The following is a 72,089-nucleotide window of genomic DNA, read 5'->3' on the forward strand; positions in this document are numbered from 1 at the left end:
ACTTACTAAATTAATAATATTTTCTACCAATTTATCGAATTTAGTGATCTCGAATCACCGTTCCGACACCTCTGAAAATTCAAGCCATTACATTTTTTTTTCGTCGGATTTGTGGTCCCGAAACCACTGTTCCGACTAAGCCTAAAATCGGGCTATTACATATGTTGAGATTTATTTGGAATTAAAATAAATGTTTGGCCATATCCTAAAAATGTTGTTAAATCGGGAAAGGTGGTAAAGGGTTGCAATATATGATTTATGGGTTGAACACTCGGAATAAGCCGAAGTATGTTGTACATAAAGGGGTTGCTGTGTGCTGATTCCCCGATTCATTGGTGGTGCTATGTGCGATATCCACCGTATCTTTGAAATGTGAAAGGGGGTTGCTATGTGCTGATTCCCCCGAGGGGTTGCTAAGTGCTGATTCCCCAGTTCATTGGTGGTGCTAAGTGCGATATTCACCGTATCTCTGAAATAAAAAGGGGGTTGCTATGTGCTGATTCCCCCAAGGGGTTGCTAAGTGCTGATTCCCCGATTAAGTGGTGGTGCTAAGTGCGAGATCCACCAATAACGGTTAACATTCCGAGTGCTCAACGAAAAAGTGTGGAAGGTGAATATTGCCATATGGTGGAAATTTTTATGGGGCAAATATTGAGTTGGATACTAAATCGATCCATGTATGAGATGGGAGAAAATATCAAAAACGAAAAAAAAAAACGATTTAGTTATAAACTGTGTTGAACAGCAGCAGATGGGTAACTTTGAAAAATCACCATAAATGGTGGAAAATGAATGGGAAGCTGAATAATATATGAAATTGAAGCTGAATGTGTCTATTTTCATATGAAATAAATAGAATAAGCAAAAGAGTTGTATTTTTGGAGATATCTGAATTTTACTGAAACAGGGCTGGATTGATTTCGGGATCCCCTGTTCTAACTTTGGAAAATCACCAAAAATTGTACAAAAATAATTATGGTGTGAAATTTATATTCCTGGATTCCTTATTGACTCTATTTTTAATAGAAACAAGCGAAACCATTTTTAAAATTTTGTACAGAGAGTTAAGTGAATTTTTTTGAGGAAGGGTCAGAACCGTTGGGCAGTGAAACAGGGGAAGCTTTAATGAATAAACTGTACTAATTGGCTGGGTAAAAAAATTCTGAAATTTTTATGGTGAAATGGTATATGAGTCTAGTTTCAGGGAAAATTTACGAAACTCAATTTGGAGCCCTGTAGCTCCGGATAAAAATAAATTAGCAACTATGACGCAGAAAAACAGTTTGCTAGAAATTGCCTAAACAATAAAGTTATTCATGAATAAGTTTATATTTTGGTGTAGTTATGTGAGTAATTACTTATTTATCATGTGTTTACTTACTAAGCTATATGCTTACTCGATTTTATTTTTTTTCCCTTGATTATAGTGACTTCCGACAACTCGGAAATTTGGAACGAAGTCAGACAATCATCCACACTATCCTTCACACTTGGGGTATTTTGCTACTATCGTTCCGGAAAATTATGGCATGTATAGACGACCTATGAAATATGGAATCATCATGTAAATATATGTTATGGTTTGATTTAAAATGTGGTGTTCATTAATAGTTAAATTGTGAGTATTATTATAAATGAGTTTGGTTGATATATATATATATTGGATTGTGATTTAAATTTGCAGGAGGTTTAAGCAAAATTAAGCAGAAATGCTGTCGAAATTTTTTTAAAAAAAACTTAGTAATACCTCATACTCTGTTCCGAGCCGGAATATGAGTAAGGGGTGTTACAATACCCATAGGTGAAAAGTGTTTATTTTGATGTTTTATGATAGAATATAAAGCTATAAATTATGTTAAATAACTTTTGCTAAGCGATTTTAAGTGAAAACGAGTAAAACGACATAATCGATAAAAATACCTAATGTTCTTAAGTACATGTTAGAGTGGGAATTTGATGTTGCCATAGAAGGGAAAAATGTTCAGCATGTCATAAAACATAAGAATAAGGGATGAGGTTTAATTTCCGAGCCTTGGGGCAAAAATGTAATTATGCAAAAGTTTAGGGGCAAAATCGTAATTTTGAAAAAGTTAGAGTCGAGGGCTGTTTTGATAAATGTGAGTATTAAATGAGTTAAATTTGCTATTTTAGATCAAGAAGAACGAAACTCGAGGTTAGACAAAGGAAAGAATAAAGTTGAAGACTAAGTTGGTGAATTGGGCTATATTGGTACCGAGGTAAGTTTACGGTAAATAAATACAATATTTTAATAATTATTGTTAATGTTGTTATTTTCCAGCAATTATATATTTATTTCATGAATTTATTTGATGATGACCCAAGCATGAAATGATAGAGAATTAAAATTTAAAAGTCCCGTTGATACATAAGGTTGATACTGGATACGAATGTCATGACATTTGGGTAAAGAGGTCTCATGTAAGACCATGTCTGGGACATGGCATTGGCACCGAGATGTGAGGTCCCATGTAAGACCATGTCTGGGACATGGCATTGGCACCGAGATAATAGGTCCCCTGTAAGACTATGTCTGGGACATGGCATGGGCACCGAGATGAGAGGTCCCATATAAGACCATGTCTGGGACATGGCGTTGGCACCGAGATGAGAGGTCCCCCGTAAGACCATGTCTGGGACATGGCATGAGCACCGACATGAGTACATCCCATGTAAGACCACGTCTGAGACATGGCTTTGGCATGTTATGATCAGAAGATGCCCGAGTATCCTTATTATTCCAATGTGGTTCAATGGGGCTAGTAAACGAATCAGGTACATGAAAGTTCAGTTAAAGATAAGAAATGGCAAGCTTAGGTGAGTTATAGGAGTTAAGAATTTATTATATTAACATTTGATATTGAACGATGCAGCAAGGGAAGAGTAAGTTATGAACACAAGTATATTAAGTAATCAAGCAAGAGAACTAGTGTGAGATTAACTAAAGAGTAAAATAGAGATATGGACACTTGAGTTTAATTATTTGTGTTAAATATTGTTATTTATTTGCTAGTAAACTTACTAAGCTTTATGCTTACGTCTTTTATTTCTCTTTCTCTTATAGTATTGCAAGGCTACTTCAAGGATCCTAAAGAAGTCGGAGATCGTCCACACTATCAAGAAAAACTACTCGGTATTTTATGATGAAACATGTTTGAGTTATGGCATGTATAGGGATTTAGTTATTTTGTATGCTTGTAATTATGATTTTGCTAAAGAATGAGGTGTAAGTATTTTATGATGAATAGTTATTAAAATGGTTAAGTATGAAAGTGTTTGTGGTTATAAGAGTCTAAGTGATATATTATGCATGGAAATCATGAAAGGGGTAAAATTTTGCAAAGAAACAGAATTCAGGCAGCACAGTGACGTGACTTTGAAAAATCACCTAGGACGGTATAAAATGAATTAGAGGGTGAATGATATATGGAAATAAATCTTGTTGAGTCTATTTTCATGGAAAAATAACGGTGTAGCAAAAGGAATTTTATATTTTGAGATATATGAATTTTAGTGAGACAGTGTCAGAACTATTTTTGGAGTCCCCTGTTCTGAGTTTAGAAAATCACTAAAAATGGTAAAAAAATATTTATGAGTTTTATTTTATATGTATGGAATCCTTATTGAGTCTATTTTCTGTATAAATAAGTGGTAGCATTATATAAAAAATCCCATAATGAGAAATTTTATTTTTAGTGACAAGAGGTCAGAGCAGTCAATTGAGGAAACATGGGAGACTTTAACTAATAAACTGTACTAATTGGCTAAGCCAAAAATTCTAAAAAAATTATGGTAAGTAGAAATATGAGTCTAGTTTCAGGGAAAATTTACGGAATTAAATTTAGAGTTCCGCAGCTCTATTTATACTTAATTTTGTAACTGCTACGCGATTGGACAGATTTGCTGTAAATAGTGAAATTAATTTTCAAAACAAGTTTTTATGCTTCAAATTAGTAAGATAAGATAAGTAATGCCTCGTGCTCGACTCCGGCAACGGTCTCGGCTAAGGAGTGTTACAAAGATCCTCTGCTGAAGCTGAGTATCGCAGTCTAGCCAACTGCGTGTCTGAGTTGTTGTGGATCAAACAGTTACTAGATGAAGTCGGGGTAGCAGTAGCAAAAACACCAGTCATTTGGTGTGATAATTCTTCTGCAGTGTCAGTAGCAGAGAACCCTACACATCATGCTAGAATGAAGCATGTTGATACTGATCATCATTTTGTGCGTGAGAAGATTCTTGCTGGTTTACTTCAAGTTAATTTTGTACCATCTGATCAGTAGATTGCTGATGTCCTCACAAAGCCTATCACACCGAAGAACTTTGCATGGTTTCGACATGCTCTACGTGTTGTCTCATTTAATGAACTTGGTGCTCAAAAAGTTGATCAAACCAGGGGAATGTTAGAGTAGTTAGTAAAGTTGTTAGTAGTTAAAACTGTTGTACGTTCAGTTAACAGTTGAGCTGTTAAGTAGTTGAGCTATTAGTTATGCATTCTTTTGTGTATAAAACTATGAGAAGCCTGTACTTAAAGATTATGAGTTTACAATGAAGAAATTCTGAGTCTTTGTTTCTAAGCTGCTTGTATAGCTTAACACATATCTGTCTTTCTATATATGACATTCAAATACGAGTTGGAGTATTGTGATGTTGAGTATGTCCGAAGCACATGTTTAGGGGAGTTAATCTCCTCCCTCAATTGATGGCTGCCATTTGGCTGCTAAATCTGCAACAAATATATATATAAGTGAACAAAACTCGATTCGATATGAAAAAATAAAATAAAAATTTAAATTTTGAATTAATCGAATTGAGATGTTCGAGTTATTTAAGTAAACTCGAATATTGAGTCGAGTTAAATTTTACAATTCGAATGACAGATTGATGTAAATACCGTCCCTATCAATTTTGAAAATGAACAAATTAGTCTGTTTAAACAAAAATTACAAAAAAAAATCAAAATAATTTTCAAAAATTTTCATTTTTAAAAATTAAATAATTTATAAAAAAAGTTGGAAATTTAAATTTTTTCTAAAATAATAATTTTAAAATCTAAATGAGTTAATTAATAATTCAAGTTTATCTCAATTTTTATTTTATTCAATTCAATTTAAAAAAATTTAAATCAAATTAAAACAATAAGATAAAATTCATCAATTCAATGGACTGGATCTGATCAAATATTCGCCCTACCGAGCAACGTTAGAAGAGTTGGATACGTTTATAGAGCAGAGAGAGGTGCCTCAAAATCTGTGTTGTCGGCTAGAACCAGATCATCTTCGGAACTCGTTGGTTATGTTGTGTTCGAAAAATGAGCTCCATTATCTCAGATTTCGAGATCATCAGATAAGTTAAAAGAAAAACAAAAGGAAAAAACCTGCCATATAATCAGATGTAAAGGAAGGATAACCCAGAACCCTGGATTCATGAACCCTTTTTGTTAATATAAAATTCGGACTGAAATAAATTAATAAATGTTATCCCGTCCTTGGCGCGGGTTTAAAAGAACGAGTTTATAAGCAATAGTCACAGAATATTTTTAATTACTAATTTACAGACATTTTTTCTTTTTGCGTACAAATTTCTTTTGTCCCTTTTTAGTACATTTGTTTTTACTAATTAAAAACAAACAATGCAATGGCTACATTTTCTTTTTCAAATAAATGCCAGTTTAGCAAGTTCACAACTGAACTTTTTGGCCGTCATGAAGACATGGAAGTTGAGGACGCAATGAATGATACACTTCCTCCAATTCTCTTTGTTCTCAATATCTTTTTCACCAGTATTTTCCACTTGATCTCGTCCTTCTTGCTTTGTTTCTTGACCTTTTCCTTGAAATTACTGCAATATATGAAAGATTGGGTTTCAATACCCTCAATTATCACAAGAATTAAATTGAATTATTAACTCATCAGATTGACATTAATTGTCATTGTTAAGCAATTCAACTTGAATATAACAATAATTACGTGCTAGGGTGATACCACTTTAACAGGCCTCTATTACGTGTAGGAGAAAGACGGGAGTTTATTTGTGACAAACCAAAAAAATAATAAGAGTAAGAAATAGAACAAAACCTGGACTTTTGATATCAAATTTAAGCATCTAATCTAAAACTACTTATCAGTAGATAGAGAGACTCAGCTAACTCAACCACACCATTTTAGCCCACCCCATCGCGTGGGCGGAGACCGACAAAAAAATATAAAAAAATCTATGCGGCAAACTTGAAAAGGCTATTAGGCAAGAGTAACAAATAGAACATAATCTAGATTTTGATTTCGTATTAAGTTATCTAATCTAAAACTAGTTGCCAGTAAAATGAAGAGGCACCAACTTATTATTATTATTATTATTAATTATTATTACTACTACTTATAATTCCCTCAAATCCTTAATTCTTAAATCGGAAAAAAATATATACTTAAGAGCGCTTGAAACTACGTTTTTTTAGTTGTTGCAATAGCACCAATATCAACTGAGCTAAAGCTCAATTTGTTGATAAGTTAAATTAAAAAGGGGTTGAAAAGTCAAAAATGGTGGGAGGTGCAATTGGCACCGAAAGAAAAAAAATAGTTGGCAAGTTGTTTAAAGTTGAAAGGGATAATTGCAATTTTGGTCCCTAATTTTTTAGGCCATTTGCAAGTTAGTCCCTGAACTTCAACTATAAATAGGCCTAACCATTTCTCATTTCAACCATCCCAACCAATCTTTCTCTCTTAGTTTTCTCTCTTCTCCCATTTGAGAATTCTTAAGGAATTCTATTTGTTTGTAATATTTTGGAGATAGTAAAGTTATCATCTGGTGTTAGTGCCCGAGGACGTAGGTATAATTTACCGAACCTCGTTAAAACTCTTGTGTTCTTTTTGTCCTATTTTTCTTTCAATATTTGAGGGTATAATAGTAGTATTTAATTGTGCTATTAAATTACGTTAGAAGGAATATTCTGACTAAGGAAAGACTTGGTATTTAAGAGATCCTTGTGATCCACCTCTCTTCCCTGGGAATTGAACTTTGTGTGATTTTTTAGTACAATAATTTACACGCTTCCGACCCTATTGGAACAACAAGTGGTATCAAGAGCCGAAGGTTAATCGTAGTATGCTCTGTGGTTGCAGTTTAAACTGATCTTCCACATCAGAAAAGATTTCCTTAGGTATATTGAAAGATTATGGAGAAAACGGTCGGTGTAGGAGCTTCAACATCGTCCATGTGGACAAGACCGACAATTGCAAATGCAAGATTGGCCGTGGAGATCTTTGATGGCACGGGCCATTTTGGTATGTGGCAAAGTGAGGTTCTAGATGCCCTTTTTCAGCAGGGTCTAGACATTGCCATTGATGAAGAGAAACCAGATGATGTACAGGAGAAAGATTGGAAGGCGATCAATCGGTTGGCATGTGGCACAATTCGATCATGCCTTTCTCGAGAGCAGAGGTATGCTTTTTCAAAGGAGACTTCTGCAAATAAGTTGTGGGTGGCACTTGAAGAAAATTTTTTGAAGAAAAACAGTCAAAATAAGCTCCACTTGAAGAAAAGACTGTTTCGCTTCACATACGTCCCAAGTACCACAATGAATGATCACATCACCAAATTTAATCAGTTAGTCACTGATTTGCTGAATATGGATGAGACATTCAAAGATGAAGATTTGGCTTTGATGCTGTTGGGGTCACTTCCTAAGGAGTTTGAGTTCCTAGAAACTACTCTACTTCATGGCAGGAGTGATATATCTCTGAGCGAAGTCTGTGCGGCCTTATACAGTTATGAACAGAGAAAGAAGGACAAACAGAAAAACTCAATCAGAGATACAGAAGCTTTAGTAGTCCGAGGTCGTTCATACACTCGGAAGAAAACTCAAAAGGGGAGATCAAAGTCAAAGTCCAGACTCGGGAAAGATGAATGTGCTTTTTGTCATGAGAAAGGCCACTGGAAGAAAAATTGTCCAAAGCTGAAGAATAAGGGAAAAGCTGCTGTAGATGCTTGTGTTGCAAAGCATGATACTAGTGACTCTGAACTATCACTGGTTGCATCATCATCGTCGTTCCATTCAGATGAATGGATATTGGATTCGGGTTGTACCTATCATATGTCCCCTAACCGGGAGTGGTTCTCTGATTTAGTAGAACTAAATGGAGGAGTTGTTTATATGGGCAATGACAATGCCTGTAAAACTGTTGGGATAGGTTCAATCCAATTAAAGAATCAAGATAGATCAACCAGAGTTCTGACTGATGTTCGGTACGTGCCCAGTTTGAAGAAAAATCTCATCTCATTGGGAGCCTTGGAATCCAATGGTTCAGTTGTTACTATGAGAGATGGGATTTTGAAAGTGACATCTGGCGCACTTGTGATATTGAAGGGCATCAGGAAAAATAACTTGTATTACTACCAAGGTAGTACAGTTATTGGAGCAGTCGCTGCAGCTTCCGATAACAAAGACTTGGACTCAATGCAGTTGTGGCATATGAAGTTGGGACATGCCAGCGAAAAATCCTTGCAAATTCTGGCAAAGCAAGGATTGTTGAAAGGTGCAAAGGCTTGCAAATTAAAATTTTGTGAGCACTGTGTTCTGGGAAAGCAAAAGAGAGTGAAATTCGGCACTGCTATCCATAATACAAAAGGTATTTTGGAATATATTCACTCAGATGTGTGGGGGCCTTCCAAAACACCTTCGTTGGGAGGAAAACACTACTTTGTTACTTTTGTTGATGACTTTTCCAGAAGAGTTTGGGTGTATACCATGAAAACTAAAGATGAAGTGCTTGGAGTTTTTCTTAAATGGAAAACTATGATCGAAAACCAGACTGGCAAGAAAATCAAGCGGCTTAGGACGGACAATGGAGGGGAATATAAAAGTGATCCGTTCTTCGATGTGTGCCAAGAGTATGGTATTGTTCGACACTTCACAGTTAGGGATACACCACAACAGAATGGAGTGACAGAGCGTATGAATCGAACATTGCTGGAGAAAGTTCGATGTATGTTGTCCAATGTTGGGTTGGGCAAGCAATTTTGGGCTGAGGCTATGACATACGCTGGCCATCTTGTTAATCGTTTGCCATCATCTGCATTAGAAAGAAAAACTCCTATGGAGGTATGGTCTGAAAAACCGGCTACAGATTATGATTCCTTACATGTGTTTGGAACCACTGCATATTACCATGTGAAGGACTCAAAGTTAGATCCGAGGGCAAAGAAAGCTCTCTTTATGGGAATCACTTCTGGAGTGAAGGGATTTCGTCTTTGGTGCTTAAGCACAAAGAAAATGATCTGTAGCAGAGATGTTACCTTTGATGAATCTGCCACATTGAAAAAGGTGGCAGATAAAGATATTCAGACGAGCAATACTCCACAGCAGGTGGAGTGTACTCCAAAACAGGTGGAGTTTGAGCAGATGGGGATTTGCCCAGTTAATAAGTCTAATTCTCCAGCCACAATGGAGGAATTAGAGGTTGAAGAGGTTCTGACCCAAGAACCACTAAGTACACCAGAACCAGTTGCAGTTGCAAGGCCACGGAGAGAAATTCGTAAACCTGCTCGATTTACTGATATGGTGGCCTACGCCCTTCCCGTTGTTGATGATATTCCTATCACTTATCAAGAAGCAATGCAAAGCTTAGAAAGTGATAAATGGAAAAGCGCCATGGATGAATAAATGCAGTCTCTCCTGAAGAACAATACTTGGGAGTTGGCGCAATTACCGAAAGGTAAAAGGGCAATCGGATGCAAGTGGGTATTCGCAAAGAAAGATGGATCTCCTAGCAAGAAGGATATTCGCTACAAGGCAAGATTGGTAGCTAAAGGCTACGCTCAGAAGGAGGGAATTGACTACAATGATGTATTTTCCCCTGTTGTGAAGCATTCCTCCATTAGAATTTTGTTGGCCTTGGTAGCACAGTTGAATTTGGAGCTAGCTCAACTTGATGTTAAGACGGCTTTCTTGCATGGTGAGTTAGAAGAGGAGATCTATATGACTCAGCCAGAAGGATACACAGATGCTGGTGGTAGAAATTGGGTTTGTAAGCTTAACAAATCGCTATATGGATTGAAGCAATCCCCGAGGCAGTGGTACAAGCGATTTGATAGCTTTATGAGAAGGCAGAAGTACACAAGAAGCAAATATGACAATTGTGTGTATTTGCAGAAGCTGCATAACGGATCTTTCATTTATCTACTCTTGTATGTTGATGATATGTTAATCGCTTCGAAGAGCCAAAATGAGATAGATAAGCTGAAGGCTCAGTTGAATCAAGAGTTCGAGATGAAAGATCTAGGTGAGGCCAAGAAGATTCTCGGCATGGAGATAAGTAGAGATAGACAAAGAGGCAAGCTTTGTTTGAATCAGAAGCAATATCTGAAAAAGGTATTACAATGTTTTGGTGTAAATAAAAACACAAAACATGTAAGTACCCCACTTGCTTCTCATTTGAAACTTAGTGCTCAATTATCTCCGAAAACTGAAGAAGAAAGAGAATATATGGCGAAAGTCCCATATGCTAATGCAGTTGGGAGTTTGATGTATGCGATGGTGTGTACGAGGCCTGACATTTCACAAGCTGTTGGAGTTGTAAGCAGGTATATGCATGATCCTAGAAAAGGACATTGGTAAGCTGTGAAATGGATTCTACAGTATCTTCGAAAAACCGTAGATGTTGGTTTAATTTTTGAACAGGATGAAGCACTTGGTCAGTTTGTAGTTGGATATGTTGATTCTGACTTTGCTGGTGATTTAGATAAACGTCGTTCAACTACGGGGTATCTGTTTACTCTTGCGAAAGCCCCAGTGAGTTGGAAGTCTACCTTACAGTCTACAGTAGCTGTGTCTACTACAGAGGCAGAATATATGGCAGTTACAGAAGCTGTTAAGGAGGCTATTTGGCTTAATGGATTATTGAAAGACTTGGGAGTTGTTCAAAGTCACATTAGTCTATATTGTGACAGTCAAAGCGCTATTCATTTAGCGAAAAATCAAGTCTATCATTCAAGAACCAAGCATATCGACGTAAGATATCACTTTATGCGGGAAGACTTTGAAAAAGGAAAAATTCTACTTGAGAAGATTCCAACAACAGATAATCCCGCAGATATGATGACCAAGGTGGTAACAACAATCAAGTTTAATCATTGTTTGAACTTGATTAACATCCTGAGAATTTAAGCACCTTTAGGTGTATGGCGCTCGAGAGCGCATTTGGAGGCACTACAAAAGATAGCTTTATCGAATTTGGGGAGTTGAAGGAAGTGTGTGAAGATGTGATTATCCTAATCAAATCTTCAAGGTGGAGATTGTTGATAAGTTAAATTAAAAAGGGGTTGAAAAGTCAAAAATGGTGGGAGGTGCAATTGGCACCGAAAGAAAAAAAATAGTTGGCAAGTTGTTTAAAGTTGAAAGGGATAATTGCAATTTTGGTCCCTAATTTTTTAGGCCATTTGCAAGTTAGTCCCTGAACTTCAACTATAAATAGGCCTAACCATTTCTCATTTCAACCATCCCAACCAATCTTTCTCTCTTAGTTTTCTCTCTTCTCCCATTTGAGAATTCTTAAGGAATTCTATTTGTTTGTAATATTTTGGAGATAGTAAAGTTATCATCTGGTGTTAGTGCCCGAGGACGTAGGTATAATTTACCGAACCTCGTTAAAACTCTTGTGTTCTTTTTGTCCTATTTTTCTTTCAATATTTGAGGGTATAATAGTAGTATTTAATTGTGCTATTAAATTACGTTAGAAGGAATATTCTGACTAAGGAAAGACTTGGTATTTAAGAGATCCTTGTGATCCACCTCTCTTCCCTGGGAATTGAACTTTGTGTGATTTTTTAGTACAATAATTTACACGCTTCCGACCCTATTGGAACAACACAATTAACAAATCGACAGAAGAGACACCAACTTGAATATAAGATGGCATGCAGAATTCCACAATTTGATATGGGATGACACAAGTATTAGAGGCTAATAACGGAAGTTTTTAAGTACCTGCATAGAGGAACTCTACAGGAAGTAGAATCAGCGCATAGGCGGGAGTGTAACTCTAGAAGCTGCCACATTCTCTTGCAATGAATGCAGCCGCCAGGGACTCTCAATTTGCAACCAGCAAAGTGACGAACCAGAAGTTCAAGCCCTTTGCAGGCTCTATATTTGCAAGGTGTTTGGTTCTGGTTGAAATCCTTATCATGTGGACCAATAGTTCTGCAACCATCTCTGCAAATATGAACAAGAGCCTCCATTGCTTCAAATAATTCAAGATAGATCTTTCGTTCCTTTGATTTTCTGATTTTCTCCTTTTGATTCTGGGGATTACACTTATACATTTAGTTCCTTTTGAGCGTTCAAAATCTAAGTGCTAATAAGAATGGGATCACAATGGAACCGAAACAAAGCCTTTTTTTTTTAAGAAAACCACTTACGTTTTCTTCTTCAATCACGGATTCCAGAAGCTCTTTTTCAAGTCCTGGATGACTGTTCCTCATTGATTTCCATCCTTCAGTTGCAGAGACAGCCTTGAAATTACTTAAGATCATTCGGTGACTAATCAGTGTAAGCCGAGGTGCATTACAGAGTAATGAAAGCTGGAAAATATCAACTACGTTTTCTAGATTAAGCAATCCATGCTCCAGTTGTTGTTCACAAACTCGCTTCAATGAAGACACGGCATATGCGTGTGACAGCACCAACAATTGCACCACAAACTCCTTCATTTCTTCATATTTATATCTACGAAAAATAAAAATAAAAAATAGCACATACAACCAAAACCCGAGGCTTAGCTTTGATGATTCATACAATTTAGTAAGGCATTGGATCCAATTTCTAGCATCTACAATGGGAAAAAGAACAGTTACCGGGAAGAGTACAAGAATCGGATGAAAACCCGAACTGCATCTTGGTGAACACCATGGATGGATATTGATCTCTTTTTACCAAAGCCTTTTGCTCGTTTCAACATGCCTCTTAAGACCGGAGAAGCCATGCCCTGTTGGAAAAATATACGGTGAAGGGATTGAGTCAATAATCTGTTTAAGATACCATATCCAACATTGCTAAAACAGTCATATTCCACCTATTTTCTTATACATTTAAACACTTGGCTATTCGATCCCAAATTACACTAAAAAATGTACATCCATTCATTAACGACGATAGACAAACCTTTACTGTCATTGTACACGGGATTTTTAATAAGCAGAGGAAATGTTGAAAAGAAATGAAACAGGGTTCATCGAGAGATGACGAAAACGAATATTAAAGCATTTGTTCTTAAATGTAAGGACGTAATTTTTTTCATAAAGCAACGATTTTGTTGATTTCTAAGAAATTATATTATATTAATAGTAAAAAAGAAACAAGTATCAATTTTATGATAAAAAATGGAGATGGAAATACAACGAGGGGCTTACAAGAACATTAGCATGTGCATAGATGATGCCACCATCATCAGTTTTGATGGTAACATCTGCTCTATATCCTCCATCAAAGAGACTATCCCATAAATCCCTTGCCGTTGATGAAGCACTGCTGTATCTTGTTACGGCTGATCGTTTGCTCATAAATATCCCTTTTCGCCCATACTCTGGAGCTTTAGCTGGTAATGGAGGTGGCGTTGGGTGGACATTGTTGACACCTTTACGAGGAGATGTATTCGTAATCATTTCCATCTTTCCCATTTGAATCCGATTATAAACCAATGATTTCTTTTAGATCTGTAAAAAATAATTGAAATTGCAGAACTTTATAAATAACTTAAATTCGAAATTCGTTATTTTCAATGATTAAACAAGATCAAAATTTTTTTTACCAAAAAAAGAGATGAAATTAATCAAAAATTGGATTAACTACCGAAGAATTCATGAAATAGAAACATAAGAGTCAAATTCAGATAAAACTCCACATGAAATCTAATTATCTAATCAAAATTCGCTTGAAATTTGGAAATAGATTCATATGTTACCATCCAAATTTGTCAAATGAAATCACCAAAAAGAAAAAAGGATAGATGAATAGCATACCCTTTTCTATTTCCTTCTTCTTTTGCTTTCTCTTCTGAACGTAATTATTGAATGAAGAAAAAGCAGCAGAAGAAAGAAAACAGAAACGGCGGATCACTATCTTTTCCGCTCGAAAGTCATCATGATAAGTTTTAAAAAAGGTTATAGCAAACCACCGTGTCAGATTCTTTTCCTCCCAACACCAAGCTGCAACGCCACCAGCTCGGATGCTGGAAATTACAGAGAAATAACCAACTCCCAAGAAATCAGAAGTTTAATATAAATGAAAATAAATAAATGAATAATCTTAATTCACTCGGTTCCGATCAAATCGTTTGATCTGGCAGCAGCAAAATTCTAACACCCAAAATGACGTGCTATGAAATTTGCGTGCAAACTTCCACGTTTATCTCACATTTTTCTTATATATTGAAATAATAAAAAGGAGAATAACGGTTTTCCGGTTACAAACGATTTGGAGAAACTGTTTCATCTTTCATGTTTGGCTAAACGGACGGTCCGCCGCTGGACGGTCTCCGACTTAAAAGCAATTTATAGTGTATAGTAGATCTGTGGTAAATTGGACCGCGACATAATTTCAAAAAAATGTCATGCCCACAACACATAAATTTATTTGATTACCAAAAATATTATATATTTTAATTTTAGTTCTAGCTCAAAATTCAACTGCGCCTTGTCCACCTCATATAAGTCTGTAAATAGGTTTTAATAAAAAAAGCACTTTACCAACACTATTTTTCGCAAATTTGTTATTATGAAAATTTGATGTCGTCTCACATTTCATTATAATTTTTGCGTTGATGATTAGGATTCGCTGTTCCAATTACATGCCAGAAGGCTTTTTAGCCATAGATGACCAAAGAATGAGAACAGGTGCAGTAAATATACCCCCCCCCCAAAAAAATATAGCTTCAACGTAATTATATTTTCCAGCAGTTAGAAATTCATTTTGATTCAAATAAATAAAATAAAATTCAAATTTTAAGTTAATCGAATTAAGTTATTAAAATTATTCGACTTGAATAAATAATTCGAGTTTCAAATTCGAATCGAGTTAAATTTTACAATTTTAATAACTCGGATAACAGATTGATGTAAATACCTTTTTGGTCCCTGTCAAGTTTGAAATTGAGCAAATTGATCACTCTCTCAATAAAAATTGCAAAATATTTATAAAAATTTTAAACATGAAATCAGTTATACTATAATAAATTTAATTTGATGTTTAATTGTTTAATTTTTTAATTTAACTTGAACAATTTCACTCAATTTGACTAGACTTGATTAAAAAAAATTCAAATAGAATTAGGATGAGAAAATAGGACTCATCAACTCGATTGACTCAAAAATTTTTACTTGATTTGATCAAACGCTCACTCCTATAAGACACATTTAACATAATTTTATATTCGACTAAATTATTATAAATAGAGATTAATTCTTTCCGAATTTTTCTTTTTCAAAATGCAAAAGGTCTTGCCACTGCGGCTAACCATTGTTGGTATAACCTTAGGAATGGAGGGATTAATAGGTCAACATATACTCTTGGGAAATATAACACCCAATAATAATACGGATTATTTTTAGTCCGTTAAACAAACATTCTCTAGAAAAACATGACGAAATTACTAGGTCTACTGTTAAGGAAAACAACCTACACTTGGTGAAGCAGTATTTTCAGATTATTTTGAAGATTTAACCATCACTCTAGTTGGTATATTTGTTGAATATGGAATACAAACAAAACAAGATAAACTGGATTTTGTGCTGAAAAGCAACACAAATCTTTCTCAAGAAAAAGAGGGATTCCATATAACCTTAACTTCTAACAAGCTAAAAAAGAGCAAACTGAAAGCTGATAAAGACTAGCCCAATATATATTGAATATCCCCTCAAGAACATCCTTTCAATAAATTAGTCAATCCAAGCCTGACCCATTGAAACAACGACCCCAAAAATAATTCTAAAGAGCTCAAACTAAAATAAATGCAGCAAAAATCTGATGAAAAAGAGAAAACACCATAAGAAAAATTGCAACATATAGCATTATCAAGTCTACAAAATCCCACATTCTTCATCGTATGACTAATTGGTAACATAAGAAAAGAACAACAATCAAGTCTAACAGTTGCAACATCAGACAGATAAAGAAAACAAGAGACAACCTTAATCGACACTCTGCATAATGTCCTCAGCAGAAAACTTGGTGCCTTTGTCCTTATCAGCAGCGGCACGTCCCTTGGCCTTGCGATCCAGCAAGGACTTACGATCCTTGTCGAGCCTCAGCTTGGTAATGACAACCTTCGACGGGTTGATTCCGACGTTCACGGTCGACCCGTTCACTTTCTCGCGAGTGATGCGCTCGATGTGGATCACCCATTTGCGGCGGTAAACTTGAACCACTTTCCCTTCCCGGCCCTTGTAGGTTCCACGAACGACTTGGACCTCGTCGTCCTTGCGGACGGGCATGGACCGGACGTTGTACTTGGACCTGAGGTCGGATGAAAGTGGTGCGCTCATCAAAACGCGGCGGACCGACGACGGCGCCGTGAAATGGGCTTTACGGCTCTTGCGGCGAGAGGAGGAGACACGTGGGTTGTACTTCATTTTTGCTGCGGGCGAAAGGGAATAAGATTTTGCTCCTCTTCGACTTGGCGATGGCCAATGGAGTCAGCGAGGTAACTAGGGTTTTGATAAAAATATATGGTGGGAGTGGTATAAAATTAGAGTTAGATTGAGATTTGTTGGGCTTCTGAATCTAAAAGAGTTCCTGAGGCCTAACTTGTTTTTGGGTTTTTCTTTTTAATTTTTCTATTTCCAATTTGAAAATATAATTTTTAAAAATTGAAATTAGTCCAAGAAACTCTCTACTTGAAAATTGAAGTTTAATTAGTAACACTATTAATTAATTTTTTTCAAATTTAAATACATATTTTTTAATATTTAAATGTTTGATTTAAAAATTAAAATCTAATTAGTAAATCATATTAAGATTTAATAGAAATTACTTAACAATATTCTTGAACTTTAAATTTTAAATCAAGTACAAGAACTAAATCCTTAAAATTAAAAGAAAATGGACTAAATTTTAAAATTTAAAAAGTATAAGAATTGAAGGCATAATTAAACCTTATATATATCCAACATAGTAATTTTACAAAGAAAAGTTTTGAAAGAAAAAATTATTTAGTCTCAAAATTTGATAACTTTTTTCTAATTTGATCCTTGAATTTGAGTTTTGTTAAGGTGTTTGACATGATGTAATCTTATAATGTCACAAATTTATATCATAATGGAACCCAAATTCAGAGGTCATATTGAGAAATAATGCTACGTTATGGGGACACATTAAAAGTTTAAGGAGCAAGGTGTAACTAGTTACCAAATGTTGAGACTAAATATTACTTTATCAAAGGCCAAATTCATAAATATATATAAAATAATAAGATCAAACCTGTAATTAGTCAAAATATATATTTCATTCACTTACATTTTTCCCCTTAAAAAAAATTCCCAATCTTATATTCGGAGAGGTTATTTTTCATTTCTGGAGAGCATAGATTCTGGGGAAGACGATGGCCGCCGCGAACTCGCTGCAAAAAGTAACGAGCCAACTTCGAGTGGCTCGGAGCACGTTGGGTTCGTTCTCGAGAACCTTCTCTTCAGATGCATTGGTTGAGGTTAAACCAGGCGAAGTTGGAATGGTTTCCGGAATCCCTGAAGAACATCTTCGTAGGAGGGTAAATTTCTAACTTTTACCCTGTTTTAGGAAACCTTTTATCGATCCTTTGTTTTTTCCTTTTAATTTATAAAAGATTATGGAAATATACTTTTATTTAGTCGCTTGATTTACGTCGTAGGTTGTGATTTACTCGCCTGCAAGAACTGCAACTCAGCAAGGATCTGGGAAAGTTGGAAAGTGGAAGATCAATTTCGTGTCGACACAAAAGTAGGTTATTCTCCCTTCTTCAGTCTTCCCCTTATAACCTTAATTTTCCTATCGCTTTTAGTTGTAGAAATTGATTTTTTTTTTTCTGGGCTTAATTTCCCAGTTTCCTGATAGAATATTAGTAACTCTTCTAGTTGAATGTGATCCTAAATAATCTCTTCTTGTAAATGGTAGAAAATCCAAAATGATGAATGAAGCTATTGCTAATCTTCAATTATGCATATTTTTTTGAGAATAACCCTAATCGAAGAATCTAATTTTTTTGTTTTTGTAAATTGCATCAAGGTTCTATTTGGTTCTTTCTGGGTTTTAGTTTCGTTTTATGTAGCTCTGAGTCTACATTACCATTGTGTCCAATACATGCTCATATCCAACACTTACGCCTGAGTCCAAGTAGCATAAGTTTCATTTTTGAAAACTAATTTTCTTGGGCTTGCTTAGGGCACATTGCCAAATTTAGGGTATGATGTCTTCCCTTTTATCTTGTTGTGTATAAGTAGATCTTAGATTTCTTTCTTGTAACCATGATTTTAATAATCAATAGTTTCTTGTCATTGAATAATATGGTAAAGGTGGGAGAACCCATTGATGGGTTGGACATCAACTGGTGACCCTTATGCTAATGTTGGTGATTCCGCACTCGGTTTTGATAGTGAAGAAGCTGCAAAGTCTTTTGCCGAGAGACATGGGTGGGATTATGTGGTATGCTATATTTTTCTTTTTCCATCACTCTTTTGCTGCAAAGTGAGTTTTGATTCCGCATTTCTTGTTGGATGGCTCACTTGATTATTTTGTCACGAAAATGTTTTTTTTTCTCTTTTAATGAACCATCATCTATCTTTGGTGAGAGGCTAATTGGTTGTACATCTTGAACTTGTATATACAGGTTAAAAAGCACCAGACACCAGTGCTGAAGGTTTGAACCTTTAAACTCTTTTTGCATTTGTTTCATGAATTCTGATTCTTTTACATGAGCCCTACATAGCAGCAAGTTTGGGAGTGAAAATCATGGTTAAATTAAATCAGGTTAACTCTTTCAACTAGGCGGAATAACTGAAATCAACTCGGAATTTCTGGAAACTGATTAAACAAACTAGTATCATCTGTTTTGAACTTCTTGAGCTTAGGGGAATAACTGCATGCAGGCCCTGCAGTCTTGATCCTTGACTAGGCGGAATAACTGAAATCAACTCGGAATTTCTGGAAACTGATTAAACAAACTAGTATCATCTGTTTTGAACTTCTTGAGCTTAGGGGAATAACTGCATGCAGGCCTGCAGTCTTGATCCTTGACTAGACATTTTCTTTAGAATCATAGTAATCCCACAGAGCTTAAAAGGGAAACAGCAGGAACCTATGTCAAGGAGGGTACATGCTAACACATCTTATGACATGACACCGCACATAAAAGGAAATGTTCGATTGAACCCAATTCAACGGGCACATCCTCTTGCAGTAATTGAGTGCAACCCATAGAGCTGCTTCATTAGCAGGCCTCAAGATTTACGTCAGATAAAAAAAAAGTCAAAAGATCTTGAAAGACCATGAATATCCTCCATCAAATGAGGCGATGTCTAAAGAAAACACTTAGAAAAACCTATAACTGGAAGGGAATTCTTACATAGGGAGAGATAAAGAGTGTCCGTAGTAGTTTCTTCTATTATATATTGAAATGCTAATTCAACCGACTTCAAGTCTTGGCCCGTGCTAGAGGCTGTATTTCTTAGGAGTCCTCTTGCCACATTGAAATTTTCTAAAAGATGTTAAGTCTAAAAGTCAACATTTGACGAGTTACTTATCTGAGAGAGATATTGAAAGTTTATAGCATTGATAGCAGCAGAAAGGTCGATCTTTTAACTTCGTCAGAGTTCAGACATCTAGCCAGGGTTACTGGCAATTGTATGTGCTGCTAGAGTGTCCAAATTCCAGAACTATGAACAATAAATGCAATGCATTCAAACATTGGTATAATAGTCAAGCTATTTCTCCACTATTAGTTAGTAATGAACTCTGGGCATTTTCATCCATAAGCCCAGTTATTTAGATAGTTGTAGTTCCATTGTTATGATTCTATGTATGGTTAAAAACTATAATCTATGTAGTTTCCATAGTATTCATTATCTGCTTGTGTTACGATCTATGTTACTCGGACTTGAGTGTTAGTGTCAGATACAAGTATTAGATTTTTTTTTTCAATGTATTTAGAGAATTCATAGAGGTCATATTTCCATGTTGGTGTTTGAGACACTGGTACTTGAAGAAAAATGAAGAGTACATATGTTTCCCTGCTAGTGTGTCTTATCTTGTATAATATCTGGTTGCAGCCAAAATCCTATGCCGATAACTTCAAGTGGAAAGGACCTGCTGTATCTGAAAAGTGATACTATACTATTGCAGATCCTGTTGCTTTTGATTTTCAACCATAAATCAAGTTGCGAGACTGGGGCTCAGGTTTTCTTTGTTGCACATTTTCTGCTGTATCTTGTGACAATTTGGATTAAAATAAATGTGATCAACAGTGGCCAGATGGGTGCGACCATTTTGTCTGCCATCTCCTTCATTCATTTACGATACGGTTTAGATATAATCCATGCTTGTTGAAACCTTCATTTCCTTATGTACCTCCTTTCCCCTCCCCCTCTACTCTTATTATGCAACAGCAAACTTACTCTTAGTACATATCCCCATGTCCGTAACATCTTTTATATTTACGGGCTGGGCCTTTTACAAGAGGTTTTCAAATTAAATTTATACAAAAATGTTTTATTCAAATGTAGTTCTTGAAAAATAATATTAATATAAAAACATTTAACCTCACAACGGTAGGTGGGCCTGGTTGGGCACAATTTAGGCTCCGCGGCTCGGCTCGGTGCAGTTCCAACTAGAGAAAGTTATTAAAAAGAAAAAGGAGATATAATAAATATAACGATTTTATCTTTAAAAAGTGAAATCATGTTGTTGATTGATTGTACAACAAAAGAGTGAGTTTTCCATCTCATCCTCAATTTATTTGGGGGTTTATTACATGCATGCCCCCAATAACGTACACATGGTTGCAAATTATGCCAAATTTGTCGAGTAAAAAATGTATATGATATGCAGAGTTATGCACGTTGCCTCCATTATTGAAGGGTCAAAAGAAAATCCTTTACTCAAATCTCTTAAATTTCATGCATCCACCAACATTTCCTCTCGCTCACGTTTTGTTTGAAAATTCTTAAAAAGATATTTAGGTTAATTTTTAAAAAAATATTAAATTAACATAATTATAAATATTAAGGATGAAAATTGTTATTATATCAATTTTAAAAATTGTCATGATGATAAATAAAATAAAATAAAATAAAATGGTTAATAACCAATTTTATAATAATTATCACTATTAATGTAATTAGAAAAAACTATGCTCCAATATACAATAGACAAGGATTTGATATAACGTGATGATTTATCAAATCCAAGCAACAAAAAGTACATCCCAAATCCCAAATCTCAAATCTATATATTATTATAACACTGGAAAGGAAAGAATATGTTTGTTTTTCCAAAAAAAAAAACAAACAAATATAACAGATAGCATACAATCAAACACTTGTACAATCACAAAATGCGATCAGCCTAGAAAAACTAATCAACTAGGACAAGGCCATTCATCGATTTAAACACGTGTTATTTAAACGATAGTCGTGATTTCATCTCTAAATAAATATTTTTATACAATAAGATTGGAATTTAATTATTTTTGAAAAAAAAAGCAGTGGCAATCATAATGCAGTTTTCCAAAGTTAAAAATATCCAATCCCATCTACTCTCCCTATTATTTTAGTTCAAACAAAACAACCACCTTCGGTATTTCCGCATCTCTTTAACGAAACTGATTCTTTTTCCTTAACTTAGCATTTCGCAGTAAATACGGTTTCGTTCTTTTCTTGTTTTCCCTTTTCGTTCTCATTACGGTTTCATTCTTTATCCCATTTATTTTTTCCTGAAGCTTTGTTTGCTAGGTTAGGGACGTGATATTTCCCTGCTTAAGATTTTACGGTTAGTTTTTTTTTCCTTTGTATTAAAACCCAACTTTGTTTTGTCTGTTTGTCTTAACCTTTCTCTTTCTCTATATAATTTTTTGAAATTGTTTAGAGTCCTCCGCTTGAGAATTCTGTATTTATTGAAGGATCCCTTCTGGGTTTCTCAGCTGGTGATTCTTCAATCTTCTATTTTGTTTTCAGGTGCCCTTTTCTCTTTATGTTCCATTTCTTTTCTTTATTGGATCTTTTTTTTTTAAATAATGAAGATATTTTGGGCTTTAGGGTTACTTTTGAATAATTATGGGTTGTTTTTAAGTTTAAAAATTGTTGTTTGATTGAAAGCAGAAATATGTGCAGTATGGAAGTTCATGAAGATATGTATACGGCAGTTGAATCAGTGGAGATATGTCTAGTGAGCCCTCCAATGGACGGGAGAGGGAAGAGATTGTGGGAAAAGGTGAAGTATCAGCTGGTAGAGTACCACTCATTGCCTGGATTTTTGAGGGACAATGAGTATATTTTGGGCCATTATAGGTCAGAATGGCCAATGAAGCAGATTTTGCTCAGCATCTTCAGAATTCACAATGAGACATTGAATGTTTGGACGTAAGCTTTCTTTGCTTCTGATTTTACTGTCAAAATGCTAGCTACCTCAGTCTCTACCTTATCAATGGCCTGTATGGTTGATATCTCACAATCACCACATCACCAGTCACCTTTTTATGATTATTTCCTTTTGAATATTGGATCATATAACTTATGGATAAACTTGTTAATGTTATGAAGATAGCTTGTATCATTGTTGGGTTTTCACATCTACTTTAGATCGTTGATCTTTGGGAATGTGCACATGTCTTACATCTAAAGTCTAGCTAGTGAACATAGAAACATCTTTGTCTGGCCATGTTTTCTATGGAACATCGAACTGTAAAGTAATGCATTGTGAGCATTACGTGAACTGTATCTAGAGCATCCCCCTGAAAAAGATCCGGCAGGCTTCCATGTGACACAAACATCTCGCTCAACTAAAGCTTCAAACTGTTTGAACACTTTTAGCACTTGATCCTTTGTCTTTAATGTATAAAACCAAATCTTCCACGCACGATCATGGATGAAATTGACAAAAATACAAGCCACCAATACCCGTTAGAATGTACCAAGACAATTACATTTGCCTTTCTTAGAGAGTGGCTCTTGAAAATCGTGATGGGCAGATTAATTGTGTTTTGACCTTTCTGTTTAGAATTGAAAAGAGAAGAATTAGAGATTTAGGGAAGAGATGTAAACATGTGTTGATTTGTGAAGTGATTTTCTTGCTGTTATCAATTGAAGTATACTCTTTTCTTTGTTTTAGTATGATAGTCTTTGAATTTTCATGTTTTTAAGGTGACTGTGGCTTTACAAGATCATGGCTTAATATGTTGTCACTTGTACTGTGACATGTTGTGTATGACTATTACCTTTTACAGGCATTTGATTGGGTTCTTCATTTTCCTTTCCCTTACCATATACACTGCAATGAAGGTTCCAAAGGTTGTCGATCTTCATGCTCTGCAGCAAATTACCGATGTATTGAGAAAGGCGGATTTACACAAATTGCAATCAGAAATCCTGACATGCTTACCTTCCTTACCTAATATACCTGATTTACACAAACTTCGAGAGGAGTTAAAGACGAGTATTCCTCTGATGGATTTGATTCCTTCTCTCTCAAGTTGGCATGTTATGGAACATCTATATAGTTGTTTACCTGAGCTTTCCTCTGCTGGAAATCATATTGATCCTCATGTTCTGGTATGCATCATATCCTTAATAAGTTATCTCATAAATCTTAATAGTTTGCCTAATTTCAGAAGTAACGATGGCTGGCTGCCTTCTAATCACTTGATGGATTTGTGGGTTTTTATTGATTTTATATAGTTTCTTTGTAAAAAGAATAGTTTTTTTAGTTAATTTTTCGGTTAACTTGTGACTCCAGCTCATTCAAGGATTTTAAATTTTAGCATAGATGATTAACTCATCTTGGGAGGTTCAGGCACCTAATACTTTTCCTTTCTCTAAATTGCAGGAAAGTGTTAAAGAGCCGATAACACGGTGGCCTTTTTTTGCCTTCTTGGGTGGTGCAATGTTTTGCTTGCTAGCTAGCAGCACATGCCACCTTTTATCATGCCACTCTGAACGCCTATCGTATATCATGCTCAGGCTAGACTATGCTGGGATTGCGGCTCTTATAGCAACATCCTTTTATCCTCCTGTGTATTACTCCTTCATGTGTGATCCGTTCTTCTGCAATCTCTATTTGGGATCTATAACCATCTTGGGAGTTGCAACAATCTTGTTTTCCTTATTACCAGTATTTCAGAAGCCTGAGTTTCGCAGCACTCGAGCATCCCTCTTCTTTGGCATGGGCATGTCCGGAGTAGCGCCCATTATTCACAAACTTATCTTGTTCTGGCACCAGCCCGAGGCACTTTACACAACCTTGTACGAGATTCTGATGGGGATTTTGTATGGCATGGGAGCTTTGGTGTATGCCTTGAGGATTCCGGAGCGGTGGATGCCTGGAAAATTCGACATTGCCGGGCACAGCCACCAACTTTTTCACATCTTGGTTGTTGCCGGTGCCATCACTCATTATCAGGCCGGACTGGTTTACCTCAAATGGCGAGATCTAAATGGTTGTTAAAAGAATCGATATTAGGCAAAACAATGGAATGGATGGATGGCGAAGGAGTATTGCTCTTCTTTCTAGTTGGACATAAGTAGGTAAAATGCATTTAATGCGGTTGGAAAATGTTATAATCCATTTGTAGCTATGTATATCCTTCATAAATCAGTTATCTCAAAGTCATGAGCCGTACGTACAGTTTCAACATTATTATACTATCCCTGTTCAACTTTCTTACTCCGGAATATATTATCTTGTATGAAGAGCTTTTCGGTATGACATCAGATGAGTTGAACTGAATTGATTCATGTTTTGGGTCTTGATTTATTGTAGAGATCTCCTTTTAGCATAATCTTGTATTTAATTAAAACCCATGAATATATAGTATTTTATCTTTGATTTAAACCTTAGTTGTAATCATCTCAATATTATTTTAATCCAAAAATTAAATACTATATTATGTATATATGGAAAGCAAAATGTTAATTTCATTTTAAAATGTAAAAAAATTCTACATTATTTATAAATTAAATTATTTTTTGAGTAAATAATAATTCAAGTTCTAAATTTAAAATATCTTCCTAAAAAGAATTATAAAATATCCTATTTCAAACTTGATGTAGTTGAGGTTGAATCAGTCTACTCCTCTGATTTCTAAACAAGGTTCCATACTTGCATGCAACGAAGGGAATGATTAAGAAATATATATAGATGTAGATGTGGTCCCATGGAGGCACATTAAGGATAAGATTACTTGGTTTAAAAAAAAGAAAAATGAATTTTACAAGTATAATTATTAATATTAGGATATAATATTAATATAAATATATAAATACATGAAAGTTTATTCAATATGAAATATCTTAAAATAAATATTTAATCGAATGATTCAAATTAATTATGATATTATCAGAAGAACCGCAAATTTCAGTTTGGGTCAATAATATTATGAGAGGTTGGTCGGTAGAGATTAGTCCAACAAAGCGGCGGCGGCGGCGGCGGCTGCTCCACCACCACGAGATAAAAGCCTTCTAATAATGGCTATCAGCCTCACGCGTTATCACTAATTTTTTAATAGGATAAAATATTAAAGAAGATAAAGTTTTTTTCCGCAAAGAAAATAAGAAAAGGTCAAATTTCATTTCTTTTTTAACTGTTATCTGTTAATTTTTATATCGCTCAGTAAGTGGTTTAATTTAAGATAGCATCACATATCTGAAAATAGGGACACAGTTTCATCTTCTAAAATGATATTGCTTCATTCATCTTGTTTGCTAGAGATGGAGTTGGATTTGTTTTTCTCTTGAGAGAATGGGAACTCTTACATGTAGCTTAATGTTGACCTTGAGGTTTCTGCAAATAATGATTTGGATTCCCACTCTGCTTCAAATAATGGCTGCTTTTCCCAATCACTCCCTTTCATTTTCTACATATCATTTATCTATTTTCTCACTTTATTTTTAAAATTTTTTTTCTCTTAATTTTCATATTTTAATGAAATTACTATCTAAAATATTAAAATTTTAATAGCACTGATGTGATAATTTACTTGATAATTCATGCCTATTTTATTGTTAATGTAGATTTTTTTTTACTTCATAAGAACTTTTTTTAAAAAATTGAAAACTTTTATTTATTTATGTATTTTATAAAGCAAACATAAACTATCTCATGAGATATCATGCTAACATCATAAAAAATCTAACAGTTTATTTAACTTTTCGTTCAAAAAATAATAAATCGATTAAACTTTGAAAGTTGAAAATTGCAATGATTTTAAAAAATGTCAAATTTTGCTATTAAACTTTCCGCTTTCCGTAAGTTGTAGATTTAGTTCATGTACTTTAATTTGATTAGTCTTAGTCCTTTTACTTTTTGAATTGATCAATTTTAGTCTCTATACTTTTCAAATTTTGATATTTTAGCCTTGACCAAACGGTAATAGTTAAATTTGGAATAAACTACCTAGTTGATCACCCAACTTTTAGGGCACTTTCATTTTGGTCACCCAAAATGAAATCCTTGCAATTTGATCATAGAACTTTTAGGGTGTTTTCATTTTAGTCACCCAAGCATTATATCTCTAGCGGTGGTTAACTGTACACTCCACATCATGTTTATATTTTCATTTTGGTTACCCAACTTTTACGTTGCTTTCATTTTGGCCGCCTAAAATATATTTTTTAAAAGCATTGATTGGAATAAAGAAAATCAATTATTAAAGTAACAAAAGTGATAGAAACTAAAATAATACACAAAAATTGTCAAATTGTACTTGTTATCTTATTGCCAAAATATTAAAAGTTTCTTTTTTTAAATATTAAAATTTTAAATTTCAAAACATCAAAATAAATTGAATAAATTGTTGAAAGTTTTTTATCCATTGATAATGTCAACGATTTGTTACTACAATATTAAAATCAATTAATTTAATCTCCTTTTAAACTTTAAATTTTCATTTTATGTTTCCTGATCATCCTTAACGAAAATTTGTTTTGATCACATAATCTTCAAACTTCCCTTCTAAGCTAAAAGTAAAGGAAAAAAAAAACTACTCGCAATTAATAAAATTAATTGCTTGTTCTTCGTTTGGGTAAAGAAGTGATGAAAAATTATGAGTTTTGTCTAGAATGGAAGATAAAATTAATTAATTGTAAGGATTGTTATTTACTTTTAACTTAGCATGAAAGATTCAAGATTATATAATCAAAAGAAATTAATTAATTGATAATTTCCTGTTAGTCGGATTGCCCTCGACTACTCAACTTCTCGAACTAAACACCCATTATGAGACTACCCGTTAATAGAGAGAACGCCCTTATTCATTAGGCTTCCCGTCTCCATGGTTTGTGTAACACCCCTTGCTTGACCCGATTGTCGGGTCTGAGTTACAGGATGCTACATTCGTTGCTAGAGCAACCATAGTCAAAACTTATAGTAAAATAATCATTCACATGTGTAGTCAAACATCAAACATGATCAAATTACATTAATAAATCATTTACCAGTCTTATTCGAGCTTACGAAAGCTCTTTTGTCAACCCAAACTCGAAATACGACCAACTTGCAAAGTTTTTAAAATGTATGGATCGACATCGCGGCTTCCTCTAGTTCTCATCACGACGTGGCCATCTCAACATGTCACATCGCAACAACAAGCCCTTGCTCGTCACAACGTCACTCACTGTAATGGCAACATTGCGATGTCCAAAATCCTATGTCGCGACGTGACCCCTATTTTTGTTAAAATGAATCCTTTTGGTACCTATTTCAAGTTCAATAAAAAATTACAACATTTGCACCAAATACGATTTTTTTTTGAATCAAAACAATACCAAAGACAGGCCAAATAGTTCAAGCATTTATGTTCAAGTCCTTAACAAGTCTATCACTACTTATACACCATTTAAATCTAAACAATTCAACGTCATTACAAACAACAATCAAGTCATGAAATCATCAAACCTTACCTATGCTAAACCATCTTGAAATATGCCATTTTAATTTCATTATGACCATTTAAGAACACATAAACATATTCATAACTCATAGGCATTAAACATAACTATCAACTATCAACTTTAGGTCACATTTACGAGCATACTTTAAGTTAATAATGTTCAATTACAATTCCATCTCACTCACCATCAAACAAGCTACCATTTCTTCCTCATTTCATACCATTCCATAGTCTAACATATAGATGTAAATCATCACATCATTTTTAATAAAAGCACACCTACATATCCATCACTATATGTGACTCAAAAAACCATGTCATCACAAGTTACCAAAAACACTTATATACAATAGGTAACATCAAGACACCTTATATATATACATATACATATATAGATGCGACAGTTCAAGACTCAAAATGACAAAAAAGCTACCGATTCAGTGATAGGATAGTGTGAGCTTCAAGTCAATTTGGCTTGACGTGTTTCTCAAGATGACGATCTACAAGGAAAAGTGAAATAAACGGGGCAAGCATATAGAATGCTTAATAAGCTCATATGAAAACTAAAGCATACCTCGACCATTTAAGCATAAACATTTATTTTATTAGCTACCAACTTAGCTTTCATTGGCACTTGAATACATATCTATACATGCAAGATCATCACAAATCAAATATGTCAGTTACGTACACGAATCGTAATACTGTCAACATTTAAAACATAATCACATAAGCATCTATATGTCAAATATCATCAATACCATTTCATTTCAATTCATGATTTAAATTCCATTTTCAATCAATTGAATATCGCTCGATGGAACTATAGTAAAACGGACTTGGATACACAAGAATGTAATGCTCACACAAGCTGACAATATTTCAGGGTTGCTCACACAAGTTGACATTTTAACGAAATTACTCACACAAGTTGACATCGTATCGAGGTTACCTATCTAGGCTAAACCAATGATACGTATAATCTGAGAATTTGTAACGAATTCTAGATCTCGTAACATCATGTAAATCCCTAATTGGTCGCATGTATAACCGTAATGGCATGCCAAGCCTATCCTAACATTTTACTAAGTTCACATCATTTCCATATAAATGACATTTTCAATTCCTGTACACAATTTCATTTCTTATATGAAACATATTTCAGTCAACAATCTCATTTACATCTTGTTCTATTTTCATATAACCAATATTCTCATAAATTTACAATTCAATCCATTTCGAACCATTAGTGCCAAATTCACCAATTCATTTCAATCTAATGCATAAATAAAATAAAACACAATCAACATAACATAAAACAAAGTAGTAAGTTTCATATGAACTTACCTGGCCAAGACAACAAACAAATTGAACCCTCAAGGACTAATTGATAATTTTCACTTTTCCTCGATTATCTCTAGTTTGATCCAATTCTCGATCTAAACAATTATTTTAGACAATTCATTAATAAAAAATCATTTTCATGTTATACCATGATATGAATGAACCTATAAAACAAGAATGTAATGCTCACACAAGCTGACAATATTTCAGGGTTGCTCACACAAGTTGACATTTTAACGAAATTACTCACACAAGTTGACATCGTATCGAGGTTACCTATCTAGGCTAAACCAATGATACGTATAATCTGAGAATTTGTAACGAATTCTAGATCTCGTAACATCATGTAAATCCCTAATTGGTCGCATGTATAACCGTAATGGCATGCCATGCCTATCCTAACATTTTACTAAGTTCACATCATTTCCATATAAATGACATTTTCAATTCCTGTACACAATTTCATTTCTTATATGAAACATATTTCAGTCAACAATCTCATTTACATCTTGTTCTATTTTCATATAACCAATATTCTCATAAATTTACAATTCAATCCATTTCGAACCATTAGTGCCAAATTCACCAATTCATTTCAATCTAATGCATAAATAAAATAAAACACAATCAACATAACATAAAACAAAGTAGTAAGTTTCATATGAACTTACCTGGCCAAGACAACAAACAAATTGAACCCTCAAGGACTAATTGATAATTTTCACTTTTCCTCGATTATCTCTAGTTTGATCCAATTCTCGATCTAAACAATTATTTTAGACAATTCATTAATAAAAAATCATTTTCATGTTATACCATGATATGAATGAACCTATAAAATTTTGTTTTTATGACACCCCTAAAGTTTTTCTTTTATTCAATTTAGTCCCTAAAATCGTTATAGCTATAACTTTCAAATTTAAGCTTCGGTTTAAAAATGGACTTCAATTACATCCCTTGGGGACTCTCCACTTTCTTTTATTACTGAAATTTCACACCAATTCCATAATTTATTCACTTTAGTCCTTATGATCAAAACTAACAATTAAACATTACAATCTAGTCTTTTTTCACACCTAAGCTTAAAAGTTATCAAGTTAACACCAATTTCTTCAAGCAATCAACAATATTAACTTTCAAAACTTTAAAGTTTTGTAAATTGGTACATGGGCTAGCTAAATCAAGCTCCCATGACATCAAAAACATAAAAATTACAAGAAAAAGACTTGGAATTACCTACAAATATTTGATGGTCGAAAGTCTTGAAACCTTTGGATGATTTTCTATTTTCTTTGTTTTGGACATTTGGTCATGGAAGGAGAAGATGAAAGCTTTCTTCTCTTTCCATCCACTTATTATGGTATTTATACCTTAATTTAAACTTAATTAGCTAAGTTTAATCAACTTAATCATATTTTAATTAGCTTAAGACACCATCAGCCATTAAAACATGTTCCAAGATGGTTTAATTTGCATTTTAGATTTTTGGTTAATTGCAATTTAAGTCCCTAAATCTTTGGCCAATTAAAAACCTATAGTGATAAACTTTTACAATTTAATCTTTATACTTAAATTAAACAAGTAATAAGTAAAATTTGAGGACTGAAATTGAATATAATTTCATAAAAATCCTGTAAATATTCATATTTAATATTTACGAACCTAGTTTACAAAAATGGGGTTTCAAAACTACATTTTTTGAAACCACTTTAAATCGGGCTGATATAGTCTGGCCACTTGTTTTTCAGTGTGAACACTCTCTTCAGGGACCATTGAGGCCCACTTGAGTATAACAACCTCATGCTCCCTCAAAAGGCAAAACATAATGGATTCCACGATGCACGTCTCTCACGTACTCCATGATGATAACCACCTACCATGTCATCACCACTAAATAAGGGTATCTCCTATAAATACCTTCCAGGATGAAGGAAAAACAAATATCCTCCCCATTAAGCTACCTTGAGTGCTTACTCTCTTATTCTCAGCCTTTTTTACTCAATAACCTCCTTTCCCTTTTATACTTCTCCGACTCTTTGCTGTTTAGCACTACCACTTTTTCCTCTCTAGGTCTTGTACCAACAAAACTCAATGGAATAAGTATATTTTTTTCAAATCATAAGAGGTGAAAATGAATTTTTATATTATCAAATATAAAGGTTTAAATACTTTACCCTTTTGGAAAAATATTTGATTATTGATAAGGTGTAGTTTTATTCGGTGAACAAGAAGTTAATAAATTATTAAAAATATATTTAATTGCCTCCATCCATTTCAGATGATGTATTCTCATCTAATTATTATTATTTGTTAGGACTATCATTTAGTTCATTAACATTAAATAAATTATATTGCATCACTAAGACACTCTAATTAATATAGTTTTTTTTAACAGCTTTTCAAACCTTCTAAAGAAGCATCTTCGAATGCACGAACGAGGCCAGTAGAAAGAAAGAAACAGATAATTATTTTTTAATGAGTAAAAAAATTGGTCATCCACCAAAAAAAAAGAAAAAAGGGTCAAAATTCAGGCACTTTGACCGGGCTGGGCTGCTAAGCGCTGACGATGGGAACACGTCTGAATTTTTAGTTATCACCAGATTCATCCCACCCTCCACCTCCTGAATTATTTTCTTGTCCCTATTCCTCTTCTTTGCGCCGTTTACATATTTATATATCTCTCTCCCTCCATTCTATAATTTCATCCCCTTCGGTGATGTATTGAGAAAAGCTTAGCACTTAGCCAAAGATTTTTATTACCGAAGGCTGTAGCTATGGAAGCTAAATATTCATCATCGTCTTCTTCTTCTTCTTCTTCTTTAGCAAGAGGGTTAAAGGGTCCACAGTCTTTCCATGCGTCAATTCATTCAGTGCGTAAGCCATTGACAAAGCCTTGGAAGAAACCAACTTCACCATTGCTACCAACACCACCCAAAGTTTACAAGGTCGACCCCATAAACTTTCGGGACTTGGTTCAAAAGCTCACCGGTGCAGTCCCTCCCTGCAGCATTTCTCAACCTCAACAACATCACCGTCTTCAAAGAGTGGCGCCACCTCCGCCTCTTCAGGTTGCACCACCGCCATTCATGTGTGGGGCAGCGGAAGTCAATTCTGGGCAATTTCATCTCGTTTCTGGATTAGATCATGCGAAACCCCAGAAGGAAAATTTCTCTGATGATGCCATGATTACCTCAAATTCACTTGGATTCAGCTTGTCACCATCTTCTTATAATTATAATTGGTGCTCTTTTCCTATTCTCAGTCCTAGGACTTAGTCCAGCTTGGACCAAAACATTGTTCCTCCGACGATATACATAGTTAAAAAGGCCAATTTGGAAGTTATTTCTCTTTCTCATTCTTGCTTCACCTTAGAACAGAATGTATCTAAGATTAAAACCACCTTCTTTTGTTCTAGTACCGAATTTATTACATATTCACTTTAATTTTCAGATACATGGGATAATTCATATTGAACTAATTCCACAAACAGAATTCTAATGCTATTAGTTATTCTGTTTAACCCAATTAAAGCCTCATTTTAACTCGTATATATGTAAGTCGCCTTCTAAAAATTTCAATCTCAAAATTACTTCTAAAATTTATATAAACAAATTTTGAATAAAAATAATTATTATTTTGTATAAATAATAGAGAACTATGATCATTTTTAAATTCTGTCAGTGAAATTTAAAAACAAAATGTATGATTATAAAATGGATAATTATTCTATACATTCTACATGTATTAAATAATAATCCATTAAAACAAATATCCTATTTTTGTTTATATATTATTTACTTTTACTTACATCCATGTGTCATCCTCTTAAATTAGTGATAAGTCTAAAACCTCCATTGTATGGAAGAATTTTCCTACGAGTGTGAATGCCCACGATACTGTGAGGATGATGAGTCAAAAATTTTGGTATTAAGAAAGTTAAAGTTTGGACCCCTCTGCTTGAAGGGTGGGTGAAGTATAGCGTCGAGGGTCGGGACCTGCAGAATATGGAGGGGTACTTAGGAATTACAACGGCCACGTTATTGCTTTCTTCTCTGAATCAAGGTGGATTAAGGAGTGCAGGTTGATTGTAGAATCTGACTCCATTGTGGCCGTTAATAGCTAAGATTAGTAAACTTAAAACTGTAATTGGTGAGGTCTCATTCAGGAAGCTAATGGGATGGCTGAATCGTTGGTGAAATGGGGTTGCTTTTGTTCAGAGATGTTGTCTTGTTTCTTGCATTACCTGTGCTGCTTTCTTTCTGTCCGTTTTGACTGTGAAACAGCAGGAAGGATGTTTCTTTCTGGTCTAATTGTTTTTGGTTTCGTGATGGTTTGGGATGTAATTTTGATACCCTGGATGTTGCTTTCATATGGATTGGTCTGTATTTGTCTTCCTTTTCTTTAATAACATATATGGATCAATTAGTGGAAAAAGAATTTACTTAAAATATATATAAGACGCTTTCGAGGGACAATTAACCAAGTTGGTTGAGAGATTGTTGCCGACACTTGCTTACTAGTTACTGCTAGTTAGAGTTGTTTATGAGTTATGACTCGCACAAGATATGCCTTTTATTTTTGGTTGAAGAAACTAGAGATGCAATTCTTTTATATGTCAATAACTTAATATTTCATAATTATTATCAAAGCAAATAAGATTACAGTATAAGCTGATTCTTCTTGACCATCGTTAAAAAATAGCATGCACCAATCTGTTAATATTCCACCTGGTATGACTGGTAGTGGTGCGGTAACAGCTACCATGCACCAATCTCCTAAGAACAGATTTTTTTTTGATAAGATCCTAAGAATAGAAGTTAAGATAAAGCAAAATATGAAAAATAAATTAAAATAAAGCAAAAGAAAATAAAGTCGATTCTTTTTAATAGATCGATCCTTTTCGTATTTAAGCAAATTATGAAAAACACTGTTCAGACATTCATTCAAACGACAAAAGTATGGTGCTTGAATTAGGGTTTCCTTTATTTATTTTGCTTTTTCGGTTTAATAATTTTTTTTTATAATATGTTGCAACCTTTCTGTTCTTATTTTTTAAAATTTTAGTTTCTTTATTTTTGAATTTAAAAATTTAATGGTTAACACCACTAAAATATTTTTGATAAATTTGTTAGTATGATATTTTTAAAAAATAATCATTTTGTGTATGTAACAAAAAATGACATTGTAATCAGTGGCGGAGTTAAAAGGTTAATATTGGAGGGTAAATTAAAATTAGACCTGCTATATAACAATCGATTCAAAAGGAGCAACAGTCTTCAACCATAACAATTTATTTAAAAGAACCAGTATTCTAACATGATGATCTATTTAAACATAAAACTTATGTTGTAAGAAAATGCATATATAGAGAAGTAGGGCTTTGAATTGGACAAGTCTAGAAACAGGGAGATAGGAGGCGGGCGCAGCTACAAGAACTGTGCACCATGCCTGACCGCTAAGGTTTTTCCACAGTGAAAAAGTGGTCCAATAATCTACTGATCTAACCTTTGATTTTTATTAATATATTTATGAGAAGTAAGTTCATAAAGTTTCCGCTGGTTCATTGGCCCTGTAATATATGTTTATAATTTTCGCATGTGATGGATATGGTCAATGTCTGCCGTCGGCCCCCGCCATTAAAAACGACCATAATAAAAAAAGCTAAAGCTAAAGCAAAAGCTACCCTTCGGCAGTTCGCCCCTTTTTCTATATGAATCCATTATTATTCATTTTCATCCTTTTCTTTCCAAATATATCTCAATTATTGAATCTTTCTGTCATGAAATAGGCTCATACATCATCTTAACATATCTTTTTTTAATCAAGATCCTTAATCTATGTTTTACGTAAAAAAGAATTTTAAAAAAGTTAAAATAAAAATTATTATAAAATTAAAATTTAATTCAACCGATTCAATCATCAATTCAATCAATTTTTTTTATTCTAATTCATATTAATTTACAGAAATTTTTTTTTCCTTTTTCTCAAACCAATATTATACCAATCAATTTCTAACCTAACTCACCCATACAACATTTTGATTTCAACAACTGTGCTTTTAAATGCAAAAAAGCTCTTTATCTCAGCCAAAACTGCTTTAATTTTCCTCGTCCAATAGAAACTAATTACTTAAGTTGGCAGCTGTGTAAGAAAACTCTAGGAACCGAAAGAATATTCTTGCAAAACTTAGAAAATTTATTTGAAAGGTTCCAATAACATGTTTAAAAATAAGTTATTGTTGGTGTCTTTAGCTAAGTTTAGGAAAGGCAAAAGCATTGATGTCCTTTCGCCCATGTTGTGTGATTAGATCAAAAGCTCTTAATGTCGGCCTCATGCTTGCTATTATATTTTATATCAAGGATAAGGAGTTTTGGTTCGGTTTCTTTCAACCTCAATGGTGAATTTTCTAGTTAGCTTTAGATTTCCCAATACTATTAATTAAGGATATTGATGTGCGGGAATAAAATATATATAATATTTTAACAGTTGTAAATGAAAAGTTATAGGTAACCAAAAGTTATATTACTTGGTTATTAATAAATAGATTTAAGTAGATATCTATTGAATAATTATGTCTATTGCTAAAGATATAATTATCCATTTGGGTAGTTATGTCCCTATTGAAAGATATGAAGCCTCTTATAAATAGGACTAAAATTTTATTTGCATGACAACCTAAAAAGAATAGAATTTTTTTTTATCTCCCACCATCTTTTATATTCCTAGATTGTTTTATAAAGAATTACATAGAAATTAATATCCTTGTTATGCTCCGCTCAATGCTTGGTGGAGTATTTCTGTCAATGCAAAACGTAGACCGTCATTGGGCTTCATTGTATACTCGAAGTTCATTTTCTAGTAACTCTTTTGTACACCATAATATAGGGAGGGACGAATAGAACCTTAAAGAAATTGACATTGATATAAGCCTTGAAGCCTTCGTTAATTTCTTATAAATTTATTTTTTTCCCGCACACCAACAAAAGAAACAATTAATTTTATGTCATCAACTAAAGTCATACATATGAAACATAATACAAAAAGAAATCAAAACATTGATTGAGGTGGTAACGGCTTTTAATCTTCATAAGGATGATAACACAAGTTTGAATGCTAAGAAGCACACTTATTTGGAGTATTTTACCTTTAAACACTTTCAATCCAATAGGGATTAATCTCAAATTTAATGACTTAAGAACACAGTAGGTTTACAATAAAATAAGATATAAAATAGAAAAAGTTAAAATGTGTTCAGGTGATTTTTTTTAGCAGTGCCAAGGGGTAGTGCCCATCAATGTTTGGCATTGTTAAACTCATATTTTGTGTTGCAAATTTTATTAACAAAACAATTAGGCCTTTATCTTTGCTTATAATATGGCCGTGTGTAAACTAATCTATGATATTCAAATTGTTTATAGCAACATATCTTGAAGATTAGTTAGGATAGGATCAATGAAAGCAACATATCAAAAAGATTGAACCGGATTGGGTAAACTTGGACTTATCCTAGACTTATTGAAATATTTTGAGAGCTAGTTATCTTACTAGTTTATTGGGAAGAAGATTGTAATTGATAGAATATATTAGCAAGCCTTGATTTCTTATAAATTAAGGAGACTTGATTCTGAGTCTGTAGCAACGTCACTCATGTCATTGATAAGGACCGTTTTTAGTGAGTACATATTGAGGAAAAAATTAAGTGTGTTACTGGGTTTTTGTCCCAAGTTTTAAGCGGGAAAACTTAGAGGAGAATTGTCTAATTGTTGCAGTGCATGCAGAAATGTTTACTTTTGTAGTCACTTAGAGATTGTAATCACTTGTTGTATGAGTTGCTAAAATAGTGGATCATCTCTCCGAGCAAGACCCACAAATGTAAAGAAATCGAACTGTATAAACATATTGAGTGTTGATTATTTTTCTTGCTTTGTTCATCATCAGTGCCCAAAACAGTTGGCATTGCTCTTAAGAATTGCATCCAAATGAGTATTTTACAGAGAGCCGATTAATAACTGGCCATTTGATTCTTTGGAACAACTCGATGAATTTAATAAGATCTTTATAGGAGGAGTCAATGACCATAGATCGAACCTATCCAATTTTTATGCAGTGGGATGTTTAGTTGTTCATGAACTAGTTGTATCTACTATTTCTTTTTTGGGGTCAATATCAGCAATGTAGTTCATCCAATGATGTACCTACATGCTATATGACTTTTTCTGTTTACACTGCCTATGCCAATCGAAAGCTCTCTTTCCCCTTCTTTTCTACAATTCAATTTTTTTAATGAAACAATTTTACACGTCATGAATCTGTGAACCAAAATTCAAACAACTTTTTTCTCTGATCACCGACATTAATCGCCAGATTGACTTGGATCTAAGGTATGTTCTTCTACTCGTCGATGTGTATTGCTCCACCGTACCGATTGTTGAATCATTGCTTAGAGCTTGCTAGTAGAACTTTAAAAGAAAAACTTAATAGTCGAACGACTTAAATAAAAACATTTAAATTGTTCAGTGACTTAAATAAAAACTTTTAAATAATTCAGTAATCAAATTGTAACTTATTTTAAATAAATTATCGAAACGAAAACTTACTCATACTTTAATGATTAATGATAATAATAATAATAAAGAAGGTTGAATTACTTTTAATGTAAGAGTGCTTTAAATCATATTTATTGTTTTACACTTTATATTTTTTAGTTGCAGGTTAGACACATGTAAAACAAATGTATATTGTGTACTTCAATATATATATATTTGCTAGTATTATTTGTATATCTATCGTGTGAGTGAAAGAAATAAAAATAATATAAAAATATTTAAATAGTAATGTTGTTGAAAATTAATAATTAATATAAAGAAAGTAATATAAAATGTAAAAAAAAAAATTGTTGACTCGAAACAATTGTGAAGTAACAAACAAAGTATGAGCATAAATGATTGAGAGTAAGTACTTATGCAAGAATTAGCACCAAAAAATGGAAGGTAATTTTAAAATATTATGTGTTAAAACTTAAATCTTAAAAAAAGTGGTTATTTATTTTATTTTAAAAATAAATTAAATTACTTACATAGTTCTCATAACATATTGTTTTTTATAAAAAAAATTATTATTTGTTAATTTTTCAAATGAATTTATGTTGAATAAAAGTTTCAATAATAGTCTACGTAACGAAAATGACTTATATCTACCTCTTAGATGTCGCAATAATATATATTAATTTGTCTGAACGCAAACATTCATTTATTTAATTTCGAAAAGATATTATAAAAGTTAAAATCAAATGTCGAAACTTTTTGTTATTTTTTTAATCTTAAATCTTTAATTGTAAGTGACGTAGACTTAGCTTTGTTGAAACTTACTTTTAACCAAAAAAAAATCAAATAATAAAATTTAATTGAAAAAGCCAATGATTTTTTAATTGAATTGGTATAACTGAGAATTTATTAAAGTATCGGTTCAAAAAATAGTATTAAATCGATTGGATCTAGAATCTGTATGGATCAATTGAATTAGATTCTTTTTAATCAAATCAGTTGGACCGATCAAACGTGGCCTAATTAATTCGATCATCGGTCTGATTTTAAAAACAAATATAAAAAGCGTAATTGATATTAATATAAAAACGAATATTAAAGAAAGAAAAATATAAACATGGTTTAGGGTTCTACATCATATAAAATAATATAAAATAAATTAGATCATGGCACACTCAATTATGATGTGGATGTAAAAATTTAGGTAACAAATATATTTATAAAAAAATAAAGGTTAAAATGAAATGAAATTTTAGTTAAAATGTTAAAGTTAAAACATTAAAATTTTGGAGGAGGTCAAGATTAAATTTTTACTTGGCGCGAAAAACTAAGATGATAAAAAACATATTTTTTAATTTTATAGGTATGTTTGATCGGAGGGACAGAAAAATATAAAGAAAGTTACTTTCTCTTCTCATCCATTACTTGGTATAGGTAAGAAAATAAAATATTTGAAAAATACATAATCTTAAACTAACATGCACATCTCTATCATTTTCTTTCCTCTCGTTATCCCAATTTGGAAATTTGATTTTTATGCAAAAATGATCATTTTTCTTACTTTGCTTCCCAACCAAACACACTCAAAATTTACTTTTCCTTTCCTGCTTCTCATCCATTCACTTTTCCTCCTAACCAAGCACATCTTAAGTCATAAAATTTGATAAGAGTTAAAATATAATTTCACTCCTGTCTTCCTCACCTCCCGATGCCCCTAGTAGAATATTTATTGTATTATAAAAGAAGTTTCTTTAATAATTAATTAACTGATAAGTAACATCAACTTAATCGTGCATTTACATATGAACAAGTTTAGAAACACCCATGTTTTAAATTTATATAACAAAATATTTACATAAATACAAATAATTTAAATATACTACTTATCTTTTTATATTAAATAAATTTAAAAGAATAAGAATACATAATAAAATTTAAACATAAATAATTATGAATATAAAACTTTACATTTATCATTTCAATTAAAATTATATTTAAATTTCTTAAATAGATATACGTTATAGTTTTTTAGCCATAGTGTGGATGTTTGATAATCTAATTGTTAATAAAAAAAACTAATTTAAGAAGTAAGGTTTAAATATAGTTATATTTTATGTACCGAAAAAGAAGATATAGTTATATTTTTTAATATTTAATATTATATTTTTATCAAACTCTAAAAGGCGCGCGTCAGTTTGGTAAATGTACGAATTCTTATAGAACTAATAAGAGACCGGTTTAGTGCCGACGACGACCTAATATTTCATATTTGCCATCCCAGTTTTTTTTTTCCAACTATGCTTGGCTCCACGTCAGCATCCTCCCAAACTATTGGCTCTTTTCACTCTCCTCCTCTCACAATCCGCCACGTGCCTAGGATGGATCCCACACTATTTTGTTTCTTGCTGACTAAGCAAAAAATCGACCTTTCCAAAGTAGCATTGTCTCATATCACTTTTCTCTTTGGTTTTTTCCTCATAAAAATATAAAAAAGGCATACGTAAATTCGATTTATAGGAGAAGTTATTTTTACACCTATTCAGTTTATACACGCATGTAAAGGACATACTTACAAAAATACCCTTGATTTGAATTTTCATGAAGTAACATGGAGCCCACAACAGTTCTCAGGATTCATCCATAAATATGAGCCTCCTACGCTGCATTTCCTCCCTTTTCTCCTCCTTCCTTCCTTTCCCATATACTTTTACAAGCTTTTGATTTATTTCCTTTTACTTTCTTTTTTTTTTCATTTTTATTAGCACTAGTAAAGTCATGTTGTCCACTGTTCCGACCGTTTTTTCCTCCGGTTTGATGTTCGACAACGATCAATATCTGGCTTTGGAAAGCGGCTTCACGCCGTGGGATTGCTCGGAACTTCTCTCCATTTCCCAAACAATAGAACCCGCAATATTGGGTTCCGTTTCAGATGAACCACTCCAGGGCCATACAAATTCGAACTCAGGTTCGGATGAACCAAACCAACCGGATTCCTCCGTCATCGACGAGCGAAAGAGGAGACGCATGATATCGAACCGTGAATCAGCCAGGAGGTCACGGATGCGTAAACAGAAGCATTTAGAAAACTTAAGGAACCAGGTGAACCGGCTTAGACTCGAGAACAGAGAACTGACCAACCAGTTGAGGCTCGTTTTGTGCCACTCTCACCGTGTAGCAACAGACAACGACCGCCTCCGGTCTGAACATAGTATTCTCCGACGAAAATTATCGGACATACATCAAATTTTGCTATTGAAGCAACTGCAGCAGTTTTCATCTGCATGGCCATGCAATAACGTCGTTACTGTCATGTCCGATCAAACCCCACCATTAATCACTTAAACATGCATTCATACATACGTAATATATATAATCGGATGATAATGGTGGGTTTAATTACTTTTAGGATATATTAATAATTTCGCGAACTGAGGGGATGATGGAAACAGAAATGGTTTTGTTTTGAGAAACCAGAGTATTTTAGTGTAAGAAGCTAGAGTTAGTGCAGTGTTTGGTTTCAGTATATATATATATAAGAGATTTTTGTTGGTTTTTCCTTCTTGTTACTTGTTAGTATTTAAAAGTCGTCAAAGTTTTAAGCTTTCCCACTTTACGTTTTACTTTATGTCTATATTATTTTGGGCCATTCTTAGTGGCTAGTGCGTAAAGCAAATCATTGAAATTCATTTACCTTTATATAAATCTAAAAATGTCTCGAAGATATAAAAAGAAAAATGGCCGTCCCCCAATGATTAAGTAGATGAATGTGCTGCAGCTCTTCTACTTGATCAGCTTTTATCTCCACTTGCTGAAGCCTGCCATAATGATTTGTCTTTCAAGACACACACACACACACACACACACATATATATGTGTGTGCCTACAACCAGGCAATCCTCAATGAACCCTCAGCCGCAAGAATATCCTTCATATTTAGGGAACCAACTAACCCTGGTTCCTATGGTAGCATCATTCTTGTCTTTCCAAAAATATATAACACTTACACATTATTTCTGAAGTACTGCTTTTGGTAAAATGAACAACAAATTTGGATATGAAGAATCACAGATGGTATAAGTTGCATAACTGAGTTGCTTCGCAATCCAGCTAGTAATCGTAATTGAAGTTTAGAAATATGAAAAAACTGGTCCAAGATGCCCTACCACTGAATCCATAGTGGCCGTGGAGAAAATCAAAAGTTTATCAGCAAATGAAAGATGAGTGGGCTTTATTTTTTGACATTTTGGGTAAAATATAAATATCCCATATGCTCAATTGCAAGACGTTCATTGAAATGAGAAAGAGGTAGGCGGGCAGGTGATCCTCTTGCCTAAGACCCTTAGGCTTAGCTCCCCTAAAGAACCCCACCAAGTCTCCATTCAAATAGATAGAGAACGTAATGCAGCCAGTCCCACAAATTGTTCTAGTAGACCCATAGCATCAGCAATATTTAGTACAAAATCTAGCTAACTGGAGATCTACTTTGAGGGAATAACTTCTTCCTACTAACAATTTCTTGTGCCAACTAAGTATCGTCAGCCATGCCTTGAATAAATGCACTCTAGCTAGGAGGTAAGTAATAATCACAGATTATTGGAGGGTAGAGTAGTCCTTCCAGTTATTGTCACCGTTATTTTACTGATTTTACACTGATTCAGTTAATTTGATTTAATAAGAACTCTTTTAAAATGATTTTATCGGTCTTTTATTAGTTATTAAGATTCATAATTGAATCGATTTAATTAACTTATATATATTATTTAAATATTTATAATATGCAATAAATATAATATAGCTTATTTTTAATATATAAAATATACATTATAAGTCGATTAATAAAGTGATATTAAATAAATGTTTTATATAATTCTTAAATTACCCCATTCAAAGGAGAGAGTATTATGCTATGAAGAACACTTGATGCAATGAAATTAAAACTCAATTCATTAATTTAAATAAAATTCAAAGCATATAATTGGAATTCAACTAAACTTCAATAAAATATAACATTAAGACAAAACATAAACTCACCCCACTCACTTAACTTAAATATTGACTCCACCTGAAGAACTCCAATCTATTACAGACAGAATATCTTCTTTTCAGGTACAAAACAAAACGAAGCTATCAACCCTTTTTTACTAAGTTCACACAAAATGGAAACTTTACTATATAATCATTTATATTAATGACTTGTAAACGCTAAAATTAAAGAAAATAGTCAAATAATTTTTATCATTTTATTTGTATCTAAATAAACTATATTTCAACTCATTGAATGTCACATGTTGACGACTTATTGAATTTCCGCATGTGTAATATCATATTAGCTTATTATTTTTACATATATATATAATCTATAATCTATATAATATATATATAAAAGCATGAGTTAGGAAAATTTTTTGAACCGACGAGAATGTCCTTTATTTTCTATTGTATTACTAAATTGACATGTAAAAATATTTATAATTTAATTTAGAATTATTAGCTATAACTCTATATAAAAATAAGTCGTGACAAATTTATTAACTTTAAAATAGATTTATAACTTGAATAAAAGTCTAAGCATACTCACTACCAATAAGTCAAAATAATTGATAATTATGGTTAAAATATTATTTTTGTTATGAAATAAAATAATAGAGGGAGTAAAAGCAAGAGAAACAAGAGAGTAAAAGATCAAAAGGGATGTTTACAATGTTTTTTTTTCAAAGTTTATATTTATAGACATAAGAAGTATAAATAATATAAAAGTTTAATTCTAATAAACATTAGAGTCCTAATGTATATCAAATTTATCTTGATTTGATGAACATCCACTTATTAATAAAATTTTTCATAACAATTTTAAAAAATTCTGAATTATTTTATTTTCACATTTACTAACATAATAAAAATAAAATTATAACTTAAATATAAATAGAGATTAATTTTATCTTTTAATTATCACTTAATTAGTGTTACAGTTATAAGAGCATCGTTGGTAGTATAAATATTTCAAACAATGGCATTAGAGAGCACTAGATAGATATATATAAATATCAATCATATTTAATAAATTTAATGTAAATATCTTGTGTACTTATCATGAATATTATTTTAATTTAATATTATAATTTACCTAATATAGTTCTAAATTTTTATATTATTTTTAACTTTTTTATTTATAAAATATTGTTTATTTTATCTTGCTTATATTAAATATGTTATATATAATATTATTTATTTTTCATTTATAAAAAAAATTCAACATGTAATTCACATACGTCATTAAAAATTAGTTATTTAAAAGAATATAAGAACTAAAATCGACCAATTTATAAAATACATAAATTAAAAATAATTATGTAACAGCCCGATTTTGGGCCTAGTCGGAATAGTGGTTTCGGGACCACAAATCCAACGAGGGAAAATATGGTTATTATTATATTTTTATGGTCTACAATTTCACGGAAAATTTTCGTAAAAATTTCGTTCGAAAATTTCGACGTTTGGGCACTCAATTTAGTCAAAAGGACTAAATTGTAAATAGTGCAAAAGTTGAGTTCTATATGTAGAAGTATCTAATTGATATGAAATTTTAAATTGGAGGTCTTTATGTGGTAATTAGACCATTAGTTAGTTGATGGACAAAAATAGACATAAGAAATGAGAGAAATAGATTTTTTTTAAGTGGGGGCATATTAGTCATTTGTTAATAAAAAAATAAAATGGGAAAAAGATGACAAAAATCATCATCTTCCTCATTAGTTGCTGCCGAAATTTGAAGGAAGCCATAGCTAAGGTTTCTTTGCTTTCTCAAGCTCATAGTAAGTGCATCCTAGCCCCGTTTTTAATGTTCTTCGCATTTTTGGAATCCTCGTAACTCGGTTTAGCTTATTCTAGCAATAATTCGTGTTAGGGCTCATATTTGGAAAAATACCCATAGGTGAAATGTGTTTATTTTTCTGTTTTATGGTGGAATATGAAGCTATAAATTATGTTAAACAACTTTTGCTAAGCGATTTTAAGCGAAAACGGGTAAATAGGCATAATCGGTAAAAATAATTATTGTTCATAAGTGTATGTTAGAGTGAGAATTTGATGTTGCCATAGAAGGGAAAAATGTTCAGCATGTCATAAAACCTAAGAATAAGTGATGAAGTTTAATTTCCGAGCTTGGGGACAAAAGTGTAATTATGCAAAAGTTTGGGGGCAAAATTGTAATTTTTCAAAAAGTTGGGTGGTGGATTATTCTAATGAATGTGAACATTAAATGAGTTAAATTTGCTATTATAGATCAAGAAAGACGTGAAGATTATCTCAAACGAGGAAAAGAAAAGATAGTGGAGTGAAGTGCAATATTACGATATTTTGCACCGAGGTAAGTAAACACGTGACTTGATGTATTATTTTGACATTAATTGATATATGTTGAGATTTATTTGGAATTAAAATAAATGTTTGGCCATATCCTAAAAATGTTGTTAAATCGGGAAAGGTGGTAAAGGGTTGCAATATATGATTTATGGGTTGAACACTCGGAATAAGCCGAAGTATGTTGTACATAAAGGGGTTGCTGTGTGCTGATTCCCCGATTCATTGGTGGTGCTATGTGCGATATCCACCGTATCTTTGAAATGTGAAAGGGGGTTGCTATGTGCTGATTCCCCCGAGGGGTTGCTAAGTGCTGATTCCCCAGTTCATTGGTGGTGCTAAGTGCGATATCCACCGTATCTCTGAAATAAAAAGGGGGTTGCTATGTGCTGATTCCCCCAAGGGGTTGCTAAGTGCTGATTCCCCGATTAAGTGGTGGTGCTAAGTGCGAGATCCACCAATAACGGTTAACATTCCGAGTGCTCAACGAAAAAGTGTGGAAGGTGAATATTTCCATATGGTGGAAATTTTTATGGGGCAAATATTGAGTTGGATACTAAATCGATCCATGTATGAGATGGGAGAAAATATCAAAAACGAAAAAAGGAACGATTTAGTTATAAACTGTGTTGAACAACAGCAGATGGGTAACTTTGAAAAATCACCATAAATGGTGGAAAATGAATGGGAAGCTGAATAATATATGAAATTGAAGCTGAATGTGTCTATTTTCATATGAAATAAATAGAATAAGCAAAAGAGTTGTATTTTTGGAGATATCTGAATTTTACTGAAACAGGGCTGGATTGATTTCGGGATCCCCTGTTCTAACTTTGGAAAATCACCAAAAATTGTACAAAAATAATTATGGTGTGAAATTTATATTCCTGGATTCCTTATTGACTCTATTTTTAATAGAAACAAGCGAAACCATTTTTAAAATTTTGTACAGAGAGTTAAGTGAATTTTTTTTGAGGAAGGGTCAGAACCGTTGGGCAGTGAAACATGGGAAGTTTTAATGAATAAACTGTACTAATTGGCTGGGTAAAAAATTCTGAAATTTTTATGGTGAAATGGTATATGAGTCTAGTTTCAGGGAAAATTTACGAAACTCAATTTGGAGCCCTGTAGCTCCGGATAAAAATAAATTAGCGACTATGACGCAGAAAAACAGTTTGCTGGAAATTGCCTAAACAATGAAGTTATTCATGAATAAGTTTATATTTTGGTGTAGTTATGTGAGTAATTACTTATCTATCATGTGTTTACTTACTAAGCTATATGCTTACTCGATTTTATTTTTCCCTTGATTATAGTGACTTCCGACAACTCGGAAATTTGGAACGAAGTCAGACAATCATCCACACTATCCTTCACACTTGGGGTATTTTGCTACTATCGTTCCGGAAAATTATGGCATGTATAGACGACCTATGAAATATGGAATCATCATGTAAATATATGTTATGGTTTGATTTAAAATGTGGTGTTCATTAATAGTTAAATTGTGAGTATTATTATAAATGAGTTTGGTTGATATATATATATTGGATTGTGATTTAAATTTGCAGGAGGTTTAAGCAAAATTAAGCAGAAATGCTGTCGAAATTTTTTTTAAAAACTTAGTAATACCTCATACTCTGTTCCGAGCCGGAATACGAGTAAGGGGTGTTACATTTTAGTGGTATTAGAGCTACGGTTTAGTCGGTTCTCGGACCAATAAAATATGTGTGAAAGTCAGTCTATACATGCCATCAATATATTGTGATAGTGTGATGATTTCTGACAATTTAAAATTTTGTTTTATATAGTAAATGGATCCTAATCGAAGTATGGCAGATGATGTTGAAAGTAACACGCCGGTTCCCGCACAAGGGACCGCGCATGAAGAGAGTAGACATGAGACACATGGACAGGATGAGGCTCGAGAAGCCTTCCTCCGAATGATGAGTGATTGGTATACAGAATATGTCCGTGTAAATCCGAATGTTCCACCTCCTCCACCCCCTCCTATTCCTCCGCCGGTCCCCGTAGCTCCACGAAGTGCTGAATTGGTGAGATCAAGTAAACCACCCGTTGATAGAATTCGAAAGCATGGGGCTGAAGATTTCAGGGCCAATGTTGATGATGATCCGGAAAAAGCCGAGTTTTGGCTTGAAAATACTATCCAGGTATTTGATGAATTATCTTGTACTCCTGAGGAATGTTTGAAATGTGCTGTGTCTTTATTGAAGGATTCGGCATACCGTTGGTGGAAAACATTAATAACGGTGGTTCCAAAAGAAAGAGTTACTTGGGACTTCTTTCAGGAAGAATTCAGAAAGAAATATGTAAGCCAACGGTTTATTGATCAGAAGCGCAAAGAGTTTCTCGGATTGAAACAGGGCCGAATGTCAGTAGCAGAATATGAACGGGAGTTTGTCCGGCTTAGTAAATATGCCCAGGAATGTGTGCCTACGGAGGCTATTATGTGTAAAAGATTTGAATAGGGGCTAAATGAAGACATCAGATTACATGTTGGAATTTTAGAGTTAAAAGAATTTGTGGTATTAGTTGATCGTGCTTGCAAAGCTGAAGAGCTGAGTAGAGAAAAGAGAAGGGCAGAGATGGAAGCTCGAGATGTAAGGAAGAGGTCAATGGGCAGAACATTTCAATCTCACCCGAAGAAGTTTAAAGGGATGGATCCACGACCAACCGGTTCAGTTGGGTATTCACGCAGAGACCGAGGGAGGTCATATTCCGGAACTACAACTCGAGCTACCTCAGTGGCAAGTGTGGGTAATGTAGGAAACACCAGACCTGAATGTCAACAGTGTGGCAGGCGACATACTGGTGAGTGTTGGGGATTTAAACGAGCTTGTTTCAGATGTGGTTCCCAAGAGCATTATGTAAAAGACTGCCCTGAGAGAATAGAAGAAGAAAGATTACAAAGAGCTGGATCGGGTGATGTTGTCAGTAGAGGCAGACCACCGAGAAATGTGGGAAGCAAAGCCAGTGGTAAGAGTGTGATAAAAGATGCAGCTGGAGGATCAGAAACTAGAGCGCCTGCCAGGACTTATGCTATACGCGCTCGAGAGGATGCCTCATCTCCCGATGTGATTACTGGTACATTTTCTCTTCATGATATTGATGTTATTGCTTTGATTGATCCCGGCTCTACTCATTCATATATATGCATGAATTTGGTGTCTAGTAAGAAATTGCCTGTTGAAAACACTGAATTTGTAGTTAAAGTATCAAATCCTTTAGGCAAATATGTCTTAGTCGATAAGGTTTGCAAGAATTGTCCCCTGATGATTCAAGGTCACTGTTTCCCGGCTAATTTGATGTTGTTACCATTTGATGAGTTTGATGTTATTTTGGGGATGGATTGGTTGATATTGCATGATGCCAAGGTAAATTGTAGACAGAAAATTCTTGAATTAAATTGTGAAAACGGTGAAATTCTCCGGGTTGAAACAAAGGAGCCGAATAAGTTGCCTATGGTGATTTCACACATGTCTGCTCAGAAATACTTGAGAAAGGGATGTGAAGTTTATCTTGCTTATGTGCTGAACACGGATATTACTGGGTCAAAGCTTGAATCAGTGCCGGTAGTTTGTGAATTTCCAGATGTATTTCCAGAGGAATTGCCTGGGTTACCTCCGATTAGAGAAGTTGAGTTTTCTATTGATCTGTTACCTGGTACTGCACCGATTTCTATTGCACCGTATCGAATGGCTCCGACTGAGTTGAAGGAATTAAAAGCTCAGTTACAAGAGTTGACAGATAAAGGATTTGTGAGACCGAGTTTTTCTCCTTGGGGTGCTCCTGTGTTATTTATGAAAAAAAAGGACGGCTCTATGAGACTTTGTATTGACTATCGTCAGCTCAACAATGTGACTATAAAGAACAAGTATCCTTTGCCGAGAATTGATGATTTATTTGATCAATTAAAAGGGGCAACAGTGTTTTCTAAGATTGATTTGAGGTCTGGTTACTATCAGTTAAGAGTTAAAGAGTCTGATGTGCCGAAAACCGCCTTTAGAACAAGGTATGGACACTATGAATTTCTGGTAATGCCTTTTGGGTTAACAAATGCTCCAGCTATTTTTATGGACTTGATGAACCGAATTTTTCGGCCGTACTTGGATAAGTTCGTGGTGGTGTTCATAGATGATATTTTAATCTATTCTCGGGATGAATCTGAGCATGCAGAACATTTAAGAACTGTGTTGCAGATTCTGAGAGAAAAGAAATTGTATGCTAAATTCAGCAAAAGTGAGTTTTGGCTTCGTGAGGTTGGATTCTTGGGACATATAGTTTCAAGTGAAGGTATTCGGGTTGATCCAAGCAAAATTTCAGTAATTGTTGATTGGGAGCCACCAAAGAATGTGACAGAAGTTAGAAGCTTTCTGGGCTTAGCTGGGTATTACAGACGCTTTGTCAAGGGATTTTCGATGATTGCTTCTCCTATGACTAAGTTACTGCAGAAGAATGTCAAGTTTGAATGGACCAATAAATGTCAACAGAGTTTTGAAAAGTTGAAGGCATTATTGACTGAGGCGCCAGTGTTGGTGCAACCTGAGTCCGGGAAGGAGTTTGTAATTTACAGTGATGCATCGTTGAATGGTCTTGGGTGTGTGTTAATGCAAGAGGGCAAAGTAATAGCTTATGCTTCGAGACAATTGAAACCGCATGAGAAGAATTATCCGACGCATGATTTAGAATTGGCTACCATTGTTTTTGCTTTAAAAATTTGGCGTCATTATTTGTATGGTGAAAAGTGCCGAATCTTCACTGATCATAAGAGTTTGAAGTATTTGATAAGCCAAAAAGATTTGAATTTGCGGCAACGAAGATGGCTCGAGCTAATCAAAGACTATGAGCTAGTGATTGATTATCACCCCGGGAAAGCTAATGTGGTTGCTGATGCCTTGAGCAGAAAATCTTTATTTGCTTTGAGAGCTATGGGTACGATGTTAACTTTATCTGATGATGGCTCAATGTTGGTTGAATTGAGAGCTAGACCATTATTTCTTCAGCAAATTCGGGAATCTCAAAAGAATGACAGTAAATTGCAAGCCAAGAGAGCTCAGTGTGAAGCAGGTGTTGACTCAGATTTTCAAATTGGTTCAGATGATTGCTTGATGTTCCGGGATAGAGTATGTGTACCAAGAAATGATGAGTTAATTCAGACCATTTTATGTGAGGCACATAGTGGTGACTTGTCAGTTCATCCGGGTAGTGTGAAAATGTATAATGATTTGAAGAAGTTGTATTGGTGGCCAGGCATGAAAAAAGATATCTCGGAATTTGTATCAAAGTGTTTAATCTGTCAACAAGTGAAGGCTGAGCATCAAGTACCATCGGGTTTACTTCAACCGATAACGATTCCAGAGTGGAAGTGGGATAGTATTACGATGGATTTTGTGACAGGATTGCCTTTAACTCCAAAGAAGAAAGATGCTATTTGGGTAATTGTTGATAGATTGACAAAGTCGGCTCATTTTATTCCGATACGCATTGATTACTCACTTGACAGGTTGGCAGAATTATATGTTGCTGAAATAGTGAGATTACATGGGGTGCCTAAATCTATTATATCGGATAGAGATCCGAGATTTACTTCGAGGTTTTGGATAAAGTTGCAGGAAGCCTTGGGTACAAAATTGAATTTCAGTACTGCGTTTCATCCGCAAACTGACGGGCAATCGGAAAGAGTGATTCAAATTCTTGAAGATATGCTCCGGTGTTGTATTTTAGAATTGAAAGGCAGTTGGGAGAAATATCTACCATTGGTTGAATTTGCTTATAACAATAGCTATCAGTCAAGTATACGAATGGCACCGTATGAAGCATTATATGGGCGTAAGTGTAGAACTCCTTTATATTGGACTGAGCTCGGTGAGAACCGGATTCATGGAGTCGACTTGGTGAAAGAAACTGAAGAAAAGGTGAAAATAATTCGTGACTGTTTAAAGGCTGCCTCAGATCGGCAAAAGTCGTATGCGGATTTAAAGAAAAAAGAAATTGAGTTTCAAGTAGGTGATAAGGTGTTCTTGAAGGTGTCTCCATGGAAGAAGATTCTGAGATTTGGTCGTAAAGGCAAACTAAGTCCACGATTTATTGGACCATATGAAGTTACCGAGAGAGTTGGCCCTGTAGCATATCGGTTAGCTTTACCACCGGAGTTGGAAAAGATACATAATGTGTTTCATGTGTCGATGTTGCGACGTTACCGTTCGGATCCTTCACATATAGTTTCCCCTACAGAGATTGAGGTCAGACCAGATATGACTTATGAGGAAGAACCAATAAAGATTTTGGCTCGGGAAGTCAAGCAGTTAAGGAATAAAAGTGTATCCTTAGTAAAAGTACTGTGGCAAAAACATGGGATGGAGGAAGCTACGTGGGAACCGGAGGAAATTATGAGGAAACAGTACCCAAATCTCTTTTCCGGTAAGATTTTCGGGGACGAAAATCCTTAAGGGGGGAAAGTTGTAACAGCCCGATTTTGGGCCTAGTCGGAATAGTGGTTTCGGGACCACAAATCCGACGAGGGAAAATATGGTTATTATTATATTTTTATGGTCTACAATTTCACGGAAAATTTTCGTAAAAATTTCGTTCGAAAATTTCGACGTTTGGGCACTCAATTTAGTCAAAAGGACTAAATTGTAAATAGTGCAAAAGTTGAGTTCTATATGTAGAAGTATCTAATTGATATGAAATTTTAAATTGGAGGTCTTTATGTGGTAATTAGACCATTAGTTAGTTGATGGACAAAAATAGACATAAGAAATGAGAGAAATAGATTTTTTTAAGTGGGGGCATATTAGTCATTTGGTAATAAAAAAAATAAAATGGGAAAAAGATGACAAAAATCATCATCTTCCTCATTAGTTGCTGCCGAAATTTGAAGGAAGCCATAGCTAAGGTTTCTTTGCTTTCTCAAGCTCATAGTAAGTGCATCCTAGCCCCGTTTTTAATGTTCTTCGCATTCTTGGAATCCTCGTAACTCGGTTTAGCTTATTCTAGCAATAATTCGTGTTAGGGCTCATATTTGGAAAAATACCCATAGGTGAAATGTGTTTATTTTTCTGTTTTATGGTGGAATATGAAGCTATAAATTATGTTAAACAACTTTTGCTAAGCGATTTTAAGCGAAAACGGGTAAATAGGCATAATCGGTAAAAATAATTATTGTTCATAAGTGTATGTTAGAGTGAGAATTTGATGTTGCCATAGAAGGGAAAAATGTTCAGCATGTCATAAAACCTAAGAATAAGTGATGAAGTTTAATTTCCGAGCTTGGGGACAAAAGTGTAATTATGCAAAAGTTTGGGGGCAAAATTGTAATTTTTCAAAAAGTTGGGTGGTGGATTATTTTAATGAATGTGAACATTAAATGAGTTAAATTTGCTATTATAGATCAAAAAAGACGTGAAGATTATCTCAAACGAGGAAAAGAAAAGATAGTGGAGTGAAGTGCAATATTACGATATTTTGCACCGAGGTAAGTAAACACGTGACTTGATGTATTATTTTGACATTAATTGATATATGTTGAGATTTATTTGGAATTAAAATAAATGTTTGGCCATATCCTAAAAATGTTGTTAAATCGGGAAAGGTGGTAAAGGGTTGCAATATATGATTTATGGGTTGAACACTTGGAATAAGCCGAAGTATGTTGTACATAAAGGGGTTGCTGTGTGCTGATTCCCCGATTCATTGGTGGTGCTATGTGCAATATCCACCGTATCTTTGAAATGTGAAAGGGGGTTGCTATGTGTTGATTCCCCCGAGGGGTTGCTAAGTGCTGATTCCCCAGTTCATTGGTGGTGCTAAGTGCGATATCCACCGTATCTCTGAAATAAAAAGGGGGTTGCTATGTGCTGATTCCCCCAAGGGGTTGCTAAGTGCTGATTCCCCGATTAAGTGGTGGTGCTAAGTGCGAGATCCACCAATAACGGTTAACATTCTGAGTGCTCAACGAAAAAGTGTGGAAGGTGAATATTTCCATATGGTGGAAATTTTTATGGGGCAAATATTGAGTTGGATACTAAATCGATCCATGTATGAGATGGGAGAAAATATCAAAAACGAAAAAAGGAACGATTTAGTTATAAACTGTGTTGAACAACAGCAGATGGGTAACTTTGAAAAATCACCATAAATGGTGGAAAATGAATGGGAAGCTGAATAATATATGAAATTGAAGCTGAATGTGTCTATTTTCATATGAAATAAATAGAATAAGCAAAAGAGTTGTATTTTTGGAGATATCTGAATTTTACTGAAACAGGGCTGGATTGATTTCGGGATCCCCTGTTCTAACTTTGGAAAATCACCAAAAATTGTACAAAAATAATTATGGTGTGAAATTTATATTCCTGGATTCCTTATTGACTCTATTTTTAATAGAAACAAGCGAAACCATTTTTAAAATTTTGTACAGAGAGTTAAGTGAATTTTTTTTGAGGAAGGGTCAGAACCGTTGGGCAGTGAAACAGGGGAAGTTTTAATGAATAAACTGTACTAATTGGCTGGGTAAAAAATTCTGAAATTTTTATGGTGAAATGGTATATGAGTCTAGTTTCAGGGAAAATTTACGAAACTCAATTTGGAGCCCTGTAGCTCCGGATAAAAATAAATTAGCGACTATGACGCAGAAAAACAGTTTGCTGGAAATTGCCTAAACAATGAAGTTATTCATGAATAAGTTTATATTTTGGTGTAGTTATGTGAGTAATTACTTATCTATCATGTGTTTACTTACTAAGCTATATGCTTACTCGATTTTATTTTTCCCTTGATTATAGTGACTTCCGACAACTCGGAAATTTGGAACGAAGTCAGACAATCATCCACACTATCCTTCACACTTGGGGTATTTTGCTACTATCGTTCCGGAAAATTATGGCATGTATAGACGACCTATGAAATATGGAATCATCATGTAAATATATGTTATGGTTTGATTTAAAATGTGGTGTTCATTAATAGTTAAATTGTGAGTATTATTATAAATGAGTTTGGTTGATATATATATATTGGATTGTGATTTAAATTTGCAGGAGGTTTAAGCAAAATTAAGCAGAAATGCTGTCGAAATTTTTTTTTAAAAACTTAGTAATACCTCATACTCTGTTCCGAGCCGGAATACGAGTAAGGGGTGTTACAAATTAAGTATAAAAATAAATTAAATTATAGGGAATAAATTCATAACAGAGGCAGAGTATAAAGAATGATATCAATGTTTGAATTTGGTTTTTATTATGTTGGTGATAACATAAACGGGGGCCACAAGCTGTGATCTTGGACGTAATCCAATCTTTTAAAACAAAAGAGGATGCTTTGGTCATTCCCCCTTTGGAATGGTTAACCGTGGTTAAGACATTTTGTTGGTATAAAAGAATATAGACATATGCAAGAAACTCTAGTCTGGATATATTATTTTAAGTTTGATTTTTTTTAATAATGTCTAATACTATTTAGAGTCCGGCTTTCTCGAACTCATGTCTTTCTATATTGATAACAAAATCGATATCAATCGAACTAAAATTCAATCAACATTTTAAGTTTATTTTTTAGAAAGTTTCTTTGTAATTAGAAAACAAACTTGATTACAAATTATATTATTTGCATGTTGAAGATAAAATTCAAGCTGAGATTTTCAATATTAATTAAATAATGTTTTTTAGTGATTTAATAATGTGTCCTGGAGTGGAACCTTAAATATTGTAGTGATAATAGTAGGAAAAGGATCCGAATAAGATAAGGTGGGATGGAGCATGGAGCATGCAGCATGGATCCTTTCTAAATAAGAGGTTGAGTGAGGTATTGAAACACTTGATATGTCTACATTCCATTATATGAAAAGAAAGATATGAAATATGGATACATAAATGCCTCAATTATATGATATTGTAAACACATTATAAAATATAATTCAAAATATAAATACCCCAATTGTTAATGTATATATGTTGGGTTAGGTACATATTAGAATCTATATCGAATCACTGGACTATAAGGGAAAAAAAGCATGCCCTACTTTAAATAAAGCCAGGACATCATCAAGGTGTCCAACTTTATAAATAAAATAAAATAATAGATTTTCTTTTAATCATTTTATATTATATTAACAATTAATTGTTTTCAAAATTAAAAATTTAATTGTTAAAGTTGTGTAACCCAAATTCCTGTTAAAAATAAAATACAAGTGGCAAGATATGATGGATCTATAAGGGAGAAGGTTGCATCCCATTATAGATCCTCAATAAGCAAAATATTGGACTAGGGTTGCACAAGTGAATTTTCTTCTCATTTGTTCGTGATTTTTTCTCGAAAGAGTTTACACGTAAAATTTTATGTGTTCTATTTTCTTTTTTTTACGATACATTACCATTATTGACGTTCAACTTTTATATTAATAATTACAATATTTTTTTACATTTAAAAAAACTAATTAATTGCTGACATTACACTCCACGTGTATAAAATAAATCAAAAACTAAAGGAATGATTAAGATAAATTTTTTTATGAAAAAGGAAAAGAAAAGTGGAGAACTGTACTTATTTTTTTCTCCCCACTATTTGTTTTCAATGCTATTTTACTTTCTTAAAAGTTGGTTTAATAAGAAATGCGTGATCACATATAAAAGAAGTCCTTAAATTGATGCCCACCCCTACAATTGTCAGGCCTGTATACTAATATAACCAAACTAGACAATAAGCATGAAATCATCACTTGAAGTTTTGGCAACCAAATCTTTAAAAATTACATTTTGATCTCCGATAAAATTTTAATTTAATTTTTTAAAATTTATTAAAATATATAATTAAAATTTAATTTTTTTTTTGGTTTGATCCCTGCCTTCAAGAACATATATTTATTGCAATTATTTAATTGCTTAAAACTGTACATGGAATTGTTTTCACTTTTTATCATTAAAGCTATGGCTTGAAAGAGTAGTACAAAAATTACTTTCCACATGATATGAACCCCAAAAGTCCATCCATTCATCGACTTTTTTTCAACTTTATTTGTTCGAATCTCCTTTTAATCTAGCACGTAAATTTTACTGCTAAAAAGTAAATATCCATGTTGATCTTATCTCCTTACACCTAGGAACTTTCCTTAGAACCTGGAACTGTCTAATTTCTTTCATACACATATTACTTTCTGATATAAAACTCAGGCTAAATCAACATTAGTCACTTAATTATAAGTAAATTTTTATTTACTACTAATATTTTTAAAATTGTATATTCTTTGTCGCCCAACTCTTAAATTAATAAAGTGACACTTTTCTAGTTCGTATGATAATAATTTTAATCATCAACTTTTATACTGTTTTTTGTCAATTAGATTATGATTCTATATAAAATGATAAAAAAATTAAAACTCTCTTTAATAAACTAGAAAGTTCTACATAAAATTTTCTAAAAATACATAGAAAATTTAAAAAATTAGATAAAAATAAATAGAACAAGAGAGAATGATATGGGAAATTGTTTTTCATTATACGGAAAGAAAAAGATAAAAAGATTTAGAATATAATTTCTTTTTTTACCATTTGGGTTTTGAAAATAATTTAAATGAATTGAAATTTTGAATTGAGTTTAAAAAAGGGAAATTCTATGGTATATTTTGTATTTTATTTAGCTAAAAAAATGATATCATAGTCAATTTCACAAGTCTCAGGAATATTAGTTTTGAAAGAAGTTCTTCAACAGATTGAAACTTGACTTGAAGATATTACTATTTTAATTTTGTTTTATTTTTAATTTGTTATTGGATCTTATTAAATGATAATTTTCGTTTTTATGTCTTGATATTGAATAATCTTAACCTTTACAGCGATAGAATCTTGAGTTTTTTTATATGAACATTAATTTTTAACCATATTTAAGTTTTATATCATATGAATTTTATGTTAAGAGTCTTAAATTGATTTATTTTTTTTATCTGTTTCATGATTTTATAGAAATGCTGAAGATAACTTGGCAATAACATGAATTTTTATATAGAATCAGGGTTAAATTGATAGAAAATATAAAAACTAAAGATTAAAATCATTATTATATCAACTAAAAAGAGCCATTATTAGCCACTTAACAGTCGGTAATTAAAAAAAACAACTTTAAATACATTAGTGATCAAATTATAAATTTTTTAATTAAGTGACCAAAATAAAAATTTACTCATAATTAAATGATTAGTTGTGTGATTTACCCTAAAATTTAAAAGTAAGTCATGATAAAAGACCATCTTAAATTGTATTTACCTCCAAGAAGTTTTGCTTTTAGATATTAACTATAGAATAATTATGAGTGATCATTGTGTGTGCTGTAAACCCCAAACCATTCTTGGTTTCGAAACTTGAAAGCTGTTAGGCACCGAATGATGGCCATGGCGGATGAATACACATATAAATATGCAATCATGGCGACCTCTATACCTTTTTTTTTTCATTGAATTCTGTAAATTTTCCATGTCAATTTTCTTCATTGAACTTTCCTAATTTTCTCTTATAAAAGTGAAACCAACCAAGCTAGTACACTAGCAGCAGTGGCGGTGGTGGTAGCTGCTATATTTTATGATTAAAATTAAATAAAAAAAAATACTAGATAAGTGTAGGTGCAAACATACTCACCATCTTTAATTAAGACAGATGACGGCTTCTGCAATAGCCCATTTAAGCTATGACGACAAGGGGGAAAAATTGTACAGCCCTAAAAGAGTTATTTAGAGCCTGCAATTTCGTTTGGGAAGGCATGGACCATGATTGACTGGCTCCATACGAAATTAATGCTACCTGCTTCACCCACTACCACATTACACATGGGCTACATCTTCATTTCATTCCGAACAGGCAAAAGGCTACATCTACATTTCCTCCCAACCTCATTTAAGCAGAAGGGGCCACATAGTATTAGACACTAACATGAAAAGTATAATATCTAAATATGATATAATTACAAAAACAATCGTATATAAATTTCACACTTATTCAAAAGGAGGAAGAATGAAAAATAAGTAAAACATAATAAAAATAGGTGATGGCCCAAAACCAGGTGCTACGATATGGGAATGGCCAATTTGGGTTTGCGAGGCTTGGGTCGTTTAATTCCAAGATTGTTAACAGGCTTTGATTTGTAAAGATCACACATTTAACATATTTGAGAATCAAATTTTGTTTAATATTTGTAATTAGAAAAGATATAATGCGAAAATTAATACTGCTCAATGTCTTTCTTTTTTTTTTTAGTAAAAATTGGTAATTAACTTAATGAAATCATTTTTCTTAACGGAAATGTTTATTAAAATATTAATTTTTTAATGATGTTCGCGTGGCAGTCCAAGTGTACTTCATGTTGATATTCTTATATATTATGTTAATAAAAAAATTTAAAAATAAAAAATTCAAATTAAAAATATTTAAAAATAAAAATATTACCTACCATGTTGAAAAAATTAATATTTTAGTTAATATTTTCAACAACAACAATTCAACTTTTTTTATCTACTGTTAGTAGGGATGACTAATCCTTTTGCCGCATGTGCTCGCTAAAGAGGTAAACATCTGGCTATGAAATGTGCTCCATTCCCATGGACGGGGAACGAACTCCCAACCTCATGGTTAAAAGATGAGATGAGCAATCACTACGCCACACTTAATGGTTACAATTCAACTCTTTTTAAAAGGTTGATGGTCTTGAAGTTAAATTTAACTTTAAAAAAAAGAATAACATGTAAATTTAAAGGTTAAATTTGAGGTTATATCATTACCGCCCAAAAAAGGGTAAAAACTAAAAATCGAAATTGCCTCTCTGATATGATATTGCTTAATCCCTCCTATTAATACCCCTATTTCTTAGTTCTCACTCCCAAATCTTCATCTCAAACTTAATTACTTTTATTTTGTTTTTAATCATAGATCCACTCATATTATTATAAAATTAAATTTGTTTTACATACTTAATTATTATATTTTTTAAAAAAATGTGATGTTCGTTTTTATACTTGATTATGATTTTTTTTTTCACTTAAAATATTATCACATATTTTATTTATTTATTCTATTATTACAGTAAACCTAACTTAGGCTGTGAAGTTTAAAAATTTAGTTATATGTTTACAAACATAGGCAATTAAAGTGTCGTAACACACACTGTCACTCATTTTGTTCCCTTGATAGATTATCTTCCCAAGCAAAGTAGGTCGAGAAAATAAAACCAGCTAGGTAGTGACATTTTAGCTTCCCAGCTTGATATATTATCTTCTCATTTTGATTGAAACGGTACAAAATGTATATAATTAATTATATATAAATCTCTAACTCTAAATATTTTGTTATGTAACATATTGTAATTATTTGAATTGAAGTGATTAAATAAAAAATTGAAAATGTAATTGATCGGATACGTCACTTGAATAACATTGTTTGGTTATGAAAGCAAGCATTATAAAGTTTGATGAATCTCAAGTTGTGGCCGATTGATCAAGTATTTATCTTTCTCGGAATTAATTTGGGTTTAAATAATTGTTGTACCAAAAAAAAATGGAAGTAGAGCAACATTTATGGTCTCCAAGTGAGGCCCATCAAGCATGGCACATTGAATCACGTTCAAGCTAGGCTGGCGACGAGCCTCCACCGACCGCGTAATAGAGGCAAACCCTGACCTGGCCTTTTAGGTATACCATGCGATCATACTAGTAACATCTCGGCCTACTCGGATATTATAACTTGTCAAAAATTGAAGCCTCTTGAAAGGAACAGTCGCCATGATTGAGACTTGGATTTTAATGGGTCCATGCTCTTTATTTTCTCATGCAAATACACCGAGAAAAAAATATTTCATGAAACAAAGAATTGGGTATCGTACCAGTTGATACTGTATTTTAGGATAAATGAAACGATATCAGCATCGATTTACTCAGGTTTTGGTACTAAATAATACCGGTTGGCAGGTCATGTTGATTTAAAAATATTTCTATATTTATTCGGTGTTTACCAATAGACATCTCTTAGTGTTAACGTATTTATATGTATTATGTAATTGAAGCGTATTTTATTACGAAATATGAAAATAATATTTGAATGTCAAAGAAATTCAAAACTGTAGGTAAACGTAAATTAAAATTGATACATGCTAATACCAAAATGTATTTTATATGTTAGCTAGCTAGGTTTGTATTCCATTATGTGAATAATGAAGTATGTTGAATTTGAATGCAAGAGAAATGTTGCTTCCTAGTTATTGTTGAAGGATATCTCTGTCGCAAGGTCAATTTCTTAGTTTGGTTGTCCAAGTTTTAATCAGAAGATTTATTCTATACTTAATCTTCTCGGATGCCTAACTGGTTACTGGTCAGAGTTTGGCACATACAATTTTCCATGCTAACTTTCCAAATTAAAGATTATCCTCTTCAATTAGTCTTTGCCTCCTTCGATTTATTTCAGCAATTTCTGGATGGTTCTTTTTTGGTGCTTAGTTTCTTCAATCTTCACCATTTCCTGAGGTGAAATAATTTTCCATATAAAAAATATTTGTAAAATAAAATTTACCAATAAATTTAAAATCGAAATAATTACACATAATAAAATTGAACATAAATATCACATCACTTAAACACTAAAAATTTTATGAGACGACTTTGGATGATATCCTTTTTATGGTTCAATAAAACGAAAATTGAATTTATCTAATTTACATGGAAAACGAAGTTGAATTTATCATTGACCAAGAATTCCTCCACGTACATGCCTATTCAGAATCAATCCAGGAAAAATTGATAAATTCCCTTTAGTTATAGATAAGAAAACCTACTTTGAAATTTACATAGTTTAATGTCTCCATGACATTAATTCTTCGTTTTCTTTTAGATCTATGCCATTACTTTCCCTATGGGTTTTTTAAAATAAAAAAAAACCAAAAACATGTGATTTTGTGAGTAACCATCCATTTGCATGTTGTAATTTACGTATAATTTGGTATGTACTAGAGTGTTTATATTTAGTGCATTAATCATATATAATTTTAATGAAGAAATTGATCTACCAATATCAGATTCAATTTAATACTAATTTATGAATCAAATCTTTTATTATGAAACATTTATTTGGTTAGCAATAGAGATGAATAGGATCGGGTTTGAAATATTTTTGAAGGTGCGATTTGAATCTAAAGCGGGGATCGACAATTTTGGTTGACATCTGCACCTTAGAGTATAGAGATGGATATTACCTACGTCAAGCATCGATGTCACATAGGAGGGACAAAGGGATCATTCATGCAAGGTTGGAGAGGGGCCTACGTTATTCAATAAAAGGTTAACAAAAAAGGAGGATTGGGCCATGGTTTTGTCTCCTCGGTCATGTTACTTGTCAATAATGGAAGGGCTAGGGGGTCGAGCCCAAATGGTCCCCCTGCTGCAACCCTACGTTCTTCATGTAGAGAAGAGTTCTGGTCGTGGGTTATGGTTATTGGTTAGAATCATGAATCCCTAGCTACATCCGCTATTATTAGAGTTGATTTTCGAATATAAGTTTTGGAAATCGTTGTTGATTTAGAGAAAAAAAATATTTTATGGAAAAAGTGGTAAAGTCGAATGGATCAAAATTGACAATATACATGATGTATTAATGTGAATTGTGTCATTGGACTTGGTCTTAGCGACGAAACTAGGGAAGTCCTCCTAAAATGAAAATTTTTTCATTTAGGTTTCTTTATAGATTATAAAATTTTAAATTAATAATGATAAATTTATATTTTAACTCTTCAAAAATAATAAAAATTTAATTTAATCATTTAAAAATTATAAAAATATAAACTATTAAAATAATAAAATTATATTTTTAATATTATAAAAATATAAAATTTAATTTCGATCCAAAAAAATTTTCGCTCCTCCCTACCTAGCCTCCCTGCTGGACCTGACTTGTTGTAGGGTTTCACATGCCCTAATAACCCTTCTCGTACAACAAACCACGTGCCTTTCTTCAATTATTTTCCCCATGAATCTCTTAGATAATTCTAACCCAAACGCTCATTTCAAGTCATGAAAATCCAAACATAAATCAAAGTAAAGGAATTCTAAGAAATGCTAAGCAAAGGTACAAATGAGAAGATGAAGCGAAATGTCTAAGGTCGGGTTAATCAATAGCAAACCAATAATTTTCTTACCCTCCAAACATCATTTCTTAGAAACATAAATCCACAATACATGTATAATTAATTTCATTACATTAATAATTTCTGGGATTTCTCATCATGTCTTTGCTTGTCGTTCCATGGCCATGCATAATCCTTCAATCCAAATGCTTATGAAAGGCCATCAATCATATCAATCTTAAGCCATTTCTTGCAGGTCCCATTTGTTTCACTCAAAGAAGGATCGAGGGACCTTATTATATTCAGTTTTTTTTTCCATATATCCAAAAAAAAAAATCGATTCTCATAATTTCATTGAATCATCGGGACCAGGATCGGAATTATGAAATTATCACTGCGTCTGCCATATTCTTTTGAAAACAACTATTTGTCTTTATCAATTCCTTTAGTCAATTTTGGTGCCATAACTGGTCACTTTCCTTAAGATTTTGACATTTCGTTTCACATTTAATTAGCAGTGAAAGGGAATTTAATTAAAGTTTAATAGTTTACTCGGATACGCATACGACATTAATGGCTCAACCCCTATCGCATATCTAATTAAACCATTTTTTTTCTTTCTTTCGGATCCCTGATTTCGACTTCAACAGCAACAATCCCTCCATTTGAGTACAAAGTCCACTCTATGGAGTACTGTTGATATAAAGTGATTTCATTGCCCAACCCACCTTCCCTCGGTTTTCATTCTATCAACTTTTATTTTGTTTTTATGAAGAAAAAATAAAATTACAAATTATCAAAATAATTCAGAGATTGCCTGACAGCTAAATAAGTATGGTTAAATTTGGTATCTATAAACTGGCAATCCCAATTCTTTTCAAAGAACATCCTAGACTAGGTTGGAATGAATTTACGAAATTATGGTTGGTCGGCAAGGGTTAGGGCTCCTTGGGCGACCCTCTATGGTTTGGTAACATGTCGTTTATGGAAGAATAAAAATTTATTCATCTTTCAATGTTTATCATGGAGTATAATGGAAACCGTTAAAGTATCAGTTTGCTGAGCAAGACAATTCATTGCTACCAAAGTGTGGGATCCTTCTAAAGAACCAAATGGGGTGTCTGAAGTTTAAACAATCTTTAGGAGAAGTATTAGGTTAAGTCAATAGGTATATTAGTTTTTCTTCTTTTTGATTTCTTAGTTTAACTAGGTTTTTTCCACAAAAAAAATTATTAAAATAATAGTCTTATATATGCATGAAGCAGTTCATAATAATTTATATATCTATATATTTACTTCTAAATCTGATTAAGGAATTAAAATTTTGAATGCACATATTTGAATCTCATTACATGTGAGCTTGTTAATTACTATAATTTATTGAATTATTGAATTAAAATATTTAACTCGTGATTATATCTAATGATTGATTGCCAACGAATATTCATCGAGCTTGAGTGCACAATATCATAACTCAATGTAATTTGATTCACTTGTTTACCTTAAAAAACATTTAGCACTTATTGATATTAGGCTTACCCTTGTAGAGGTGTGCCTGGTCCAAAGTTTAAATTAAATAAAAAATTTTATTTTTTATTTAAGTTTAATTATAAAATATATAAATATTAATATAAATATATTATTTAAAAAAGTAAAATAGATTATTTACGTGTTTTGGTTCGAACTTGAGTCCGATCTTAATTTTAAAAAAAAAAGTTATGGTCCAATTAAAACTAATTGGACCTGAGATTTTGTCCAGGCCTGGCCTGGGGAAAAAATACGGAACCCGAGTCCGGGTTATTAAAATTATATTTTTATTAAAATTAAAACTAATTGTTATTAAAATTAATTGTTATTAAAATTATATCAAATTATATTTTTTGTACCAATCAAAACATTTTGTAAAATCTAACATTTTGTTAGTAAAATTATTAATTGTTAATTGTATTAATTGTTAGTAAAATTATCAAATTATATTAAATTATTAATTGTTAGTACCAGTCAAAACATTTTGTAAAATCTAACATTTTGTTAGTCAAATTATTAATTATTAATTGTATTAATTGTTAGTAAAATTATCAAATTATATCAAATTAGGGTTAGGGTTAGGGTTAGGGTTAGGGTTAGGATTTTTGTTAGCATTAAGGTTTTGGTGTTTTTAAGTTAAAGGTTAGGGTTAGGGCTAGAGTTTTTGTTAGGGTTTTGGTGTTTTTAAGTTAAGGGTTAGGGTTATGGTTAGGGTTTTTAAGTTAAGGGTTAGGGTTAGGGCTAGGGTTTTTGTTAGGGTTTTGGTGTTTTTAAGTTAAGGGGTTAGGGTTTTTAAGTTAAGGGTTAGGGTTAGGGTTTTTAAGTTAATGGTTAGGGTTAGGGCTAGGGTTTTTGTTAGGGTTTTGGTGTTTTTAAGTTAAGGGTTTTAAGTTAAGAGTTAGAGTTATGATTAAGGTTTTTAAGTTAAGGGTTAAGGTTAGGGCTAGGGTTTTTGTTAGGGTTTTGGTGTTTTTAAGTTAAGGGTTAGGGTTATGGTTAGGGTTTTTGTTAGGGTTTGTCAATTAAATTATAAATTTAATTATAAATTATAAATTTATAAATTTTTAATAAATTAGTTTAGGGTTTTTAAGTAATAACTCAAATAAATCTCTATTTTATTACATCAAATAATATCAAAATATTCAAAATGTTTGTACAAATATATTAAAACAAAAATCAATCTTCGTGCCCACCGGATTCAATGTCACATGGCGGCCGTCGACGGTTACGCGCTAGATTCCTCCTTTGTCCAGCTTCCAGCGGGGATTCTGGTTCCTCCGGTAGGGTATCTGGTTGTCGGTGTTGGGACAATGAGCCACCTTGATAGAATAGTCACTGTGGAGGTGTCTGCATCTCTAACGGCGAAGCTGTTTGAAACCCATACGGTGATGGGGATTGGTAAAAAGAAGAGCTCCCCGACGGTCCCTCTTACGATCCCTCGTGCGATGCTGGACTATACATCGGCGGTCCACTCGGCGCAACGAAAAATAGAGATGAACCGGGTCATGGACTGGCCTGCCATAGGATTGGGAAAAGGAAATATATAAGGGTTAGGATACATAAAAGGGCTAGGATACGCACCTGGCATCATCTGAAAAGGCTATGTCGTCGGTTAAATAGCTGGGTCGGGTGACTGTGTCGGTGCTCTTACTGGGACTGGTGATTGAATGGCCACTGATGATGGGTTGGGTGAATGTCTGGGCCTCGTTGATGGGCCTGCATCGTCGTCCCTTCGTCTTGGATTTAAAGGCCCACGTTGTTCCATTTGGACACGTAATTGTTGCTGCATCTCCTCTGTCAACAGTAAATACGGCTTGCCATGGATCCTAAACCATGGCATGTATTCCGACACGCATGCTAACTCCGGAACAATGATCGGTTCCCGAGTAGGTATATAATCATATCGATCTTCCCACATTTGGATGTAGTAGGACCAGAATCTCCGTCAATCCGTATGCAATTGTCGTAGGTCGATTTTGTCCTGATCATCAAACACCTCAGGTGCTACGGGAATCGGTTATCTACATCCAAATTACCGTAACTGTGACAGCCCAAAATTAACCCTAGTCGGGAAGTGGTTTCGGGACCGCTAAACCGAGTCACCGAAAGGTTTGAATGTGATGTTTATTGTCTAGAATATGTAATCATGAATGTGTGAAAATTTCAAGCTTCGATTTAGTCGATTGCATGTGAATTTAGTCAATAGGACTTATATGAGAAAATTTTAAAATGTGATAGGTCAATGCATGAGGACCTATTAGTGCATGTGGAAGAAAAAGGGGACTTGCATGTCAAATTCCCCCTCCCTAATATGTAGTGGCCGGCCATGCTATGGGTGGAAACATGTTGGGAACATGTTGGCCTAGTGAGGTATGTAGGAAAAAATATAATAAGAAGTATGGGGAATAAAGAAATGGAAAAAGGAAAGGATGTGTGTAATTGTTTCTTCCCCTCCCCATTGCCGTGAAAGTAAGAAAGAAAACAAAGAAAAAAAAAGTGTCCATCTTTCTTCATTTCCCCTTGGCCGAATGTTCTAAGGAAGAAAGAAAAACAAGTTGTGTTCCTTGGTTCTTCTTGGCCGAATTGAAAGGAAGAAGAAGGGAGTGAAGCAATCGGTCATCTTAGGTCACTATTAAGGTAAGGAAGTTTGTACTAGCTTTTGAAATTTTAGTTGATATTGAGTGAGTTATCAAGTGATTTTTGTAAACCATGTTGAAATTTCGATTTTGGGGGTGAGTATGGTTTTCGGCTATAAAAGATTAATAAGGGTGATGATTGTGTTTCATGCTAAACTTAGATGAATAATGGTAGTTGCTCACATCTTGATATCTATGAGTTCCTTTCTTGGTTCTACCATAGACCCCCAAAGTATATGTTTATTGGGTGTTGTTGGAGGTTTATGATAGAAGCTAATGAGTGAGAGTTTGATAGGTACCATGAGGTTAAACTTCATGAGATTGTAAGCTTGTAAGTTGGATGATGAAATTCATGCTTTGTGAAGGTAAAAGGAGTAGAAGGAGCATTCGGCCATGAAGAAAAAAAAGAGAGCAAAGGGGGAAATTTATGATGAATTAAGTGTTAAATGGAATGAAAATGATATTATATGGGGGTATGTATATTCGGCCATATGAGTAAATATATAGATGATGTTAAATTTGATTATGTATAATGGGCATTAAGATGTGGAACATAAGAAATGTAGTATATGTGGATCTACATGATGTTATAGTTGACATTGTGCATATACACATGCATTCGGCCATCTAATTGAGTATGAAGGTGGTGTTAAATCTAATTGTGATGCCCATTCCGAAGTATATATATATACATATATATATACATAAGTATGCCATTCGTGATGTTACCTTTAATTATGTGTGTAATCGACTAAATGGGTAATTAGTGTGGATGGTTGCCGAATATACAAACATACATATGCATGTGTAATTGAATTATGAATGTTTAACAAGATGGTTAAACTAGTTAAATTATTGATTAAGCTCAAGGAGTTAAAGGAGGTGAATCGAGCAAAGGCAAAGAAAAGGTCATCGAGTAGCCGAGTTGGAACCGTCTTACCCAACACGAGGTAAGTCATTAAGCATGTAGTTGGTATTATTTCAAATGGTCATAATGTTTATGTATTGATGCTGAATGGAATGAATAAATATACATATATATATATATGCATGTACGTATGTGATGATGGAATTGTTGAATGAAAAGAAAAGAGGTAAGATGTACTGAGTTGTTGATCTCGGCACTAAACGTGCGGGTATAACCATTTATGACCATGAGATTGCCGCTAAGTGCGCGGGATTAAATTGTACAGCATTAAGTGTGCGATTTGACTATGTTGCACTAAGTGTGCGAAATGAATATGATGCACTAAGTGTGCGAATTGACCATGCGGCACTAAGTGTGCGAGTTTGACTATGTAGCACTAAGTGTGCGATTTGATTACGTAGCACTAAGTGTGCGAGTTGATTATATAGCACTGAGTGTGCGGACTCAATATACATTCGTGAATCATTATGGACACTACGTGTGCGACACTATTGAGTCGATCGCGGACAGCGGATCGGGTAAGTGTCTTGAGTACATGGCTAATAGGTGCTATGCTTATACTTGGTGTTGAGCTCGGTAAGTTTGAACCTATGTGACAAATATACTTGAAGTCACGTACATAACATTTATCGTAGGATGGGTGAAAGGCCGTTTAGTCGTTTGATTGTAACGAAAATAAATTGATTTATGAAAATGCCTCAATGTCCTATTGATGAGTATATGGAATGTGAATGCATGAATTGATATGAAACTGAATCGATAGGTTGGAGGAACTATGGTATGGTTCGGTATGGATGGAGTAAATTGTCTCGTTCCATTTTGTTTCTTGTTGTGATAATGTTATTGATGGATGGTAGTGCATTGCTTATGACTTACTGAGTTATAAACTCACTCGGTGTTTCCTTGTCACCCATTATAGGTTGCTTGGACTCATCTATTTTTGCGGGGTCAGGCCGTCATCGAAGTCATCACACCGGATAGCAAGTTTTGGTACTTTCTTCTTAGTTGGCTTAGAAGAACATTTTGGCATGTATAAGCTATTACGTTGTGTTTGAACTTTGGCATGTAAACTTTAAGCCATGCGAAAATGGCACGAATGTTCGATTGAGTTGGATCAAGGGTAGGCATGAAATGGACCTAGTTACTTTCGTAACAGATGCTGGCAGCAGCAGTGTCATGAGATTGAAAAATCACTAAAAATAGTAGGAGTGGAATTAATTGATGAATAAATTATGTAATCGAAGCTCGATGAGTCTGTTTTCATGAGGAAGTAACGAAAAGATCATATGGGCAGTATATTAAGAGATAATCAGATTTTTGTGGGACAGGGCCAGAACGGTTTCTGGATTCCCTGCTCCGACTTTGGAAATTCATTATAAATTAACCAGAGATAATTAGGGGTCGTACCATATATGCACAGATTCCTCTCTGAGTCTAGTTTTCATAGAAACAAACGGCATCAGTATTGAAGCCCCGTGCAGGGAGATATCCAAGTCGTAATGGGCAAAGGTCAGTGTAGTCGACCCCTGCAATATGGGAGACTTTGACTAATAAACTGTACTAATTGGCCTGACCAAAATTCTAGAAAAAAATACATAGATGGGCACATGAGTCTAGTTTCTGGGAAAAATCACGAAACTGATTTTCGAGTTGTGAAACTCAAGATATGATTTTTAAAGCGACAAGTACGCAGATTAGGCAGTGTCTGGAAAATATCTTTATAAGGGGCTATAGTCTGTTAACACCTCGTGTTCGACCCCGGTGTCGGTCTCGAGTTCGGGGTGTTATATTTGATTGGTATCAGAGCTATGGTTTAGTCGGTTCTAGGACTACCATAGCGCGTATGAGTCTAGCTATACATGCCGAATGTTAATGTTTAAATGTGTGATGACTTCCGACGGTTGAAATGTTTTTGTTTTGATTAGTAAATGGACCCCGGTGAAGAAAGAACCCTAGCGGATGACGTTGAGAGCATAGCGGCTGCTCCTGCATAAGGGACGCCGCCTGTTGAACCTCAGTCATCTGCGAATAATCAAGGTGAGGGGGCTAAACAAGCCTTCTTTACCATGATGAATGAGTGGGTCGCGCAATATGCCCGAACCAACCCGGCTGTCCAACAATTCCCAAATTTGAATAATCCACCCCAAGAGCCTGTAATGCCATTAGTCGCTGATCCTGTGAGGCTGAGTAAGCCACCTGTAGACTTGATTAGGAAGCGTGGGGCCGAGGAGTTCAAGGCCATAGTAACTGATGATGCCGAAAGGGCCGAGTTCTGGCTTGATAACACCATTCGGGTGTTCGATGAATTGTCATGCACACCCGACGAATGTCTAAAATGTGCTGTATCTTTGTTGCGAGACTCAGCCTACTATTGGTGGAGGACCTTGATTTCCATAGTCCCGAACGAGCGAGTAACTTGGGACTTCTTTCAAACGGAATTCCGAAAGAAATTTATTAGCCAACGGTTCATTGATCAGAAGCGTAAGGAGTTCTTGGAACTCAAGCAAGGTCGTATGACTGTATCTGAATACGAACATGAATTCGTAAGACTCAGTAGGTATGCCCGGGAGTGTGTAGCTGATGAGGTTGCTATGTGCAAAAGATTCGAGGAAGGATTGAATGAAGATTTAAAGCTACTAATGGGTATTTTGAAAATAAAAGAATTCGTAACACTAGTCGAACGAGCCTGCAAGGCGGAAGAACTTGGAAAGGAGAAGAGGAAGGCTGAATTTGAAGCTAGAGATTATCATAAAAGATCGACGGGTAAAGCTCCGTTCTGAGCTGTAAAGAAGTTCAGGGAGGACATTAATAAGTCGAGGGCGACTGCGGGAATTTCCATCAGGGCAAGACCATCGATGGGCTCCCGAGCTACTTCGGTAGCTAGTGTGGGCAATAATCGTCTAGAGACACCTGAATGTCCCCAATGTGGAAGACGACACATAGGTGAATGTTGGGGTAAGACTATTAACAAGGCCTGTTACGGATGCGGTTCGAAGGACCACTTTATTAGAGATTGCACGGAGCTGGATGAGAAGAATAAGATTCAAGGTGCAAGACCTAGTGGAGTGACATCTAGAGGTAGACCACCGAGAATTTTAGGAGGCAGGGGTGGTAGTCAGAGGGGGGCCTCTGATACGGCCGATCGAGCTGAGAACCGTGCTCCTGCTAGAGCATATGCCATTCGCGCACGAGAGGAGGCATCCTCCCCCGACGTCATCACTGGTACCTTCACTCTCTTTGATACTAATGTGATTGCATTGATTGACCCTGGTTCTACTCATTCATATGTATGCGAAACCTTAGCAACCAGTAAGACTCTACCTGTTGAGTCTACTGAGCTCGTAATTCGAGTATCAAACCCGTTGGGTCAATGCGTACTTGTTGATAAAGTGTGTAAGAGATGCCCTCTAATAATCCGAGAATCCTGTTTTCCGGCCGATTTGATGCTTTTGCCGTTCGACGAGTTTGATGTTATTCTCGGTTTGGATTGGTTAACCGCGCATGATGCAGTTGTGAATTGCAAAAGCAAGACTATCGATTTGAGGTGCGCAAATAACGAAATAATCCGAGTTGAGTCTGCGGACTTAAGGGGGTTGCCAGCTGTAATATCAGCAATGTTGGCCCAGAAATATGTAAGGAAAGGGTGCGAAGCATACCTCGCGTATGTACTTGATGACAAGGAGTTAGAAAAGAAACCCGAATCGGTGCCGGTGGTTTGTGAATACCCGGATGTTTTTCCTGAAGAGTTACCGGGTTTGCCACCTGTTCGGGAGATAGAGTTTGGTATTGAGCTTGTACCTGGAACTGCGCCAATTTCGATAGCTCCGTATCGTATGGCACTAACCGAGTTAAAAGAATTGAAAGCTCAATTGCAAGAGTTGACGGATAGAGGTTTCGCTCGACCAAGTTTCTCACCTTGGGGTGCACCAGTATTGTTCGTGAAAAAGAAGGACGGAACCATGAGGTTGTGCATTGACTATCGTCAACTGAATAAAGTGACGATAAAGAATAAGTATCCGTTACCGCGTATTGATGATCTGTTCGATCAATTAAAGGGAGCATCGGTGTTTTCAAAGATAGATTTGAGATCGGGTTATTATCAGTTGCGGATTCGAGATTCGGACGTACCCAAAACTGCTTTCAGAACGAGGTACGGTCACTACGAGTTCTTAGTGATGCCGTTTGGGCTCACTAATGCCCCTGCGGTGTTTATGGATTTGATGAATCGGATCTTCAGGCCGTCTTTGGATCGGTTCGTAGTTGTGTCTATTGATGACATCTTGGTCTATTCAAGAGATGAGACCGAACATGCTGAACACTTGAGATTAGTGTTGCAAGTTTTGCGGGATAAGAAGTTATATGCTAAGTTCAGTAAGTGTGAGTTCTGGTTAAGAGAGGTTAGCTTCTTGGGTCATGTGGTATCCGCATCGGGTATTCGAGTTGACCCGAACAAAATCTCAGCCATACTTAACTAGAAACCTCCGAGAAGTATTACTGAGGTTCGGAGCTTTTTGGG

General features: G+C 33.9%; 6 protein-coding genes across 11 annotated transcripts; 4 read left to right on the forward strand and 2 right to left on the reverse strand.

The window, feature by feature from the left end:
* Nucleotides 1-5,410: 5,410 nt before the first annotated feature.
* Nucleotides 5,411-14,626, reverse strand: LOC107942618 (BTB/POZ and TAZ domain-containing protein 4). Its single transcript, XM_041105600.1, has 6 exons — nucleotides 14,026-14,626; nucleotides 13,417-13,719; nucleotides 12,862-12,992; nucleotides 12,427-12,733; nucleotides 11,996-12,309; nucleotides 5,411-5,856 (listed from the first exon to the last, which is right to left on the reverse strand). Exons 2-6 carry the CDS (start codon nucleotides 13,681-13,683, stop codon nucleotides 5,718-5,720), a joined length of 1,158 nt encoding a protein of 385 aa, XP_040961534.1. The 5' UTR covers nucleotides 13,684-13,719; nucleotides 14,026-14,626; the 3' UTR covers nucleotides 5,411-5,717.
* Nucleotides 14,627-16,047: 1,421 nt separating this feature from the next.
* On the reverse strand, nucleotides 16,048-16,780 carry LOC107942623 (60S ribosomal protein L26-1). The gene has a single exon (XM_016876324.2). It carries the CDS (start codon nucleotides 16,630-16,632, stop codon nucleotides 16,192-16,194), a length of 441 nt encoding a protein of 146 aa, XP_016731813.1. The 5' UTR covers nucleotides 16,633-16,780; the 3' UTR covers nucleotides 16,048-16,191.
* Nucleotides 16,781-17,339: 559 nt separating this feature from the next.
* LOC107942622 (NADH dehydrogenase [ubiquinone] iron-sulfur protein 4, mitochondrial) lies at nucleotides 17,340-20,583 on the forward strand. The gene is made up of 5 exons (XM_016876323.2): nucleotides 17,340-17,765; nucleotides 17,886-17,974; nucleotides 18,547-18,676; nucleotides 18,861-18,890; nucleotides 20,299-20,583. The coding sequence occupies exons 1-5, from the start codon at nucleotides 17,601-17,603 to the stop codon at nucleotides 20,353-20,355; spliced, it is 471 nt and encodes a 156-aa protein (XP_016731812.1). The 5' UTR covers nucleotides 17,340-17,600; the 3' UTR covers nucleotides 20,356-20,583.
* A 1,209-nt stretch (nucleotides 20,584-21,792) lies between these two features.
* LOC107942615 (heptahelical transmembrane protein 4) lies at nucleotides 21,793-24,946 on the forward strand. Of its 6 annotated transcripts, none has more exons than XM_016876311.2 (5): nucleotides 21,796-22,015; nucleotides 22,112-22,200; nucleotides 22,345-22,605; nucleotides 23,469-23,793; nucleotides 24,068-24,946. In XM_016876311.2, exons 3-5 carry the CDS (start codon nucleotides 22,349-22,351, stop codon nucleotides 24,683-24,685), a joined length of 1,200 nt encoding a protein of 399 aa, XP_016731800.1. In that variant the 5' UTR covers nucleotides 21,796-22,015; nucleotides 22,112-22,200; nucleotides 22,345-22,348; the 3' UTR covers nucleotides 24,686-24,946. The 6 variants fall into 6 exon arrangements, with proteins under 6 accessions (XP_016731805.1, XP_016731800.1, XP_016731802.1 ...); XM_016876314.2 differs by having other exon boundaries at nucleotides 21,797-22,015; nucleotides 22,357-22,605; XM_016876316.2 differs by lacking the exon at nucleotides 22,112-22,200 and having other exon boundaries at nucleotides 21,793-22,015; nucleotides 22,357-22,605.
* Nucleotides 24,947-31,924: 6,978 nt separating this feature from the next.
* On the forward strand, nucleotides 31,925-32,920 carry LOC107942619 (VQ motif-containing protein 9). Its single transcript, XM_016876321.2, has one exon. It carries the CDS (start codon nucleotides 32,246-32,248, stop codon nucleotides 32,744-32,746), a length of 501 nt encoding a protein of 166 aa, XP_016731810.1. The 5' UTR covers nucleotides 31,925-32,245; the 3' UTR covers nucleotides 32,747-32,920.
* A 7,581-nt stretch (nucleotides 32,921-40,501) lies between these two features.
* Nucleotides 40,502-41,568, forward strand: LOC107942620 (basic leucine zipper 4). Its single transcript, XM_016876322.2, has one exon. The coding sequence runs from the start codon at nucleotides 40,790-40,792 to the stop codon at nucleotides 41,354-41,356; it is 567 nt and encodes a 188-aa protein (XP_016731811.1). The 5' UTR covers nucleotides 40,502-40,789; the 3' UTR covers nucleotides 41,357-41,568.
* The last annotated feature ends 30,521 nt before the right edge of the window (nucleotides 41,569-72,089 follow it).

This window comes from Gossypium hirsutum, chromosome D11, assembly GCF_007990345.1.
Source record: "Gossypium hirsutum isolate 1008001.06 chromosome D11, Gossypium_hirsutum_v2.1, whole genome shotgun sequence".
Classification (NCBI taxonomy): Eukaryota; Viridiplantae; Streptophyta; class Magnoliopsida; order Malvales; family Malvaceae; genus Gossypium; species Gossypium hirsutum.

Bases quoted from the DNA above. Each gene is read 5' to 3' on its own strand.
- LOC107942618 (XM_041105600.1), bottom strand. From the start codon at position 13,683: ATGGGAAAGATGGAAATGATTACGAATACATCTCCTCGTAAAGGTGTC. The intron at 12,734-12,861 runs GTAACTGTTCTT...TATTTTTCGTAG, and splicing joins CGATTCTTGTACTCTTCCCG to ATATAAATATGAAGAAATGA. The intron at 5,857-11,995 runs GTACTTAAAAAC...CATATATTGCAG, and splicing joins TGTAGAGTTCCTCTATGCAG to TAATTTCAAGGAAAAGGTCA.
- LOC107942623 (XM_016876324.2), bottom strand. From the start codon at position 16,632: ATGAAGTACAACCCACGTGTCTCCTCCTCTCGCCGCAAGAGCCGTAAA.
- LOC107942622 (XM_016876323.2), top strand. From the start codon at position 17,601: ATGGCCGCCGCGAACTCGCTGCAAAAAGTAACGAGCCAACTTCGAGTG. The intron at 17,766-17,885 runs GTAAATTTCTAA...TTTACGTCGTAG, and splicing joins AAGAACATCTTCGTAGGAGG to GTTGTGATTTACTCGCCTGC. The intron at 17,975-18,546 runs GTAGGTTATTCT...AATATGGTAAAG, and splicing joins AATTTCGTGTCGACACAAAA to GTGGGAGAACCCATTGATGG.
- LOC107942615 (XM_016876311.2), top strand. From the start codon at position 22,349: ATGTGCAGTATGGAAGTTCATGAAGATATGTATACGGCAGTTGAATCA. The intron at 22,606-23,468 runs GTAAGCTTTCTT...TACCTTTTACAG, and splicing joins GAGACATTGAATGTTTGGAC to GCATTTGATTGGGTTCTTCA. The intron at 23,794-24,067 runs GTATGCATCATA...TCTAAATTGCAG, and splicing joins ATATTGATCCTCATGTTCTG to GAAAGTGTTAAAGAGCCGAT.
- LOC107942619 (XM_016876321.2), top strand. From the start codon at position 32,246: ATGGAAGCTAAATATTCATCATCGTCTTCTTCTTCTTCTTCTTCTTTA.
- LOC107942620 (XM_016876322.2), top strand. From the start codon at position 40,790: ATGTTGTCCACTGTTCCGACCGTTTTTTCCTCCGGTTTGATGTTCGAC.